Source organism: Lissotriton helveticus, chromosome 3_1, assembly GCF_964261635.1.
Source record: "Lissotriton helveticus chromosome 3_1, aLisHel1.1, whole genome shotgun sequence".
In the NCBI taxonomy this organism is placed as follows: domain Eukaryota; kingdom Metazoa; phylum Chordata; class Amphibia; order Caudata; family Salamandridae; genus Lissotriton; species Lissotriton helveticus.
The window spans coordinates 1,377,127,987-1,377,200,075 of record NC_136061.1 but is presented as its reverse complement, the minus strand read 5'-3'; positions in this window follow the sequence as shown (position 1 = coordinate 1,377,200,075).

The window sequence follows — 72,089 nt, the reverse complement described above, 5'->3', positions numbered from 1 at the left end:
AAACCCTTCCCCCCTCTGCCCTTTCTGTCTTTTCTGCATGGCAACCACCTCTTGGAAGACTTCTGGTGTTTGCAAGTTCACACAACTTTGTTGCAATTGAACTCTGAACTCTCAGTGCACCTGCATATCCAGTGCATTCTTTCATTTAATGATTTTTTATTGACCATTCAAAATACATCTTTCAAAGAACACATCCGTGCACCCTAACTTTCTGTTTTCAGCAATCAAAATCCACCAATCACTGTTACTGCTTCATGAACACAGAAACTCCACAGTTTTTTTCATTTTAAACTCTCATTTTTTCAACTGCCATTTCATTGCCACACTTCATCTGACTGCAGGAGAACCTTCTCTCACCATGTTTTCTGTCTGGATTGTTGGACATAGTTATATTCACTGGGCTCAAAGGTACGTTGAAAACAGGAAATTACCTAACCTCAATTTACAAGATGTGGAAATTAAGTGGTTTGGCCACAGAGGATTAAAATGTCACCAATTGATACCATTGGTGAAAACTTTTATGCATTTGCCCAAACCTGACCTGTTAATTGTGCACTGTGGAGGTAATGACTTGGGCACTTTGACTGGTGTAGGTCTGGAAATGCTTTTAAAGGACACCTTTGAGCAATTAATGGCACTTTTTCCTCAGACTGCCTTGGTATATTCAAATATATGCCAAAGACAGAAATGGAGGTGGTCAAACCAATTTTGTCCACAAATTGAGAAGTCGAGGAAGCATGTAAACAAATCTGTTTCAGCTTACATGAGAGACCATGGAATGGGCTCCCTGTACAACAATAACTTGTGTTACTACATGCAAGATATCTACAGAGGAGATGGAGTTCACTTCTCAGATGAGGGCAACAGAGTTTTCACTCTGAATTTAAGAATGTGCATTGGTACCTACTTATAAGTACCTAAATGTACCATAAACCCAAAAGCTCTTCTCAGAGCTACCCTACATCTGATCACTCACAATTATTATTTTACTCTAACATTTTTCACTAATTTCCAACAAAGTACGCTCCCTGGGGCGCTACCCGGTACGCGAACCGGGAGCTAACCTCGCGAAATTTTTTTTAAAAATGTTTTTTTTCGCACATATAAGCCTCCTCAGCCACCCTCACAAAACCTAGGGGGTCAAGATAACTCTACCGTGCCCCCTTCTACCCATTCTGAACATTATTTGCCCTCCATCTTGTATCTTAATTCGACCGAAACACAAAATGGTGGACTCCCGGAACGCTTAAGGTTCGCGAACCGGGGCGCTCAACGGTTCGCGTACCGGGTCGCTCTCTGGGAAGCGCACCATCAAAAAAGGTGGGAAAGTAGTTCACAGAAAAGCCACTGGAGACAATTTCACCAAATATAGATTAGCTCATACTACATACCAATCCCTACCATTTTCACAAATTTGATTGGAATTCCATTTAGTCATTTAGCCTGTAGACCTCTCTAAATACCCTGAGGTAAATTACTTCACAAAACACATCTGAAGTGTTGGAATTGACAACCAATGAAAATGTTACTTTCATTTTCTATTTTTTTACCTGACATTTCATTGGTTATATACCTGAATATATATAAAGGAAGAGAAGAAAACACAGCCATTTTGACTACTACTTCTTGCTGTACATTTCAATAGTATTTTCACTAATTCCTTCAACTTCTTTCTAAAGGTAAGTTTTTATTTTTAAAACTGAAGTATATTGTGCACTATAAGTTAATATGGTAAACTTTTTCTGATAGATATATACTATCCCTCTGTAGTAGTTATAGATTTAGAGAGACTTCTCTGTTATAGTTATGGATGGAGTTAGGCTTCTCTTGTATAATTATGAATTTACTTACGTTAAATCACATACACTTTTTTATATTCCTACTTCCACTCTGATACTATACACTGCCCAAAGATAAATTCACTGATAAAAAATGCCTATCTAAAATTATTCCCAACATTGCCCTATCTCTACTAATATATATTTTTTTAATCCAAATTTCAGGCAAAATGGAAGGCGAAAACCAAGTTTCTTTTGAAATGGACCTGCAAGAGAGCAGCCAAGAATTGATTGATACAATTGATCAAATTGACATTGAATTTTTCGATGAAACTTGGGACAATGAACTACTGCAATGTGTACAAGCAGTAGATAACCTCCTTGCAAATGAGGACATTTTACACCCTCAGAGACTACAATGTATATTCCATGATAATTATGAAATTTCTGACAATGAAATGTTAGAAAGTTTAATAAATTATGAAACACAATCACATTAAAAAAAAATGCTTAAAAAATAAAGAAAATAAAAAATAATCAACAAAAACAACAATCAATTAACATACAGCATTTGAAAAGTCTATCATTCATTTTTCATTGCAGTACGCTGCCCAGAACGCTTCCCGGTTCGCGGACCGGGCGCTCCCCACGCAAAAAAAAACAAAATTTTTTTTTTGTTTTTTTTGCCCCGCGGGGCCCTTTTAAAACCTCCACATTAAACCTAGGGGGTCAGGGAGGATCTAGTATGCCCCCTTATGGTCATTTTCGCCTTTGTTTTGGCCTCCTCTTGTCTCTCAATCCTACCGAGAGACAAGATGGCGGCCGCTCCGGACTGTTTAGAATGTTGACAGACACCGGAGAGCCAATCAGCTTAGCTACGCGAAGTTCCGGTACGCTTAAGGTCCGCGGACCGGAGCGCTGCCCGGAGCGCGCTTACAGATATATATCTTTTTTTAAACGTTAATTTCTCAAAATCCACTGGAGCACATATATTGAGACCTAGAAAAGGCACATCGGGCTACCAGTCCCTACAATTTTGCCAAGTTTCATGGAAATCCATTCAGCCGTTCGGGCTAAAAGTGAGGCCAACCGCCCTATGGAAAACTCAATGTTAAAAACACGTTTTGGGACCCCCCTTTTTTCTCGGCCCCCCCTTGACGAAACCCCCCCAAATTTCCAAGGGCTGCTCAGAAACAAAATGTTCCATTTTCCAGAAAATTTCAGCCAATTCCGTCCACAAACGCCAAAGTTATTAGACATAGAATTTTCAAAAATCCCATAGGGAAAAAATCCTAACTATATATACCTACTGGCGACCGCCAGTAGGTAATATATATATATATATATATTCACTGAAAAAACCATAGGTTATAGACCATATATAGTTAGGAATTAGCATTTACAAAACCTTATTTTACTCACACAAAACCATTGAAATTCCATATATAGTTAGTTGCACTAACTATATATCGCGCACCCGCAATCCACTGCTGATGATGTCACATATTACATCATTCATGACATGGTCAGTGACATCACTGATGACATCACTGATGACATCTCAAATGACACCCCCACCACCACCACCACCTCCTAGCAAGAGAGGACCACCTCCTCAGGTAATCCTCAGTCAAGAGGAGGAAGAAGAGGAAGAAGAAGAAGAGGAGCAAGAGACAAGGCAGTTTTTGGAAGAAGAGCCTAGGACGTCCTGTGTCAAAGAGAGTTTTATTTGGCAATTTTTTAAATATCCCCGGGCCAAAAAAAAGTGAATGCCCGGTATGTAACTTGCCTTATATGCAAGAAAGATCTGTCCAGAGGGACAAATAAAAAATACAGTTATGGCAATTATACGATGCATCGCCATATGGAGAGGTGGCACCCTATCAACTACAGTGCTGCGCAGCGACGTGACCTGCAGGACAACCCCCCTCCTGTGGCCCAAAGATCATATGTAGAGGAAGTGACGGGACCAGAGGCGAGGGACATGGTCCCAAATATACAGATGAGGTTCGGGACAATTAAACAAGTGTGCGTGCGTTGCGGTCAGTTGATTTGCTACAGAGAAAGTAGCATCAATTTAATCAACTTAGCAATTGATAATCATGATTGTCCGAAACGCCCCAGAGAATAAATTCTTTTTTTTGTTGCTCCTGTTGAGCCCTTTACAATGAATCGTTTTCGTTTCCCCCCCCAAAAAAACAAAAAAAATATAAAACCGTTCAAAAAATACAAAAAAAGTAAAAAAATGTTCAGAAAAATAATAAAAAAATATAAAACAACAAAATAATTAAAAAAAAAGTTATTTTCAGAACTACCTCCCCTTTATAAAAAAATTGCTAGAATGTTTAGCACTCTGGCAACCTCTATTTCTTTTGGTTCGCTTCCCGGTTCGCTCGCCGGTACGCGAACCGGAAGCGAAACAAAAAAAAAAAAAAAAAAAAAAAGAAGAGTAAGTATAAGGGAAGGAAACAGAGAGTAATGTTAAAAGAAAGACAGCAATAGGGAGTAACACAGAGATACTGTTTAATAGATCTATTTACCGAAGAAAAGATGGAAGAGGGTATAATTGTGAAAAACAAAATAGATAAGGAAGTGAAAAAAAAAGGAGAGTAGAAGAATAATAAACAAGAGTTTCTTAGAGAATGTGAGTGAATGTTCAAAATAAGATTAAAACATGTGGAATAACAGAGAGAAAAAACAGAAAGCAGAAAAGAAGAAGTAACAGAAAAGGAATGATTGAAACAGCAAAGAAATGTAAATAACATAGGGGCATATTATCAACATAGGTGATAAAATTATCGCTGCTTTTATCGGCAGAAAACTGCAGCTAAAGCCGCTTTTGCAGCAGTTTTTTGCCGATAATCGCTGCTTTTATCGGCAGAAATCTGCCGCTAAAGCCGCTTTTGCGGCAGAAAACTGCCGCTAAAGCCGCTTTTGCGGCAGTTTTCTGCCGATAAAAGCAGCGATAATTTTATTGCCTGTGTTGATAATATGCCCCTTAGTGTGCTTGAACTACAGGGAGAAAGCATAATGAACTAGTAGTGAAAGAGTGATCAGTCAGAGACAGTGAGAGTAATAGAGACGGAGTGAGTGAACAGGAGTGAGGAACTATGAGAACAGAGGGACTGAGAAAAGGAGTGGAAGGAGTAGAGTAAGTAAGTAATAGAGAAAGGAATGAGAGAAGTAGCAAAGGCAGGAAACTGAGGGTTAAAGAAATGAAGCAGTGGAACTAATAGAAGTTAAATGTGATAGAAATGTAATGAAAAGAGTACAAAACATTTACCTTATAATTGTCGTTAACTTAGTCACTTGTTATTTTTATACTTTCAATCTGTGAAAGAAAGAACAAAAATTTGAAAAATATTAAAACATGTATTTAAAAATTAGAAAAGACAAGGGGAAATTTTGAAGGACAAACAGTTTTTCAACAACTTTGACACTTACAGAAGCCTCTGCTTCTCCATGCCCCCTACACAGTCCTAAATATATACATTTTAAACTAACAGTATCTTGTTGCAGATGAAGTGAGGCCTATCTTGCAACATGGTGCATCTTTTGCATCACTGCTGCATCACATAAGTGATGCAACAGCGGCACAAAAGAGGCGCACGGCCATCATAAATCTGTCCCTAACATTTCAAATGATTGATTCAGGATGACAATAAGGTGTGGCCTATCCAGAGGTTTGTTTGAGGTGAGGCCTACTCAGGGTTGCAGATGAAATTTAGGCTTGTTGAAGAGTACAGAGGAGATAATACATGTGCAGGCCTACCAATGAAGTGAGTCATGTCCACTTCACTCTTGAACAAAGGCCAGACCTCTTCTGTGTCCGTGGACAGGCCTAAACCTCATCTGCACAATGTGATTCGTAAAGGTAGGAAACACAGGTGATGTAATTGAAAAATGTGGAATTTCTTTTCCTCATTTCACAATCACATCACCTGTGTTTCCTTTGCTTAGGTATCTCATAGTGCAGATGGAGTCTAGCATATCAAAGAGTACACAGAAGTTGAGCACTGTATACAACAATTTTGATATTTACAGAAGATTCAGCTTCTCCATGCCCCCTACACAGTCCTAAATGTTTACAGTTTAAACTGACGGTATCTTGTTGGAGATGAAGTGAGGCCTGTCTTGCAACATGGTGCATCTTTTGCATCACTGCTGCATCGGTTTCATGTGGCACAGGACTTTACAGCATGACACATCTGCCTAGATGCATCAAGTTGTAAATATGTCGCAACATAGCAAATCTTTTGCACCGCCGCTGCGTCACAAAAGTGACGCACAGCGGCGCAAAAGAGGCACACGGCTATCATAAATCTGTCCCTAACATTTTAAATGATTGATTCAGGATGACGATAAGGTGTGGCCTATCCAGAGGTTTGTTTGAGGTGAGGCCTACTCAGGGTTACAGATGAAATTTAGACTTGTTGAAGAGTACAGACGAGATAATACATGTCCATGCCTACCAATGAAGTGAGTCATGTCCACTGCACTCTTTAACAAAGTTCAGACTTCCTCTGTCTTCCTGGACAGGCCTAAACCTGATCTGCACATTGTGATTCGTAATGTTAGGAAACACAGGTGATGTAATTGAAAAACGTGCAATTTCTTTTGCTCATTTCACAATCACATCACTTGTGTTTCCTTTGCTTAGGTATCTCATTGTGCAGATGTAGTCCAGCATATGAAAGAGTACGCAGAAGTTCAGCACTGCATGCAACAACTTTGACACTTACTGAAGCCTCAGATTCTCCATGCCCCCTACACAGTCCTAATTACATACATTTTAAACTGACGGTATCTTGTTGGAGATGAAGTGAGGCCTATCTTGCAACATGGTGCATCTTTTACACTGCTGCTGCGTCACAAAAGTGACGGAACAGCGGCGCAAAAGAGGCGCACGGCCATCATAAATCTGCCCTTAACATTTTAAATGATTGTTTCTAGATGCTGATAAGGTGTGGCCTATCCACAGATTTGTTTCAGGTGAGTCCTACTCAGGGTTGCAGATGAAATTTAGGCTTGTTGAAGAGTACAGAGGAGATAATACATGTGCAGGCCTACCAACGAAGTGAGTCATGTCCACTGCACTCTTGAACAAACATCAGACCTCCTCTGTCTCCTGGAACAGGCCTAAACCTCATCTACACAATGTGATGCGTAATGTTAGGAAACACAGGTAATGTAATTGAAAAACGTGCAATTTTTTTGCTCATTCCACAATCACATCACCTGTGTTTCCTTTGCTTAGGTATCTCATTGTGCAGATGTAGTCTATCATATGAAAGACTACGCAGAAGGTGAGCACTGCATGCAACAACTTTGACACTTACAGAAGCCTCAGCTTCTCCATGCCTCCTACACAGTTCTAAATGTATATCATAAATACAAAAAGTACAGAATTAATTATACATGTTAAATGGTTTATTTTTGCTGTTCTCAGAATATATCAAATTTCACTAAAAACAGTGACTTGAAGGTATTCATCATATAACAGCGGGGAAAAAAAAACACAATCAAAATGATTGTGTTTAAAAAACCCATATAACATAACCAATCAAAAATCAGAACTCCTTAAAATTAACTTACTTTCCATGACGTCGAAGGATATCCTATGAACAGCTTACACTCTGTTGTGCTGTTATTATTTTCAGCCCGCCACTTTCTGAAAGAAAAGCTCCATCGTTTTGACAAATATGTTACATACAATAAATGACTTCTCGCTCTCTACCACACTTTTCCACAAGGCCAAATCGTGTAAGAGCCATTTATAACTCTTGGAATTCTTCTAAGCAAATCCCGTCATTTTCTTTTTCCGCAACTTTCAGAAAGAAAACGTTCAAGATCACTTTCACAATTCTGTACTAGTAATATCTCACCCTTCTTGCTCACTCATGTTCCACATTTCCTATGACACTGATACTGCTTACTATGAAGCAGACTTACACTACCTCTATGACTACTACAATTATTTAATTCTCTACATCACTTTTAATCACAAAGCAATTTAAAACAGTACATAAAATTATATCAACCCCTAGAATCATTATAGGCCAGTTACCTACCCTAAATTCTTTCTTCTGAAAACAGAAAGTAAGAATATTTTTAATAAGATGTGTAATAAGTGGATGTTGTCAAAGGACCATCATGTCATATAATAGCTGCAGTTAGAAAAAAAATTCTAAAATCAACGAGTGTGTAGCCACAATATTTGAAATTAAAGTTGAAAACTTATTTTCAACAGGTTTATATAGTTGGAATTTTTAAATGACATTATAACCAAAAGTTTGTTCAAAATATGTTGACAGCATTGCAGACTTACATTACCTCTACTCCATGTTTTGATTGGCTGCTTGAATTAGCTTATTAAAAGAAACAGTTTTTCTGAACTCATTCAAAGTGCAGTTATTTTTCCATGACGTCAAGTGTTATGGTAAGAACACCGTTTGCTTTGGGAAATTCTCTGTTGTCCTTTAACTAATCCGTGCCCACCACTTTCTGTAAGAAAACCTTCTTTTTTTTCAGGAACTACTTAAAACTGAAAAATAACTTTTGACTCTGTACTACACTTATCCTCAAGGCCAAATAGTGTAGGAGCCATTAGAACCTCTTGAAATTCCTCAGAGCAAATCCCGAGATTCTTTCCCTAAAATTTTGGTTGTAAAAACACCAGGTAAGAATTTTTAAGGTCAAAAGGCAATTTTTTTTTTAAAGTTAAAACAGAATCATTGCAGAATGACCAGCCGTTTCTAGACTTCAAATAAGCTGTGTAATGTCCTGATGTTGTTGAAGGACCGTCATGATATATAATTGCTGCAGTTACAAAAGTCCTTCCTGATATTGACAACTGCGAAGCCACAACATTTTTAATTAAAGTTGTCAATTTTGTTCCATCAGGCCTACATCGTTGGAACATTAAAATGACATACTGGCCATATGTTCGTATAAATAATGTGGACAACATTTCAGACTTACATTGGCTACACTCCATGTTGTGATCGGCTGCTTTTACTAGCTTATTAAAGGACACTGATTTACTGTCTGGCAAAGTTAAATATATAAATTTTTCTGAGTCTACACTAGTAGTACTTGATACCCTACAGTTCTCGCAGTCATGCTGCCATTGATAAGAAAGACCAAACAGATGATCTACATCTACACCTTCATCTTGTAATACATCAAGCATATACATTAAAAACTCCTGACAATCTTGCTGAATATTTTGAGAGAATTGCGTTTGACCTGAACATTTGTCTAACAGATTTCGAATTTCAGACACACTTTCTATTTTTGTTCTATCAGTGCTACATTTCGCTAACACAGAATTCAACAAACTGCAAAATCTTTGATCCGAATTGACCACAATCTCTTCTTTTAAATTTTCTAGAGAAAACAAAACATTAACCACTACATTAGCATAGCAGTTGACACCAGAACTGTTTTCAAATTGAAAACCAACAACATCTTCAACAAAATCCTTTTTCTTTCTGCTTATAATTTCGGGTTCATCGACTTTTCGTCTTTTTACTACAACCTCCCTACTACTGGTCACATTTCTTCGTTTCCGGCCTACCACACGTTTCTCAAACAAAGGATATTGAGGCAAATGTGGCGCATACTCTCTTCTTAACCTATTGTATTCCTTAACACAATCTAGATCCTCACAAATGTTTGTGACATCACACTCAATCAAGTACAATCCCGAAAAAATTCTGACACGTGACAATGCCACATATGCCATACCCTCCTTGAACACAGAACTGCCAATATTCAAAAATGCACTGTCTACACTTAAACCTTGCGATTTATGGATTGTCACCGCATATGCCAAGCAAACAGGAAACTGCTTACGGCGAACATATAAGTCTTTTACAAGCAAAAACCTAGCAGAGCAACGACCAATTAGCTGTACTTCCTCAATGCCATCAAATTTAATTTTTAAAAATTCAATTCCATCTCTATTTCTGTATTTCTCAAAATCAACAACATTACCCATTGATCCATTTACCAGACCTCTTTCAACATGTAAATTCCTTCTTAAAATGATACGGCAATTTAAGCACACATTCAGAGTCTTTTCAAAACCTGCAGTTTTAGATATAGTCTTCTCTAATAAATCCAATTTTGATTTCAAATTCTCAGACAAAATAATTGTTGCTCCCATATGCTCTACTCTGTCAATAGCTTCCAGTTTCACAATCTCTTGCTTTTCTAAATGCAACATTTTGTTGTTGAAGCTGGCACATTCTGCAAGAGTTGGCATCAAACATATTCCAGATTTCTTCTCAGTAATTTTCTGAAAAATATTCTCAGGCACAACGTCTTCTTCTGGATACAAATTTGATAGTAATCGTGCATGTAAAGCTTCTTTCCCATGCTCGGTCACTTTTCCGATTCTAACATCTTGTAGAATATTCTTATAATCTTCATCCTTCGCTTGACGCATATTTACACGCAGTTCAGCATAATTGAAGTTTAACCATATATTGACGTTGCCAATGCTCCCTAGGCACTTCCTGGTATCTTCATGCGTGAGCATTTTGAACACAGGTTGTCCTTTCACTGGTGTCAGCTGCAGAAGATCACCGAAAACAATGATGTGTTTGCCACCAAATAACACATCATACTCTGTTTTGAGAACTTCTTGCATTCTCAAATGCACAAAGGCAAGCATGACATTGGAAACCATGTTTACTTCGTCAATGATAAGAAGTTTCATTTTCCTCAAGACTCTCGAAACTTCACAACAAGCATCTCCAGATAACTTGTGGTATTGTAATTTGTTATCATGCTCCACTGGCAGCATCAGTAGACGATGCAAAGTAATACCTTTAATGTTATGTGCTGCCAGTCCAGTTGGAGCGGTGACAACACAAGACAGCGATGACTCAGTCCTTTTCTGCAAATAACATGAAATTGCTTTAATGAGGAAACTTTTTCCAGTTCCCGCTTCTCCACTCACGTACAGTCGAACAGGCTTCAACGACGTACATGAGCACTCTTTCTTCTCATGACTTAATCCATGATCTATTTGGTTGGTAACTTCGTCATATATTTTCCTTTGCTCAACGTTGAGTTGTCTTTCCAAGTCTTCTAAGTTAACCGCATCCTCCTGAGCATGTGCCATGGCTCTTTCCACTTCAATCATGGCAGTGGCAGCTTTATTTTCGATAACTGGTCCTCCTAGTGGATCCTGACTCAATGAAACAGAACTCTGACTGTCCTGAGAACTGTCTCTAGCAATCTCGGCTGCAATCGTTGCTTCCTGCTCGATTTCCGCATTCAACATTTCTAGATATTTGGGAAAAACAGGACATTCTATGGTCTCCTTGGCGGCATTGAAAGAGTCTTCGTAACAGAGGAAATCTCCAAGCAGTTCCTCTTCTGCACGCCAAGGCTTGAAAAGTTGCAAAAGTGCTAAATAGAAAAACTCTTTTCTTTCAGGAGACTCGCCACTCAATGTTCATGATGAAAGACATCATAGCTTCAAATCTATGATTGAAGTACCTGCATACATTCACTGGATCCAAGGAGCACAGTTCTCCGGGTGTCTTGAATTCGATATTTTCAATGTTTCCATTTGCCTCTCGTAGAAATTCAAGTAAGTCTTCCCAGCCATACTCGGCACAGCTGAGAGTGAGGAACCATGTGGGAGTTCCTAAGTTCCTCAGCATACATTTTAAATCACCATGACGACGGTACCAGTACTCATTAGTACCACGCTGACACGCCATGAGATTAATCAGGTGAGAATCCAAAATACTGTCTTGCACATTGACTTTATCCATAAAGTCACTTGCCGAGATATTTTGCATGTGTACACCACTTTTCAAGATGTGGTTCACTGCATATGACAGTCCAGACAGATCGCTTTCAAACAGTAGATAAAACAAATAGGGAATGCATTGACGAAACCTAGGATCTTCTGCATACAATCGTAAAGTCCGGTATTCAGAAGCAGGAATTTGATCAGGTCGCTCATCATATCTTCCTCCTTGACCTGTTGGAAATAGCTGTGGGAAACACCGAGCTTCCAAACTTTCCTCCCAAACACTAATGGGACTTCCTTTGGCTTGTTTCATTTGAAACAACTCAATAGCATTCCCCATGACTTCCTTGGAATGCAAAGGATGAACACTATAATGTTCATATATTTCTTCACTAGTAGAGGGTTCTACTTTCTCAATTTGACCAGCACACAAATCGCTATCCTCTTCTTCACTTACTTCCTCTTCTGCAACATATACATTCTTGTAGTACTTATTGTTTTTCTTCAAATACAATGTTGCCTTTTTGACTTTCCTAACATCCACTAAATCTTGCCAGATTTTCTTACTCTTTGTCGGAACCCCATTAACTAAGATAACCAGAGGTTCCTCTTCCACTTTCTCTACTCCAATTGTATTAATGTTGTTCTTCAAATCTAGAGGCAAATAAACAACTCTTCCCTTTAATCCTCTCTGTAAATCTGATGGAGGCAATTTCCCTGTCTTTGGCTCCATTCGTACAATAGCCTTAAAGGGATGGATACTTTGAATCAAAATAGATTCATAAGTATTTAAATCCTTCAATTCAGAAGGAATCTCAACCAATTCCAGATTATTATGAACCGCTCTAGCAGGCATCCGTTTTTTATTTAATTTGTTACAACAATAAGTACACACACGTTGATCCAATCCCAAATCAAAACAATTTTCTACCATCAAGTATGTTGCAAAATCCTTCCATTCACTATTATTTTCACTTTCACTTTTCGCATATAAATCCACTAACTTAGTCTGATTCTTATAATAAGTGCGTTGACAACACACACAAGTGAAATTAGGCCTCTCACTTGATTTCACCTGAAACGTGGCAATTTCTTTCTGAAAATTATCTGTACTGGAAACCTGTACACTATCTTCCACATTACCTTCTTCTTCTGGGTCAATTTCAACATTCTCCTCTTTACTTGCAAAGTAACAAAACTCAATTTCTTCACAAATATTCTTCACATCTACTTCAGAACCATGCAAAAGAGCAGTGCATAATTGTTTAAGCATAATTGCTGGACTCTTAGCATAATACAACATTCTAACTAATTTCCTCACTTTATTATGATGCACTGCTAGCATCCTGAAATGATGAAAAACACTCTGGCATACTCTCCTGGAAAGACAAGCCAGTGAATGACCATGCAAACCAGTCACTTCTCTCACTCTGCAAGGATCTAATTCTTGCAACAACTTTATTTTCTGTTTTAAAGTTTTCTTATTAAATGTCCGTACAAAATCACAAAGCAAATTGATGGAATCCTGTCGCACACTGCAAATACTACTACACTTCCAGGTATACACTGGTCCCTTAGGACGTCTTCCTAAAACCTCATTACCTAACACCTCTTCTGCCTCTGTTGTCACAAGTTTTTCTTTTTCAACTGGACAACCATCTTTCACCTCATAAGCTCGACCACTGGTGTCAACTGCATGCACCAAATCATTATCCTGGAAATAACTCTCCTCATTAAAAAATGCCTCACAACGAACTATGCATCCATTCTCCTGAAAAAACTTCACAAAAATTACTACGATTAACTGTTCTCTTCCATCTACTATTTCTTTTGAAATCATAAATTGCCTTGTTTAGCTTCCTAATTCTATTGATTATCAAAATAAATAACTTTCGCTTAATTTCAAATGCCTGATCAATAATTTTCTCAACTTTTTTTTTCTCTTATAAAAAACCACTTTCTGTTGACCTTTCTTAATATTTTTTAACAAATTACCAATTATCCTGTTGCGGAACATTCGTCTACGAATGTCCCTAAACTGATTTTTCCTTCTACTACCATGCACAGAGTTATCTCCTGCTCTAGCAGTAACATTTTTGATTGGCCTTTCCTTTCCGTTTAAATTGGTTCTCTTTTTCTGGACTAAAACATTTTCTGTAGTACTACTTTTTTTTCTACAAATGTTTCTTAGGAATGATTTTGTTGTCTTACCCGGAGCTTTCTTGGTGACTTGACGAGTTTTTATTGTAGAGGACTGCTGCAAGCATTTAGTAAGCTGCTGTCTTTGACGTTTTGTAGCCTTTCGGTTTCGTTCTTTAGATGGCATTATGTACTTTTGAAATGATCTGCAGTTGAATCTGTGGTAAAATATAATTAAAAATGTTATTAACCACTATTACCAAACAGTAAATCAATAACAGTCGTCAAAAATTTAACACACTACTTGTCATTTTTACATACAATAATTTGTAGTGCATTGGCAAATTTAGTAGTCACAAATAGTAGCAAAGAAATGGAATGCTTCTACATTTGACCTGTGCTGTTTTATATGTGAATCTGAACTAATTTTATGAGCATATTTGACTATTTTATTAAAGACACTACACACAAGCTGTTTTTGAAGTTGTGTTTAATTTTAAATGAAACGGTTTACATGTTTACTTTTCATTTCCAGTAACTTTTAAAAATAAATGTTTATAGTTCCATAGGCTCAAGCAGGTCAGCTTCCCACCCTATGTCATACAATTCTGACAAATCGGCATCCTCATCATGTTCTTCATCATCCTCAGGATTTAAATCATCCAAGGGATCTACTTCCACTGATGTTTCAATCACAATTTCAATGATAGTATCGAGATCAACAGATTGCTCATTATCACTCATGCTTGATGTTGTTGTTATCTTTAAAGAAAGAGAACAACAATGAGATGTTGCAGAGTAAGAGACAAATCTCAGAGACTATAATTGTAAAATTGTTTAACAAGAGTAACATTTTGCAGATATTATTTAACCATGTCCAGCGATGCTGTTTCAAACAGGCGTAAGGATTTGATTCAGCAATGCCATAAATGTGACTCAGTGAAATCTTCTTAATTTTACTGTGTTAGTTTTACAGGGCTTTCATGCAAATGACTGGCCACCCTACAACAAAACGCTCACATGAAATCTGACGCAGGTTTCATGTGGCACAGAAGATTCAGCTTCTCCATGCCCCCTACACAGTCCTAAATGTTTACATTTTAAACTGACGGTATCTTGTTGGAGATGAAGTGAGGCCTGTCTTGCAACATGGTGCATCTTTTGCATCACTGCTGCATTGGTTTCATGTGGCACAGGACTTTACAGCATGACACATCTGCCTAGATGCATCAAGTTGCAAATATGTCGCAACATAGCAAATCTTTTGCACCACCACTGCGTCACAAAAGTGACGCACAGCGGTGCAAAAGAGGCACACGGCTATCATAAATCTGTCCCTAACATTTTAAATGATTGATTCAGGATGACGATAAGGTGTGGCCTATCCAGAGGTTTGTTTGAGGTGAGGCCTACTCAGGGTTGCAGATGAAATTTAGGCTTGTTGAAGAGTACAGAGGAGATAATACATGTGCAGGCCTACCAATGAAGTGAGTCATGTCCACTTCACTCTTGAACAAAGGCCAGACCTCTTCTGTGTCCGTGGACAGGCCTAAACCTCATCTGCACAATGTGATTCGTAAAGTTAGGAAACACAGGTGATGTAATTGAAAAATGTGGAATTTCTTTTCCTCATTTCACAATCACATCACCTGTGTTTCCTTTGCTTAGGTATCTCATTGTGCAGATGGAGTCTAGCATATCAAAGAGTACACAGAAGTTGAGCACTGTATACAACAATTTTGATATTTACAGAAGATTCAGCTTCTCCATGCCCCCTACACAGTCCTAAATGTTTACAGTTTAAACTGATGGTATCTTGATGGAGATGAAGTGAGGCCTGTCTTGCAACATGGTGCATCTTTTGCATCACTGCTGCATCGGTTTCATGTGGCACAGGACTTTACAGCATGACACATCTGCCTAGATGCATCAAGTTGTAAATATGTCGCAACATAGCAAATCTTTTGCACCGCCGCTGCGTCACAAAAGTGATGCACAGCGGCGCAAAAGAGGCACACGGCTATCATAAATCTGTCCCTAACATTTTAAATGATTGATTCAGGATGACGATAAGGTGTGGCCTATCCAGAGGTTTGTTTGAGGTGAGGCCTACTCAGGGTTGCAGATGAAATTTAGGCTTGTTGAAGAGTACAGAGGAGATAATACATGTGCAGGCCTACCAATGAAGTGAGTCATGTCCACTTCACTCTTGAACAAAGGCCAGACCTCTTCTGTGTCCGTGGACAGGCCTAAACCTCATCTGCACAATGTGATTCGTAAAGTTAGGAAACCCAGGTGATGTAATTGAAAAATGTGGAATTTCTTTTCCTCATTTCACAATCACATCACCTGTGTTTCCTTTGCTTAGGTATCTCATTGTGCAGATGGAGTCTAGCATATCAAAGAGTACACAGAAGTTGAGCACTGTATACAACAATTTTGACATTTACAGAAGATTCAGCTTCTCCATGCCCCCTACACAGTCCTAAATGTTTACAGTTTAAACTGACGGTATCTTGTTGGAGATAAAGTGAGGCCTGTCTTGCAACTTGGTGCATCTTTTGCATCACTGCTGCATCGGTTTCATGTGGCACAGGACTTTACAGCATGACACATCTGCCTAGATGCATCAAGTTGTAAATATGTCGCAACATAGCAAATCTTTTGCACCGCCGCTGCGTCACAAAAGTGACGCACAGTGGCGCAAAAGAGGGACACGGCTATCATAAATCTGTCCCTAACATTTTAAATGATTGATTCAGGATGATGATAAGGTGTGGCCTATCCAGAGGTTTGTTTGAGGTGAGGCCTACTCAGGGTTGCAGATGAAATTTAGGCTTGTTGGAGAGTACAGAGGAGATAATACATGTGCAGGCATACCAATGAAGTGAGTCATGTCCACTTCACTCTTGAACAAAGGCCAGATCTCTTCTGTGTCCGTGGACAGGCCTAAACCTCATCTTCACAATGTGATTCGTAAAGATAGGAAACACAGGTGATGTAATTGAAAAATGTGGAATTTCTTTTCCTCATTTCACAATCACATCACCTGTGTTTCCTTTGCTTAGGTATCTCATAGTGCAGATGGAGTCTAGCATATCAAAGAGTACACAGAAGCTGAGAACTGTATACAAAACTTTTGACATTTACAGAAGATTCAGCTTCTCCACGCCCCCTACACAGTCCTAAATGTTTACAGTTTAAACTGACGGTATCTTGTTGGAGATGAAGTGAGGCCTATCTTGCAACATGGGGCATCTTTTGCATCACTGCTACATCACAAAAGTGACGCAACAACGGCGCAAAAGAGGCGCACGGCCATCATAAATCTGCCCCTAACATTTTAAATGATTGATTCAGGATGACGATAAGGTGAGGCCTATCCAGAGATTTGTTTGAGGTGAGGCCTACTCAGGGTTGCAGATGAAATTTAGGCTTATTGAAGAGTACAGAGGAGATAATACATGTGCAGGCCTACCAATGAAGTGAGTCATGTCCACTGCACTCTTGAACAAAGGCCAGACCTCTTCTGTGTCCCTGGACAGGGCTAAACCGCATCTGCACAATGTGATTCGTAATGTTAGAAAACACAGGTGATGTAAATGAAAAATGTGGAATTTCTTTTGCTCATTTCACAATCACATCACCTGTGTTTCCTTTGCTTAGATATCTCATTGTGCAGATGGAGTCTAGCATATCAAAGACTACGCAGAAGGTGAGCACTGTATGGAACATGGCTATGTAACTCAAAGAATCAAAATCTAAATTTGCCAAGCACACATGGGGGCGTATTTACAAGGACCTTGCACCACGGGGAAATGTCTTAAATTAAAATGGGAAAAATAACATCAAAGGGACTCAAAGGCCTTGTAAATATGCCCCAAGCAACCTATGAAACTCTAGCAGTACATATCAAGAAACCTAATTGATTTCAAAAAACGTTTTTAAACACATCATGTAAAGCAATTATATACCTACATTCATGGGGAAGTGACTTAAAATGCTCTAAGACACATGAAAGCGTTTTTTTAAGGCCCTTGCACCATTTTTGCGTCACTTTTAACATGGCTATGTAACTCAAAGAATCAAAATCTAAATTTGCCAAGCACACATGGGGGCGTATTTACAAGGACCTTCCACCACGGGGAAATGTCTTAAATTAAAATGGGAAAAATAACATCAAAGGGACTCAAATGCCTTTTAAATATACCCCAAGCAACCTATGAAACTCTAGCAGTACATATCAAGAAACCTAATTGATTTCAAAAAACTTTTTTAAAACACATCATGTAAATCAATTATATACCTACATTCAAGGGGAAGTGACTTAAAATGCCCTAAGACACATGAAAGCGTTTTTTTAAGGCCCTTGCACCATTTTTGCGTCACTTTTAACATGGCTATGTAACTCAAAGAATCAAAATCTAAATTTGCCAAGCACAGATGGGGGCGTATTTACAAGGACCTTGCACCACGGGGAATTGTCTTAAATTAAAATGGGAAAAATGACATCAGAGAGACTCAAAGGCCTTGTAAATATGCCCCAAGCAACCTATGAAACTCTAGCAGTACATATCAAGAAACCTAATTGATTTCAAAAAACGTTTTTAAACACATCATGTAAAGCAATTATATACCTACATTCATGGGGAAGTGACTTAAAATGCCCTAAGACACATGAAAGCGTTTTTTTAAGGCCCTTGCACCATTTTTGCGTCACTTTTAACATGGCTATGTAACTCAAAGTATCAAAATCTAAATTTGCCAAGCACACATGAGGGCGTATTTACAAGGACCTTGCACCACAAGGAAATGTCTTAAATTAAAATGGGAAAAATAACATCAAAGGAACTCAAAGGCCTTGTAAATATGCCTCAAGCAACCTATGAAACTCTAGCAGTACATATCAAGAAACCTAATTGATTTCAAAAAACGTTTTTAAACACATCATGTAAAGTAATTATATACCTACATTCATGGGGAAGTGACTTAAAATGCCCTAAGACACATGAAAGCATTTTTTTAAGGCCCTTGCACCATTTTTGCGTCACTTTTAACATGCCTATGTAACATGGCTATGTAACTCAAAGAAACAAAATCTATTTGTAAAACACTTGACACAAAGCAACATTTTAAATACACAACTTTCTTCATAATTTTCTCCTTAAAGCATACTATTCTCTATTTCAATTAAATGAATCTTTTCTCACCTTAGCAAATACTTTTTGAGTTTCAAAACAGTCTCAGACACACACCAATTTGTCTTCAGCAGAGCAAAAGGTATGCACTCCAGAGGCTGCAACCAACAATGGCACAGAAATGCTGTAATTCATCACACATATCTCTCATGTCACCCAATCAAAAATCTTCCCTCACTTTTTTCAAATCAACACCCTTCCCCCCTCTGCCCTTTCTGCCTTTTTTCCATAGCAACCACCTCCTGAAAGACCTCTCATGTTTGCAAGTTCACACAACAATGTTTCAATTGAACTCTGAACTCTCAGTACACCTGCGTATCCAGTGCAATCTTTCATAAAATGATTTTTTCTTGACCATTCAAATTACATCTTTCAAAGAACTCATCCATGCACCCTAACTTTCTAGTTTCAGCAATCAAAATCCACCAATCACTGCTACTGATTAATTACTACAGAAACTCCACAGTTTTTTTCATTACATACTCCTACTGTTTCAACTGCCATTTCATTACCACACTTCATCTGACTGCAGCAGAACCTCCTCTCACCATGTTTTCTGTCTGGATTGTTGGACATAGTTATATCCACTGGGCTCAAAGGTATGCTGATAACAGAAATTTACACAACCTCAATTTACAAAATGTGGAAATCAACTGGATTGGCCACAGAGGATTAAGATGTCACCAATTGATACCATTGGTGAAAACCTTTTTGCATTTGCCAAAACCTGACCTGTTAATTGTGCACTGTGGAGTAAATGACTTGGGCACTTTGACTGGGGTAGGTCTGGAAATGCTTTTAAAGGACACCTTTGAGCAATTGATGGCACTATTTCCTCAAACTGCCTTGGTATATTCAAATATATGCCAAAGACAGAAATGGAGGTGGTCCAACCAATTTTGTCCACAAATTGAGAAATCGAGGAAGCATGTATATAAGTCTGTTTCAGCTTACATGAGAGACCATGGAATGGGCTCCATCTACAACAATAACTTGCGTTACTACATGCAAGATATCTACAGAGCAGATGGAGTTCACTTCTCAGATGAGGGGAACAGAATTTTCATCCTCAATTTAAGACTGTGCATTGGTACCTACTTGTAGGTACCTACATCAGCCACAGGACCCAAAAGCTCTTTTCAGACCTACCCTACATCTGATCACTCACAATTATTATTTTACTCTAACTTTTTTCACTAATTTTCACAATTTACGCTTTCCGGAGCGCTACCCGGTACGCGCACCGGACGCTAACCGCGCGAAAATTTGAAATAAAATGTTTTTTTTCACACATATGGGCCTCCTCAGCCACCCTCAGAAAACCCAGGGGGTCAGGATACGTCTACCGTGCCCCCTTCTACCCATTCTCAACATTATTTGCCCTCCATCTTGTATCTCAATTCTACCGAAACACAAAATGGCTCCATCTACAACAATAACTTGCGTTACTACATGCAAGATATCTACAGAGCAGATGGAGTTCACTTCTCAGATGAGGGGAACAGAATTTTCATCCTCAATTTAAGACTGTGCATTGGTACCTACTTGTAGGTACCTACATCAGCCACAGGACCCAAAAGCTCTTTTCAGAGCTACCCTACATGTGATCACTCACAATTATTATTTTACTCTAACTTTTTTCACTAACTTTCACAATTTACGCTTTCCGGAGCGCTACCCGGTACGCGCACCGGACGCTAACCGCGCGAAAATTTGGAAAAAAATGTTTTTTTTTCGCACATATGGGCCTCCTCAGCCACCCTCAGAAAACCTAGGGGGTCAGGATACGTCTACCGTGCCCCCTTCTACCCATTCTCAACATTATTTGCCCTCCATCTTGTATCTCAATTCTACCGAAACACAAAATGGAGGACTCCCGTAACGCTGCCGGTTCGCGTACCGGGGCGCGCACCGGGAAGCGCTCGCTCAAAAAAGGTGGGAAAGTAACTCACAGAAAAACCACTGGAGACACTTTCACCAAATATAGATTAGCTCATACTACATGCCAATCCCTACCATTTTCACAAATTTGATTGGAATTCCATTTAGCCATTTAGCCTGTAGACCTCTCTGAATACCCTGAGGTAAATTACTTCACAAAACACATCTGAAGTGTTGGAATTGACAACCAATTAAAATGTTACTTTCATTTTCTACTTTTTTTACCTGACATTTGATTGGTTATGTACCTGAATATATATAAAGAAAGAGAGAGAAACACAGCCATTTTGACTACTACTTCCTGAACTACATTGCAAGATCATTTTCACTCACAACTTAAACTTGTTTTTAAAAGGTAAGATGTTATTTTATAAATTTGAAAACATTTTCAGATAGTTATATACTATCCCTCTGTAAGAGTTAGACATTGAGAAAGGCTTGTTTATTATAATTATGGATTGATTTAGGTTTCTGTGGTATAAATATGAATTTACTTAGGCTTTTTCACAGGCACTTTTTAATAGTACTACTTCACGCCTCAAAAGTACCTGTCTGAACTTAAATCCAACAGTGCCCTATCTCTACTGATATATTTATTTTTTATGCAAATTTCAGCACAAAAATGGAAGTAGAACAGAACGTTTCCTTTGAAATTGTCCTAGACATGAACAATGAGGAAATCATTGAACCCATTGACTTGGAATTCATGGATAAATCACGAGACCATGAACTTCTACAATGTGTAGAATCTGTGGATTTCTTACTTCAATATGAGGACGGTCAAATGTGGGAAGTTATGTTCAGTCAAAAAGAAGACATATCGGACAGTCAAATGTTAGACGTTCTATTAAATTTTGAAAAAGAATCAGAAAAATAAAATTATATTTAATAATAAAAAATTGTTTGAGTCTTTAATCATTTTTATATGTAATTCATAAACTAGTACCAAATTGATTATAATGTAAAGTCAGACTTATAGTATACTGTGCACAATCACAAAAATAAATTTATATTTAATAATCATAAATACTGCTACTTAAATAAAAAAAAACAAAAAAACAACAACAAAAAGAACAATCAATAAACATACAATATTTCAAAATATCATAGTCTATCATTCTTTTTTCCTTATAGTACGCTCCCCAGACCGCTTCCCGGTGCGCGTACCAGGCGCTCCCCAAGCAAAAAAAACAAAACAAAATTCTTTTATTTTTTTGCCCCGCGGGGCCCTTTTAAAGCCTCCACATCAAACCTAGGGGGTCAGGGAGGATCTACTATGCCCCCTTATGGTCATTTCCCCCTTTGTTTTGGCCTCCTCTTGTCTCTCGATCCTACCGAGAGACAAGATGGCGGCCCCTCCGGACTGTTTAGAATGTTGACAGACACCGAAGAGCCAATCAGCTTCGCTTCGCGAAGTTCCGTTACGCGTCAACCGGGGCGCTGCCCGGAGCGCGCTTACAGATATATATATTTTTTGGAACGTTAATTTCTCAAAATCCACTGGAACACATATATTGAGACCTAGCAAAGGCACATCGGGCTACCAGTCCCTACAATTTTGCCAAGTTTTATGAAAATCCATTCAGCCGTTCAAGCTAAAAGTGAGGCCAACCGCCCTATGGAAAATTGCATGGGAAAAACATGTTTTGGGACCCCCCTTTTTTCTCAGCCCCCCTTGACGAAACCCCCCTAAATTTTCAGGGGCTGCTCAGAAACAAAATGTGCAATTTTCCTGAAAATTTCAGCCAATTCCGTCCTCAAACGCCAAAGTTATTCGACATAGAATTTTCAAAAATCCCATAGAGAAAAAATCCTAACTATATATACCTACTGGCGACCGCCAGTAGGTAATATATATATATATATATATTCACTGAAAAAACCATAGGTTATAGACCATATATAGTTAGGAATTAGCATTTACAAAACCTTGAAAATTCACTGAAAAAACCATAGGTTATAGACCATATATAGTTAGGAATTAGCATTTAAAAAACCTTATTTTACTCACACAAAACCATTGAAATTACATATATAGTTAGTTGCACTAACTATATATCGCGCACCTGCAATCCACTGCTGATGATGTCACATATTACATCATTCATGACATGGTCAGTGACATCACTGATGACATCACTGATGACATCTCAAATGACATCACTGATGACATCACTGATGACATCTCATTTGACATCAATGACCACATCACTGATGATATCATTCATATGACAATACAATGCATCTCCTCACATTTTAATATAACCTCTGTTTCACCCAGTGTTAAATACAGAATATAATTTTTGAAACCATTGACACACCAATACTAGTTACTACATACGCACTCACTGATTCCTACGTCTACACACACCTTCACTCATTCACCCATACTATCATTCATACATACAATCACTCATCTTTACAACACTATCATATGCACTCATACACCTATACAGACACTCACAGTCTGCCACTCATCCATGGAGTTACTCACACACCTAGTCAGTCCTGTAAAGAATCAATGACACTTCCATTTTCTTGTCTATACAGTTAAACATAGAGCACCTTACATTTTCAAACATATACTAACACATACTTACCTTGTTATACAATCATTGATACAAGTACACATTGATCTGCACAGAGTCACACACCTCCCAGCCAGCCACACACACACTCAGTCTCCCATACAAATACTTGGACAATCAATCAGTAACCCATATAGTTAATTATATAGCTACTGATCAAAACATGCAGCAGTTTACAGAACAACAGACATAATGATGCACAAATTAAGACACTTTAGTCACTAACCCATGCACTCAGTGAGACACATTTAATCACTCACTCATGCATTCAGTCATGCACCTACTAAATCCTTTGTCCAGACACTTATACTTCCACTCATTCTTCAATATGTAAGACACATTTTAACTTTACAGAAACATACAGTCACTGGATGTTGTCATCAGTGATGTCATCAGTGATGTCATTTGAGATGTCATCAGTGATGTCATCAGTGATGTCACTGACCATGTCATGAATGATGTAATATGTGACATCATCAGCAGTGGATTGCAGGTGCGCGATATATAGTTAGTGCAACTAACTATATATGTAATTTCAATGGTTTTGTGTGAGTAAAATAAGGTTTTTTAAATGCTAATTCCTAACTATATATGGTCTATAACCTATGGTTTTTTCAGTGAATTTTCAAGGTTTTGTAAATGCTAATTCCTAACTATATATGGTCTATAACCTATGGTTTTTTCAGTGAATTTCAATGGTTTTTTAATAGCAAATATCATAAGCTGTCGAATGTCAAGTACGTGGTAAGTGAAAACATTTTCGTGTTTATGCACACTGATCTGCTTTGAATGGTGCCCCCCCCCCCTCATTTCTATTAGGAGTACTCTCTCTTTGCAGATAGTGAAAGGTAGTTAACGCAGGCCTTTGCCCCCGTTGTAATCCGTCGTGCCTGCTTCTCTCTCCATTTGATTGATTGTTATCCAAGTATTTACTGTTTTAGAATTAGTTCTCTTTGGTTCATTCTCTATTTACAAACAAACACAGAGTCGCAATACTCTGTTTAGTCTTTGCAGATAACGAAAAATCGTGTAAAAAAAAAGAAAAGGAATCGAGCAAAATCAGTAGGCCACTAATGGGATCTCTTTTTGACCTCGCTAAAATAGAAACATTAGGAACAACCCCTCATGACAAATACAAAACTAGTGAGATGAACTGAACTCCACACAATGATGGCTGCAAAACAGCTCGGCTCCGCCACCCACCCCGCCCAAAATAACGATAAAGAGCGGCTGCCATGATTGGTTGCGGAATGGCCACGACGGAGCTACGAAATGATGCTGCTCTCATGCTAACCCCAGCTTCAGTCTGAAACATCCAGAAACACTGTAGACTACCAATTCGATCAGTTCCGGTAGCGCCCCAATGTAACCCGGTAGAGAAGAACTAGCCCTCCCCTCTTTCACTGATGGTTCTTGTTGCCTGTCCCTTCTGTTCTCATTTAACAGAACTATTTAGCCTGCTGAAAGGGGTTGTGTTCCGACCGCTGGTTGGTGGAGACATTTTGACTATATTCTGGACCTGCGTTGTCGCGTAATGCGTCATATGACGCGCCGCGTTAGCGCATCCGGAAGTCATCCGGGGCGCGCAGCGCGTAACGTAAGCATAACAAGTCATGTGACTTGTTAATAAAACTTTTCATTGGTTCATTTTACTTTTCTTATTGTAATGATGAAAGGCTTGCTCATATGACCTCAAAATTACGCTTTTCATTACTTCCGAACATTATTTTTTCTTAAATATATGTTATAATGTTCCAGGCTAATGTACTTTCCCGGAAATTTTACAACTGTCCTGCAAGTAAAATATATTCTTTTTTCGAGAAAAAGAGCGTTTCTTCGTCCCATGATGGAGCCGTTGAGCAAAAGAGGGTCGACCTGCTGTCTTAGTCGCCGATACGCCTGAATATGAGATTCTTATCGATCACTTTATGTTGCAGGAATAGAAAACACAACAGCCCTTGACCATTTATCTTTACTGCGTTCCTTCGTATTATACCTTTTACCCTTCATGTAATTGGTCTGCTTTATTTCACTTGCCTTTTAATGATTCTAAAACAGTGACTATTATTACAAACTTTACCAATGTATATACTACTACCATGTTTTCTTTTAAAAACCTTTATTGTGAAAATTTCATTATACAAATACGAGCCTATAACCACGTGGGCCGGCCACGGAGCAAACTGTAATCGTATGTGATGAGTAGACATTTACACTGTAGAGGAACGTAACGGGCGGGCCATTAGGTTGCAAGAACTAAGGTGTCTAACAGTTATGGAATCGGTGGACGTACATTTTATAATTAAAATACGACAGGGCCAGTTACAATAAAATTATCTAGATATACATTTGCGGGCAAGTACCATGGGTGACGTTAATTCGAACTTTCAACAGTACAGTAATCAATAACACATCAGAACTTAATATCAATAGGGATGTCGAAATATTCAATCAATTCTCGTCCCCGCCCGCCATGTGCTTCAAAACTGCATACGTATCTCGTGATTTCAAGGTTCTGCAACCAGTACACAACAAGGAGTTACGAGTCCCATTTATTCCGGCGCCATTTTGGGCGAGGACGGGCAGGTCCAGGATATAGTCAAAATGTCTCCACCAACCATCGACTATGATGATGTTCATATGCTGTATTTATTAGAGTAACACTCATCTGCCCACATGAAATTAATTTACCACAATCTAAACATGTCATTTTAATCTTTCCAAAGTTCTTCTAAATATTTGGGACCGTTTCCCTTGCCTCTGAAGCTCTCAGTGCCACTTCTTTGATGAATGTACTAGCAGGTCAGGGGTTCTCCTCCAAATCTCTCTTTTATGCAGCACTATAATTAATTGGTGCCACCTCTCCATATGACGATGCATGGTATAGTTACCACAACTATATATTTTTTCGTTTCCTCTGGAGAGTTCATCGTGGCAGATGAAGCGTGTAACATACCGGGCATTTACCTTTTTTTGCATGTACAGGAAAGGAAAAAAAAATCGAGCGTTCGAGTTCTTAGGTGTCCCAGGGCCATTTTAGTGGACCAGGCCCAAATCCAAAGAACAGCTATCTCACAGGCTAATGGGGCGACCCACGCCGAGTTTCAGCATTGTAGGATGACCACACAAGTACAGCAACTTGCTAGACATCACCTCGGTGCCATCCGGATCTCGGCGCCCCACTGCAGATGAAGTGCCTCTCAACTATGAAACCACCAGAAAACGCTTGAGTCAGCTTTGTGTGAAGCCGCCATTTTGATTCAATCAATAGCGTCCCCCTGCACACATTCAGGGACCTGGTCGTGTCTTCAGGTCAAACGAATTTGGGACAAGATGCAGAAAGGAAAAGGAAAAAAGTTCCGCCGGACCCCGGGAGGTGGCCGCCTATGTCATGGGCGATCTTAGGCCACACCAGGGCAATAGTGAAGCTGCAGCAGGTGCAAATAAGCTTCAGACAGTGTTACAAGCGCTGCTCAGAACTCTCAACTATGACACCACCTCGGTGCCATCCGGATCTTGGCGCCTTGTGCTGGTTCCGGCCTATTCACACATCGGTCCGCTACTGACGCCACCTCACAGGCCAACGGGGCACCCCACGCCGACTTTCGGCGCAGCATTGTAGGATGGCCACACCAGTGCGGCAAATTGCTGGACACCACCTCGGTGCCATCCAGATCTCGGCGCGTTGTGCTGCCTTCGGCCTATTCGCCACAAGTGCGCACGCAACTCAGCTGCATAGCGAGTGAAACACCAAGGGGCGCCCCACTGCAGCCGAGGAACCTCCATCTTGGGGGCGACGCACAGCATCACATTGCTTTCCAATGCAGTCAGATCCTCAAACAGCCCCCACTGACTGACGCGAACTCACAGGCCAACGGGGCGCCCCACGCCGACTTTCGGCGCAGCATTGTAGGATGGCCACACCAGTGCGGCAAGTTGCTGGACACCACCTCGGTGCCATCCGGATCTTGGCGCGTTGTGCTGCCTTTGGCCCCATTCGCACATCAGTCCGCTACTGACGCCATCTCACAGGCTAATGGGGCGCCCCACGCCGACTTTCAGCATTGTAGGATGACCACACCAGTACAGCAACTTGCTAGACATCACCTCGGTGCCATCCGGATCTCGGCGCCCCACTGCAGATGAAGTGCCTCTCAACTATGAAACCACCACTGTGACATCCGGATCTTGGCGCGTTGTGCTGCCTTCGGCCTATTCGCACATCGGTCCGCTACTGACGCCATCTCACAGGCTAATGGGGCGACCCACGCCGAGTTTCAGCATTGTAGGATGACCACACCAACTTGCTAGACATCACCTCGGTGCCATCCGAATCTTGGCATCTCAACGCCTAGTGGTATCTTCCATACAGAAAATATTGTTACGCTACCTTTGGCCCCATTCGCACATCAGTCCGCAACTTAGACATCACCTCGGTGCCATCCGGATCTTGGCATCTCAGCGCCTTGTGGTGTCTTCTCGTCAGAAAATATTGTTGCGCTGCCTTTGGCCCCATTCGCACATCAGTCCGCTACTGACACCATCTCACAGGCCAACAGGGCGCCCCACGCCGACTTTCAGCATTGTAGGATGGCCACACCAGTGCGGCAACTTACTAGACACCACCTCGGTGCCATCCGGATCTTGGCGCGTTGTGCTGCCTTCGGCCTATTCGCACATCGGTCCGCTACTGACGCAAACTCACAGGCCAACGGGGCGCCCCACGCCGACTTTCAACATTGTAGGATGGCCACACCAGTGCTGCAACTTGCTGGACACCACCTCGGTGCCATCCGGATCTTGGCGCGTTGTGCTGCCTTCGGCCTATTCGCACATCGGTCCGCTACTGACGCCGCCTCACGTGCCAACGTATTTTCTCCGCATTTTATACCCTATGCCGCATAACAGGTCATGTGACTTGTTTATAAAACTTTTCATTGGTTCATTTTACTTTTGGTTTCCTAATGATGGAAGGCTTGATCATATGACCTAAAAACAACACTTTTCATTGGATGAAAACTTTTTTTTTTTCCAAACGATGAAAGCCCCACCTTGTTTCTGGATGTTTCAGACTGAAGCTGGCGTCAGCATGAGAGCACCACCATCTCGTAGCTCCGTCGTAGTCATTCCGCGAGCAATCATGGCAGCCGCTCCCCACCAGAAGCCTGCAGGAGTCGGGGCCCCCAAAACTTTTGATGAATTCTCAAGGCGGAGGGGACGCTTTCGAGAATGGGGTCCAAGACCTAGCAGACAAGCGTCCGATTTCCAAGGTGTCCCAGGGCCATTTCAGTGGACCAGGCCCAAAAAGGAAAGAGCCTGCCGCCATTTTGAGAGTCCTGTGACAGCCGCCTATCGCTGCACCGCAAGAGTGGGCGCAACTCAGCTGAATTGCGGCTTTTGACACAGTGGACCAAAAACGGACGGAATGGCAACTGAAACGGTAAAGGGGCGCCCCACTACAACAGATGACACTCCACCTGGAGAGGCCCGTTCACGCCGCCTCCCCCGGGGCGCCCCACGCCGTTATTCGGAGCAGCATTGTAGGATACCAAAACCAGTGCGGCAACTTACTGGACATCACCTTGGTGCCATCGTTCTGCTGCCTTGGAACTATTCGCACAACAGTTTGCTACTGAAGACCCACCCCCCGCGACGCCCCACGCCGTTATTTGCTGGGTGGCAACTTACTAGACATCACTTTCGTGTCATCTAGATTTCAGCGCGTTCTGCTGCCTTGGAACTATTCGCACAACAGTTTGCTACTGATGACCCGCCCCACGCCGGAAATCTGGACGTTGTGCTGCGTTGGGACTATTCGCACAGCCGACCGCTACTTCGTTGTTTTTCCCTAAAAATGTTTATATGTTATTACTATTTTTGTTTTCTTGTATATATTTATAAATTATTAAAGTTTTATAATCTTACTACTTTGTCGGAGTGCTATATATTTTTAATGTGACACATAATTGTAAAAACTTTGATGTACAAAGAGTCATCCCTGGAATCTTCCGCTTCACGCTCGGTCCCCTCCCCAATCACAATACAGGATGGTTTTCAGATAATAGCAACGCTTCTGCTGTGACGGATCTCATCGAGTGTGGGCCTTGATCTACTATAACTCCTTTGAAGAGGGGTGAATCTTTACAGCTGTGGCCATAAACTACATCTGCAGGGCTAGCTGATACCCTAGGACCAGCCTGGACAATCGGACACAGAGGAAAAGGAGTGTCAGAGGGTGCAGTAGTGAATAGGGCGAAAGGGAGGTGTCGGGCGGGCACAGGGTGTGATTCTCAGGAAAGAGCAGCGCAGATGGGGGGAGGTTTATTACCCATGCATAAGACAGAGAGCGGGGGTGACCACTGCCTGGGGGAGATGCTTGCGAGGGTGGGGAGCCATGCTAAGGATCGACAGCGTGCACAGAGTGGGTCTGGTCAAGGCATCTAAAATGGCTGCCGTGCACGACAAAAGTGTGGCATTTGAAAAAAGACAAGATGGCGCAGACAATGTTTTTCAACACTTCCTGATTTCCTTCGAATCGAACGTTAACAGACGTTGGGGCATATTACCAAAGTTAAGCGATATTTATCCCTAACGATGCATTGCAAAGATTTTTTTACCGTCAGAAATTATCGCAGATAAACCTTGCTATTATCAAAGTTTATCGCAAATACGATAAAAACCGACCGCAATGCATTAATATCGCTGAAAACTCAGCGATATTCATGCATTACCGAGCTAATCCTCTTAGCCATGTTATCCACCTCCCATAGGATAACATGGCTAAGAACTGCTCAGGGCAGCTGTTACTTTTTGGAGATATTCGCGCTTATCTCGAATATTTCCAAAAGTTGATAATAGGAGATAGCGATGTTAGCGACTGTTTCCAGTCGCTAACATCTTGGCATGCCCACTTTGCATGTCATTAGTGATAAATATCACTCACATGCAAAGTGGGGCCCAAGATGGTCGCTATCTCCTACTAGCCGTCGCTAACTGGTGTTAGCAACAGCTAGGTAATACAGATATAATTTTATCTCCGCGAAGCGGAGCGCTGTTACAGATATATATCTTGTTTTTGAACGTTAATTTCTCAAAATGCACTGAAGCACATATATTGAGACCTAGCAAAGGCACATCGGGCTACCAGTCCCTAATATTTTACCAAGTTTCGTGCAAATCCATTCAGCCGTTCGATTATTATTATTATTTATTTTTTTTGCCCCGCGGGGCCCTTTTAAAACCTCCACATCAAACCTAGGGGATCAGCGAGGATCTACTATGCCCCCTTATGGTCATTTGCCCCTTCGCTTTGGCCTCCTCTTGTCTCTCGATCCTACCGAGAGACAAGATGGCGGCCGCTACGGACTGTTTGGAATGTTTACAGACACCGGAGAGCCAATCAGCTTCGCTTCGCAAAGCTCCGTAACGCGAAAAGTACGCGAAGCGGTGCGCTGTTACAGATATATATCTTTTTTTGAACGTTAATTTCTCAAAATCCACTGAAGCACATATATTGAGACCTAGCAAAGGCACATCGGGCTACCAGTCCCTACAATTTTGCCAAGTTTCGTGCAAATCCATTCAGCCGTAAGATTATTATTATAATTTTTTTTTTTGGCCCCGCGGGGCCCTTTTAAAACCTCCACATCAAACCTAGGGGGTCAGCGAGGATCTACTATTCCCCCTTATGGTCATTTACCCCTTCGCTTTGGCCTCCTCTTGTCTCTCGATCCTACCGAGAGACAAGATGGCGGCCACTACGGACTGTTTGCGGCCACTACGGACTGTTTGGAATGTTGACAGACGCCGGAGAACCAATCAGCTTCGCTTCACAAAGCTCCGTTGCGCGAAAAGTACGCGTCCTAGGCCGCTGCCCGGTCCGCGCTTACAGATATATATCTTTTTTTAAACGTTAATTTCTCAAAATCCACTGGAGCACATATATTGAGACCTACAAAAGGCACATCGGGCTACCAGTCCCTACAATTTTGCCAAGTTTCGTGCAAATCCATTCAGCCGTTCGGTCTAAAAGTGAGGCCAACCGCCCTATAGAAATTAACATGGGAAAAACGCGTTTTGGGACCCCCCTTTTTTCTCGGCCCCCCCTTGACGAACCCCCCCCAAATTTTCAAAGGCTGCTCAGAAACAAAATGTGCCATTTTCCTGAAAATTTCAGCCAATTCCGTCCACAAACGGCAAAGTTATTAGACATAGAATTTTCAAAAATCCCATAGAGAAAAAATCCTAACTATATATACCTACTGGCGACCGCCAGTAGGTAATATATATATATATATATATATATAACACACTGAAGAAGGGAGAACCCCGAAACGCGTTTGTGAAGCGTTGAAATAAACTGAAGCTCCTAAGAACCCCGCGAGTGCTGCTACTTTTTCTTCCCGGCTGGGAGAGAGTGTTTGTGAGCGGTTTATAACCACGGAGCACCACTGTGCTAGCAGCACCCACCTACGAGTGTCCCATTTTTCAAAAAGGTGCGGCGGAGCGAGAATATGTATGAATATGTGTGTATATATATATATATATACATATACATATATATATTACCTACTGGCGCTTGCCAGTAGGTAGTTATAGTTAGGATTGTTTTCCATAGGGAAATCTCAACATTCTATTGGGAATAACTTTGGCGCCGGTTGAGGAATCTGCCTGAAATTTTCCTCAACTTTGCCTCGCGGCGCTCCGGTCCTTCCCTGAAAGTTTGGACGGGATCCATCAAGCGGGGGCCGAGATAAAAGGGGGGTCCCAAAATGTGTTTTCCCCATGTTAATTTCCATAGGGCGGTCGCACTCACTTTTAGCTCGAACGGCTGAATGGATTTTCATCAAACTTGGCAAAATTGTAGGGACTGGTAGCCCGATGTGCCTTTGCTATGTCTCAAGATATGTGCTCCAGTGGATTTTGAGTAATTTAGGTTCAAAAAAATATATATATCTATAGCCGCGCCCCGGTACGCGCACCGGGGAGCGCTCCGGGCGCGCCACGCGACTTGCGCACGGAAAGCTGATTGGCTCTCGGGTGTCTGTAAACATTCCAAACAGTCCGGAGCGGCCGCCATCTTGTGTCTCGGTAGGATCGAGACACAAGAGGTGGCAAAAACAAAGGGGGAAATAACCAAAAGGGGGCAGGGTAGACCCCCCCTGATCCCCTAGGTTTGATGTGGGGGCCATAAAAGGGTCCCGCGGGTGAAACATGTTTTTAACATTTTTTTCGATTTTTGCGGGGGGAGCGCCCGGTACGCGCATCGGGGAGCGTACCGGGGAGCGTACTTTGGTGAAAAATAGTGAAAATAGTAGTGTAAAAAAATTATTTCGAGTGATTGGGGGTAGGTTAGCTCTGAAAAGAGCTTTTGGGTTCTCTGGCTGTTTTAGGTACCTACAAGTACGTCCCATACACACCCACACGCACACAACCCCACACCCCCACAGCCACACACTCCCCACACATACCTTACACACGCACACCTCCACCCACACCCAAACACCCCACACCCCTACACCGACACCTTACACATCCACACCCACACACCCCACACACCCACACACACACCTCACCCCCCCAACACACACACACACACACACCCTTATGATGTTTTAAAATTGCACAGTATACTGTAAGTTTCACTTTATACTATAATATAAACATAATCATTTTGGTAGTACTTCATGAATTAGATATAAAAATGAATAATGTCTCAAACAATTTTTAATTATTAAATAAACATTTATTGGTTACAATTTTCATAGTTCAATAAAACTTCCAGCATTAGATCATCTGGAATCACCTCAAAAATGCATGTTTCTATATCTTGTAAACATTCAATAAATTGTTGATCCAAAGACTGATCCATAAAATCTTCTTCAACAAAATCTTCATTAAGAATCTCCTCATATGTAATCTCGAAGGAAACATTGATGTTTTCTTGCTCCCCTTCCATTTTTTTGCTGTAAATTGCATAAAAAATAACTATATCAGTAGAGTTAGGGCACTGTTGGGTTTAAGTTCATACAGGTAGTTCTGATTTTTTAACAGTGAAGTTAACTTTGGGCAGTGTATGGTAACAGACAGGAAGTAGAAATATAAAAAAGTGCCTGTGAAGAAGCGTAAGTAAATTCATAATTATAGCAGAGAAGCCTAAGTCAATCCATAAATATAACAGAGAAGCCTATCTCTATGTATAACTATAGCAGAGGGACAGTAAATAACTATCAGAAAACGTTTTTAAAAAATAACTTAAAGTGCCCCTTAGAAATTATCAACTTACTTTACAGAGAGTTGAAGAAGACAAAATGCGAAAATCCTTTCAAGATGTGCCTCGGGTAGTTGTAGTCAAAATGGCCGTGTTTCCCTCTCATTTTTCATTTATATTCATGTACAAAACTAATCAAATGTCAGGAAAAAAAAGTAGAAAATGAAAGTAACATTTTAATTGGTTGTAAATTCTAACACTTCAGATGTGTTTTTGTCATGTAATTTACCTCAGGATATTTAGACAATGCTACAGCTCAAATGGCTCAATGGAATTCCACCAAATTTGGGAAAATGGTAGGGATTGGTATGTAGTATGGCCTATTCTATATTTGGTGAAAGTGTCTCCAGTGGTTTTTATGTAAATGAACTTGTAAAAATTTTTTGGGGCGCTTCCCGGTGCGCGCCCCGATACGCGTACCGGCAGCGCTACGGGAGTCATCCATCTTGTGTTTCGGAAGAATTGAGACACAAGATGGAGGACAAACAACGTTGGGAATGGGTAAAAGGGGGCACGGTAGACACTCCCTGACCCCCTAGGTTTTCTGAGGGGGGCTTAGGAGGCCCATATAGGCCCAAAAAAACAATTTTGTTTCTAATTTTCGCGGGGGGAACGCCCGGTACGCGCACCGGGAAGCGTACCGGGGAGCGTACTTTAGTGAAAAAAGTTAGAAAAAGATATTCATTTGGACTGATGAGAGGTAGGGTAGCTCTGAAAGGAGCTTTTGGGTTCTGTGGCTGATTTAGGTACCTACAAGTAGGTTCCAATGCACAGTCTTATATTCAGGAGGAATATTATATTCCCCTCATCTGAGAAGTGCACACCATCTCCTCTGTAGATATCTTGCATGTTGTAACGCAAGTTGTTGTTGTATATTGAACCCATTCCATAGTCTCTCATGTAAGCAGAAACAGATTTATTCACATGTTTCCGTGCTTTCTCAAATTGTGGACAAAATTGGTTGGACCACTTCCATTTCTGTCTTTGGCATATATTGGAATATACCAAGGCAGTTTGAGGAAAAAGTGCCATCAATTGCTCAAAGGTGTCCTTTAAAAGCATTTCCAGACCTACCCCAGTCAAAGTGCCTAAGTCATTTCCACCACAGTGCAGAATTATGAGGTTAGGGTGTGGCAGATGCAAAAAGGTTTTCACCAATGGTATCAATTGATGGCATCTCAATCCTCTTTGGCCAATCCATTTTATGTCTACATTTGGTAAGTCAAGGTTGTGAAAATTTCTGGTAGCTGCATACCTTTGATCCCAGTGGATGTAGCTATGTCCAATAATCAATACAGAATACATGGTAAGAGGAGGTTCTGGTGCAGTCAGATGAAGTGTGGGAATGAAATGTCAGTTGGAACAGTATGAGTTTGGAGAAAAAAAACTGTGGAGTTTCAGTGCTCTTCAATCACAAGCAATGATTGGTGGATTCAGATAGTTGAAAACTGGAAGTTAGGGTGCATGGTTCTGTTCTGTGAAAGAAGCAATTTGAATGGTTAAGAAAAATTCATTTAAAGAAAGATTGCAGCGGATAAGCTGGTGTATTGAGAGGTCAAACATCCTTGCTTAGTTAATTTGCAACATTGTAGAATACACTTTTAACCCTGAGAGCTCAGTGAGGAGGGAGTTGCTATGGTAACAGGTAGAAAAGGCTGAGGGGAGAAGGGTGTTGGTTTGAAAATAGAGAGGGAAGAGTTTTGATTGGTTACCATGTGCAATATGTGTGTAGAATTAGAGGTTCTCTGTGCCATTCATGGTTGCAGTGCCTGGAGTACATACTTTTTGCACTTCTAAAGAAATATTGGTGTGTGTGTCTGACACTGTTCTCAATCTTCTAAAGCATTTGTAAAGGTGAGTAATGATTCATTTAATATACATAGAGACTTGTATACTCTATGGAGAAGATTTGGAAGCAAATTGTGGTTTTTTAATGTTGCTTTGTGTCATGCTTTTTGATAATGCTTTGTAAAAAGTTTTTACTGCATAGAGGAATTGTATTTTGTAAAATTGTGAAGTTTCAGTAGTGACATGGAATGCTTGTACATAGGACCTGTGCTGTGTTTTTTAAATGTGATGTCAAAAACGATTTTGGGAAAAATGAATGGCTTTTACATTTTTTAGAAGGAATAAATAATGTGTGCATGTTTAAAGAAATACATTTGACTCTTTACAATAATGTTACCTGTGTTAACTCAGTGTAGGAAGCACATTGAGTTTCTTTGCATAGAGGAATTGTATTTTGTAAAATTGTGAAGTTTCAGTAGTGACATGGAATGCTTGTACATAGGACCTGTGCTATGTTTCTTAAATGTGATGTCAAAAACGATTTTGGGGAAAATGAATGGCTTTTACATTTTTGAGAAGGAATAAAGAGTGTTTGCATGCTTAAAGACATAAATTTGCCCCTTTCACAATGATGTCACCTGTGTTACCTCAGATTAGGAAGTAGATTGTGCAGATGAGGTGAGGCATGTCCAGAGGTACAGAGGAGGTGAGGCCTTTGTTCAAGACTGTAGTGGGAGAGAGGGCTTTCCTGGGGAGCGTAGGTGGTGAGGCTTGTGTCTAAGAGTGTAGTGGACTAGGCTTCATGAAGCCTATCCCCGACTGCACTCTTAGACACAGCCGTCAATTTGACTCTTTACAATGATGTTACCTGTGTTAACTCAGTGTAGGAAGCATATTGAGTTTGTTTGCATAGAGGAATTGTATTTAGTAAAATAGTGAGGTTTCAGTAATGACGTGGAATGCTTGTACATAGGACCTGTGCTGTGTTTCTTAAATGTGATGTCAAAAACGATTTTGGGGAAAAAGAATGGCTTTTACATTTTTTGAGTAGGAATAAATAGTGTCTGCATGCTGAAAGAAATAAATTTGACCTTTTCAGAATGATGTTACCTGTGTTAACTCAGTGCAGGAAGCACATTGAGTTTCTTTGTATAGAGGAATTGTATTTTGTAAAATTGTGAGGTTTCAGTAATGACATGGAATGCTTGTACATAGGACCTGTGCTGTGTTTCTTAAATGTGAAGTCAAAAACGATTTCGGGGAAAATGAATGGGTTTTACATTTTTGAGATGGAATAAATAGTGTCTGCATGCTTAAAGAAATACATTTGACCTTTTCACAATGATGTTACCTGTGTTAAGTCAGTGTAGGAAGCACATTGAGTTTCTTTGCATAGAGGAATTGTATTTTGTAAAATTGTTAACTTTTAGTAGTGACATGGAATGCTTGTACATAGGTGCTGTGCTGTGTTTCTTAAATGTGATGTCAAAACTGATTTTGGGGAAAATGAATGGCTTTTAGATTTTTGAGAAGGAATAAATAATGTCTGCATGATTAAATAAATATATTTCAACCTTTCACAATAATGTCACCTGTGTTACCTCAGATTAGGAAGTAGATCGTGCAGTTGGGGTGAGGCATGTCCAGAGGGACAGAGGAGGTGAGGTCTGTGTTCAAGACTGTAGTGGGAGAGAGGCCTTTCCTGGCGAGTATAGGTGGTGAGGCCTGTGTTTAAGAGTGCAGTGGACTAGACTTTATGAAGCCTATCCCACACTGCACTCTTAAACACAGGTCTCACCTTCTTTGTACCCGTGGACAGACCTCTCTTCCACTACACTCTTCAATACAGACCTCACCTCTCCTGCACCCCTAGACAATCCTCACCTCATCTGTAACCCTGAATAGACTTCAACTAATCTGTATCCTTAGACAGGCCTCAGCTTATTTACACCCTTGGACATGTGTCACCTTATCTGCACCCAGTTACCATCATTTATACTCAATACATTGAGGCCTGTCCAGAGGACACAGATGAGGTAAGGCTTGTCCAAGGGTGAGAGGAGGTCAGTCCTCTCCACTGTACTCATGGACACTGAATGCTTGTACATAGGACCTGCAGTGTCTGTCTAAAATGTCATTTAAAAAACGATTTTGGTGCAAATCAATGAGTTTTAGATTAGTGAGAAGGAATAAATAATGTCTGCATGATTAAATACATATATTTCATCCTTTCACAATAATGTCACCTGTGTTACTTCAGATTAGGAAGTAAATTGTGCAGATGAGGTGAGGCATGTCCAGAGGGACAGAGGAGGTGAGGCCTATGTTCAAGACTGTAGTGGGAGAGAGGCCTTTCCTGGGAAGCAAAGGTGGTGAAGGCTGTGTGTAAGAGTGCAGTGGACTAGACTTCATGAAGCCTATCCCCTACTGCACTCTTAGACACAGGTCTCATCTTCTTTGTACCTGTGGACAGAGCTGTCTTCCACTACACTCTTCAATACAGGCCTCACCTCTTCTGCACCCCTGGAGAATCCTCACCTGATCTGTAACCCTGAATAGACCGTTTGCTTTTTGTCATTGCTTTGTTGTTTGGTAATAGTGGTCTATGATGTGCTATTTTTTTCTTTAACACGGATTGAAATCAAGATTTCAAGAGTAAGGAAAGATGCCCTCAAGGCAAAGGAGAAGAAAACATGATAACCGCAAAAAAACAAAAACAGCAACGGAATTACAGCACTCTTCCACAACAAATACTTCAAAAAACAGGAACAAAGCTCCTGGTAAGACAACTAAGTCTTTCTTACGGAACATATGTAGATCAAAAAAAAATGTTGGACAGCATGTAGAAAAAGAGAATGAGAGAGTAAATTTGAAAAGGAAGGAGAGACCCTCAAAGAATCCTACAACTGGAGCAGGAGAGAATAATATGTATAGGAATAGAAGGCAGAATCAGTTTAGAGACATTCGTAAACGAATGTTTCGCAATAGGGTGGTTTCAAATTTGTTAAAAAACATTAGGAAAGGTAAACAGAGAGCTGCTTTTTATAAGAAAAAGAAAAGTGTAGAGAAGATTGTTGATCAGGCTTTTGAAGTTAAGAAAAAAATATTTATTTTAATAATTAATAGAATTAGGACACTTAACAAGACAATTGATGTTTTCAAATCAAACAGTAGATGGAAAAGAGTAATTAATCGGACAAATTTTTGTAATGTTTTTTCAGGAGAATGGATGCACAGTTCAAGTTGTGAGCCATTTTTTAATGAGGAGAGTTACTTCCAGGAGAATGATTTAGTGCATGCAGTTGACACCAGTGGTCGAGCGTATGAAGTGAAAGACGGTTGTCCGATTGAAAAAGAGAAACTTGTGCCTAGAGAACCAGAAGAGGTGTTATCTGATGGAGTTTTAGGGAGACGTACTAAGGGTCCAGTGTACACTTGGAAGTGTAGTAGTATTTGTAGTGTGCGACAGGAATCAATTAATTTGTTTTGTAATTTCTTACGTACATATAGTAAAAAAAGTATAAAGCAGAAAGTGAAGTTGTTGCAAGACTTAGATCCTTGCAGAGTGAGAGGAATCACAGGATTGCAAGGCCATTCACTGGCTTGTCTTTCTAGAAAAGTCTGTCAGAGTGTTTTTCATCATTTTAGGATGTTAGCAGTGCATCATACCAAAATGAGGAAATTAGTGAGAATGTTGTATTATGCAAAAAGTCCAGCACTTAAGCTTAAACAATTAAACAGTGCTCTTTTGCATGGAACTGAATTAGATGTGAAGAAGATTTGTGAAGAAATTGAGATTTGTTATTTTGGTGAAAAAGAGGACAGTGTAGAAGTTGACACAGCAATTCAAGGTAACGTGGAAGACAATGTACAGATTTCAAGTACAGAAAAGTTTGAGCAGGAAATTACCAGGTTTAAGGTGAAATCAAGTGAAAGGCCGAATTTTACTTGTGTGTGTTGTCGACGAAGTCATTATAAGCATCAAACTAGATTAGTTGATTTATACGTAAAAAGTGAAAAGATAAATAATTATGAGTGGAAGGATTTTGCAACTTATTTGTGGGTGGAGAATTGTTTTGATTTGAGTTCTGATCAGCGTATTTGTAAATATTGTTATGATAAATCAAATCAAAATAGAATGCCTGCTAGAGCTGTTCATAATAATCTGGAGTTGGTAGACATTCCCCGTGAATTGATGGATTTAAATACATATGAGTCTATTTTGATTCAATGTGTCCATCCTTTTCAGGCAATTGTTCGCATGGAGCCTAAGATAGGGAAATTGCCTCCTACAGATTTGCAGAGAGGATTAAAGGGAAGAGTTGTTTATTTGCCTCTAGATTTCAAAAAAAATATTGATACAATTGGTATAGAAAAGTAGAAGAGGAACCTTTAGTTATTCTAGTTAATGGGGTTCCGACAAAGAGTAAGAAAATCTGGCAAGATTTAGTGGATGTTAGGAAAGTCAAAAAGGCAACGTTGTATTTAGTCAAAAACAATGAGTATTACAAAGATGTATGTGTTGCAGCAGAGGAAACAGCTGCAGATGAAGACAGTGATTGTTCAGGCGGCCAAATTGAAAAAGTTGATGTGTCTAGAAGTGAAGAAATATATGAACATTATACTGTTCATCCTTTACATTCCAAAGAAGTAATGGGGAATGCAATTGAATTGTTTCAAATGAAAGCAGCAAAAGGAAGTCCCATTAGTGTATGGGAAGAAAGTTTGGAAGCTCGTTGTTTTCCAAAGCTATTTCCAACAGGTCGAGGTGGACGATATGACGATTGACCACTTCAAATTCCTGCATCTGAATATCGAACTGTAAGATTATATGCTGAAGATCCAAGGTTTCGTCAATGCATTCCCTATTTGTTTCATCAACTGTATGAAAGTGACTTGTCTGGGCTTTCTTATGCAGTAAACCATATACTGAAAAGTGGAGCACATTTGCAAAATGTTTCGGCCAGGGACTTTATGGAGAAAGTGAATCTGCAAGATAATATTTTGGAATCTCATTTAATCAATCTCATGGCATGTCAGCGTGGTACAAATGAGTTTTTTTTAATTTTTAAAAAAAAACCTTTATTTTGGAAAAAGAATACAATTACAGACCTACAACCACCAAGGCCGGTCAATCATACGAAATAGCAAGAACAGATCAATACACAGCTCATCAGCCGACAACCCGAGGGTCCGGCAGCGTAACAGTATGGTGTGATTCAGAGCATTTGGCAGATGAGGATAAATAAAAGGTTTTCATGTTTTATTACATTCAAACAACAAGAAAAAAGTCGAGGCAATATTATCAATATTAGGCCTGCAGTGTACGGTAGGGGAGAGACAAACGAGAAGCAAGTATCAAACAATCGTAGAGGCGGGGAGCGGGGACCAAGAGTGAATAGCACTTCACAAAGAACAGAAAATCAAAACACTGGAACGGACAGTCAAGGAGATCTCGGAGGGTCTGGGGGCTCAACAAAGGGAGGGTCACAAATTTCTCCACGGTACGAATTCCACTGGCCCCAAATCCTCCCCCACTTCTTGGGCCTACCTCAGGAGATGTACACAATTTTTTCTCTAAACATGCACCAATCCATGTTCTCCTCCCAGGTCGAGACCAATGGTGCCCTATGAGACCCCCAAAGTTGAGCGATATCTCTCTTTGCAATCATGTTGCCCAGCGTGACCCATTGAGTCTGAGCAATGGTACAATCATTTGGTTCCCAAACATTCAGCAAGCAGCGTCTGGCCTCGGGGAGTAACCCGACACCCGTCACTGCTCCCATCACCGCATGCACTCAAGTCCAAAAAACCACGACCGCCGGGCATTCCCATATAATGTGGAGAAAGGTAGCAAGCAAACCACATCCACACCGACATAACCCATCCACAGAATAACCCATATGGATCAATCGTGGACCCGTGACATAGACACGATGTAGAATCTTGAGCTGCACCAGTCGGAGACGTGCCGTAATAGCGACTTCTTTTGGGGAGGATATTGCAGCCTGCCAGTCTTCATCGTCTAATTCCAGACCGTCACCAGTCCATGCCTCTCGTAGCTGCACAAGAAGGTCCGAACGAGTATTAATAAGTTTTTTATATATGAGGGAGATAGTGCTGTCAGGGACATGTCCATCCAGCACTCTATCTTCCAGGGGAGAAGACTCAGGGATCGAAGTACCAGCAGGGAAGACCGAAGCAAGTGCATGGCGGACCTGAAGATATCGGAAATATTCCCTATCACTCAGCTTATATTCCCGTTTTAGCTCATCAAAAGTTTTGACTCTGTCAACGGCCCAAAGATCACCCACTTTGCTAATACCAATAAGGTCCCATCTATCGAATCCCTTCGAGGACCACAGACCACCCAGTCTCTCAGCTGCATACAGGGGAGTCGCCCTAGTCAGTGTATCCGTCCAGCCCGTGGCCGATGTCGCACTATCCCATACACGTATCGCCACCGCAGTGGGGCCCGTCAGACTCCTCCTGGCGGTTCTGGAGTAGAGCGCTCTATTATAATCGCCCCCCGGTATTTGCCACCTATCCATATCATAGGCGGGATTAGGAACAGGACCATACATGGCATGGTTATTAGCACTCAACTGTGACGCCCAATAATAGCGCCTGACATCCGGCAAAGCTATACCACCGTCATACCAGGGCAAAGTCAGTTTCACCAACGCTATACGCGGCCGCCCACCCCAAACTAATTTCCTCTGAAGGCCCTCGATTTCACGGAAATAGCCGGCCGGAACCATATCGAGCGTGTTCTGGATGGCGTATAGGAATCGGGGAAGAGACATCATTTTAAACAGGGCCGCTCTCCCTAAAGGAGACAGAGGCAATCCACACCATGCCACCACATCCGACCGAAGTCGGGCAAGCGGAGGCAGTAGATTACGCTCAAATCGTACCCTGGGGTCCATAGAAATATAGATCCCCAAGTACTTGAAACCAACACTGGAGACAGGTATAGGGCAGAAACGGGGCAAAGACGGCTGTCCACCTGCAAGCGGGTAAATACAGGATTTAGCCCAGTTGATAACCAAACCAGAGTTCTTCCCGAAAGAGCTCAGGATGTCAAACAGAACACTCAAGGACTTATGGGGTGAAGTAAGGTATAACAGTATAACAGTATATCATTGGCGTAAAGCGACACCCGATCCTCGAAGGTAGGGGACCACCGTATGCCCCTGAGCGAGGGCTCCCAGCGGAGCCACGCGGCAAGGGGTTCAAGAGCGAGCGCAAAGAGAAGAGGCGACAGAGGGCAGCCCTGCCGCGTGCCACGCCCGAGGACAAAAGGGTCAGAAGCCCTTCCATTAACCATCACTTGTGCCAGCGGTTGCTCATATAAAAGCCTAACCCACCCGATAAACTTAGGACCAAAACCAAACTTGGCAAGGGCAGCCCACAAAAAAGGCCATTCCACCGTGTCAAAGGCCATCGAGACATCAAGGGAGACCAAGATGGCCGGTTCCTCAAGAGACCCCGCCCTCGCCAAGGCACCATGAAGGCGTCGAAGATTGAGTGCGGTATTACGGTGGGGGATAAACCCGGACTGATCAGGGTGCACCAAATCGCCAATCACCGTAACCATTCGGCTCGCCAAGATCTTAGCGAGAACCTTAGGCTCCACATTCAAGTGCGAGATCGGCCGATATGACGAACAATGTTCCCGAGGCTTTCCATCCTTATGGATGACCACAATGGACGCCAGTCTCTGATCCCGGGGAAGAAGCCCGAGATCTCGTGACGCCAGTAACATCCGACGAGGGTATGGTGCCATTTTGTCGGGGCACAGCTTATACAGCTCGACTGGCATACCGTTCGGGCCCGCAGCCTTTCCCGAGCGAAGCGCGCGGATAGCGAGCGCTACTTCATCGGTAGAGAAATCCGCCTCGATAAGCTCCCTGTCCGAGTCCGACAGACTAGGCAACGTTATATCTCGGAGCAACAGGTGCGAGTCCTCCTCGGGTCTGTTTGAGACCGACGCGTAAACCTTCCGAAAGTGCTGGGCAAAGACCTCTACTATCTCGACAGGGTCCACCACTCGCACACCATCCACTCGTTCAATCACGGGCACCACCCGATTCAATCTATCCCTTCTGTCAAGCCATGCAATCAATTTCCCCGCCTTGTCACCCACATCATATAGGCGCCCCTGCTGCTCACGATTCATCGCCTTAGCCGCATCAGTCACCAGAGCTCTGTATTCAGACTGTTTGAGCGCCAGGGAGTGCAAGCTACCAGGCGTAGTACCAGACTCCATCCGCCCCTCCAACTCAGAGATATCATGTTCCAGACGTACCACTTCCATAGTTCTGCGCCTCCTTTCGCTGGCAATCAAAGAGAGAGTCTGACCCCGAATCACAGTTTTATATGCCTCCCATAAAGAAACAGGGGAGGATACCGACCCTTCATTCTCAGCAAAATAGTATTCCATACATTTAACCACTTCCGTACCAATGTTGGGGTTACGAAGATGCCACGGATTAATAGGAGCAATCCGACCCCCGGACTCCAGCCGCACGTCAATAGTGAGCCAGAGTGGGGAGTGGTCCGAAATCCCCCTAGCCAAATGTCTAATTTCCCTCACTGAGACCATCTGCGCCGCTGGTATAAGGATGTAGTCGAGTCTCGAGAGACTACCATGAGCCCCTGAATAAAAGGTGTATTGGAGCTGTCCAGGATGGAGTTGTCTCCAACAATCCGCTAATCCCAGTGTGTCCAAGAAATTCCCCAGCCACAACTGCGAAGCTGGGAGGGTTCTACGGGGGCTACGATCCTCCTCCCCACCGAATTAAAGTGGCCACCCACTACCAGCAAGCCATCGGGGAGTCCCAGGATTACCCCACCCAAATCAGAAAACGTGGTGGACTGAAGACCAGGGGGAACATACACAGACAAAATGGAGATCGTCTTCCCCTCCCAGTGACCCACAACAGCAGCATAGCGGCCTCTATCATCTAGCACCCTATCATCCACTTCGAGGGGAGGGAGTTTCTAACCAGGATACCCGCCCCCCTCGACCCAGTGGTGAATCCAGAGTGGGCCACCAAGCGGTAGCCTCGTCTTTTCAATGCATGGCACGTATTCCCTACAAGATGTGTCTCCTGTAGTAAAACGATATCCGGGGATTGTCGCTTCAAGTATTGCAAAATTATCCCCCATTTTATCCTATCCCCGAGACCATTAACGTTCCAGCTCAGTACCCTCAGCCCCCTACCCCCCATCCCAGACAGGAACAAACAGTCCTCCCCGACACAAAACAGGCACAAATGAGAAAATGGCGACCAAATCGTAGCCTCGTAACAAGCAAACAAGAAAAGACCCCCCCACCACCCCCAAGGAACCCTCAACACACAACCCCCCACCCTGCACCCCTGCGGTAGACCAAAAAGCCACCCCAACTTGCAGTGTGCCTGGCACCCCATTAAACTAACCTACAAGAAGAGAGAGAAAAACGTCCCCTGAGGAGGAAGAGTCCCGAATCCCTCCACCCCCGGGTGTCCACGACGTAGAAACATCGCAGTCACAGAGCCACTGCAAAGCGTCCAACAAATTGGCTCGTCGGCACAGACTCACTACTCCTGTTCTTCCAAGCCGCCCTCGGCGCCCCCCGAGCTCTCCAGGCTGGTGTGTTGCGTCGGCAGGGTGTCCAGCCAGTCACTGGCCACCTCAGGGCGATCAAAGAAGAATGCACGTTGATTATGTTCGATCCTCAGGCGAGCCGGAAAAAGCATGGCATATTTCAGTCCCATGTCCCTGAGACGTCTCTTCACCCCCGTAAAGCCCATACGTTGCTTCTGCACCGCCTGCGTGAAGTCCGGATAGAAACTGATCGACACGTTTTCAAACTTGGTGGGACCATTAGTACGGGAGGCCTGCAGGATAGCGTCTCTGTCTCGGAAATTAAAAATCCTGGCTATTATGGGCCGCGGAGCAGCACCAAGCTTGGGCTTCCCACCTGGAATCCTGTGAGCACGCTCCACCGCAAAAAGATTACTAAGGCCCTTTGGTGCCAAGTGGTTCCGAATAAGATCCTCCACCAAAAGGTCCGTAGGCGAGTCTGTAGAGTCCTCCGGAACACCTACAATACGGACGTTGTTGCGTCTGGCCCGGCTCGCGAAATCATCCAGCCGACGGGCGAACGAATCTCTGGCCACGCGAAGATCGCGGACCTCGGTCCGAAGATCCGAGACATCCATAATCAGGCTCGCTGTCTTGATGTCCAGGGATTTAACCCGTTCATTGGTTTTCCCCAAGTCCGTCCTGATAAGGTTGACCTCGATTGCCACCGTGTCCAGCTTAGCGGCCAGAGTTTCATATTGTCGACCTATCGCAGTCTGGACACTGGCAATGGCGCCCATGACATCCTTTAGAGTCGGCTCTTCAGTCGCAGGAGCATCGTCACCAGACTCCCCCAGGGCCTTGCTCGGTCCACCCGGGGATCCCTTCGGGCGGGTAAAGCGATCTATAGTCTGTGCCTGAACAGCCCCTCCATGATTCTGGCCTCGGGTGTTGCGCCTCTCAGAGTCCGTCCTGCCCGTCATGGTGGGCGACGAGCTCCGACAGGACCTCTGGAATCTGGTCAAAATGATGCCCCCTATGACAAGCCTGTTGTGTCGAGAGATCGAGGAGCGACAACCAGAATGGAATTGACGGCTAGTCCAGGGCAGCAGTATCAATCAGCAGCGAGTTGGCGTCAACAATGACCAAAAACGAAACCGAAAGTACCACAGGGGCAGCGGATGCAGCTCTCCAGCCGATGTTGTTCAATTGCCACCTGGGCACCTCGGGAACTCCAGCCCCCGGATGGCCTCTGTCAAAGGCCTCAAATTATGAGGAGCAGCAAGTCCGGCTCCCGGTGGCCAAATCGAGTTTTGGAAAAAGCTTTTGATATCAGCAGGGCATCAGCAAAAAATACCCGTCGTCCAAATCAGGATTTATTCCAGGATAGATAAGGGTGGCGGAAGGGGTCTCGGGAGCCCTCTGCTCACGCGTCCATCTTGGATCCGCGCGTAGCTCCTCCCCCGTACAAATGAGTATTGGTTCCGTCGTCATGGGGAATTGAAATGTATGCTAAGAAACTTAGGAACTCCTACATGGTTCCTCACTCTTAGCTGAGCTGAGTATGCATGGGACGACTTACTTCAATTTCTACGAGAGGTAAATGCAAATATTCAAAATATAGAATTCAAAACTGCTGGAGAACTGTGTTCTTTGGATCCAGTGAATGTGTGCAGATATTTCAATCATAGATTTGAAGCTATGATGTCTTTTATTACCAACAAAAACAAAAAAATCCTCCCCTTGGAGAGGTTTTGGATTTCTTTTGGAGAAAGGAGTATCAAGCGAGAAGTGCTCCTCATATACATATGTTGTTGTGGATTAAAGATGCACCCAAATTTGGAACAGATTTGGATGAGACAGTGATGAGCTTCATTGAAGAGTATTCAACATGTGCTGTTCCGAAAACTACCGAAGAAAACAGTTTAAGGCAACAAGTTTTACGCTTTCAATCCCATCGTTGTGGAAAGTACTGTCGTCGAAAATTCAGAAACAAGGACAAGTTCTACACAAAATGTCGTTTCAGCTTTCCACGACCAGTGATTTCTAAAGGAAGAGTAAATAATTTGATGTCTTGTCTGCGACATACTGTGACGAGGAAATCACCCAAAAATACATACAATTTAAAAAGAAACGAAGAGTTCAAGTACATCAATGACTACAACCCAGTGATTTTGTCCATGTGGAATGCTAACATGGATATTCAATTCGTTCTGACAACTCTATTGCTGTGGCTCGATATGTGACCTCTTACATCACAAAAAAAGAAAAGACAGAACTGAAGGAAATGTGGGAGGACATTTCACATGAAAAGAGTCTAAGCAAGAAATTATACAGTTACAGTCTGAAGATGTTGTCGCATCGAGAAATTGGAGCATATGAATGTTCTGATCGATTGTCTTCAGCAAGTCTCTATGCCAAATCTAGAACCATCATTTGGGTGAGTCTAGGTCTTGCTGCAACACGAAATCGAGTTTTGAAATCTGTACAAGAAATAGAGTATTTGGCGGAGAAAGAACCAGAAAGTACAGATATTTTGAAGACAAACATGTTGGATACATACTATCCAAATAGAAGTAGTCATCTTGAGAACAGTTGTTTGTATGAAGTTCTGCAAAACTATATTTATAAGAGAACCATCAGAGAAGATATCAAAAATGGAATATATGCTATCATTGGCTGTGAAGGATGTCTAGTGAGAAAGAAAAAAGGCCATTTGATTAATCATCGAAAATTGAGTTGCGAAAATCCAGAGAAAAGGGAATTTTACTATTTAGCTCTTTTGCAACTCTTTAAGCCATGGCGTACAGAAGAGGAACTCCTTGGTGATTTTCTCTGTTACGAAGATTCTTTTAATGCAACCAAGGATACCATAGAATGTCCTGGTTTTCCAAATTATCTGCAAATGTTGAACAAAGAAATAGAGCAAGAAGCCACAATTGCTGCAGAGATTGCTAGAGACAGTTCTTAAGACAGTCAGAGTTCTGCTTCATTGAGTCAGGATCCACTTGAAGGACCAATTATTCAAAATGAAGCTGCCACTGCCATGGATGAGGTGGAAAGAGCTATGGAACAAGCTCAAGATGATGTAGTTAACTTAGAAGATTTGGTGAAACAACTAAACCTTGAGCAGAAACAGATATATGACGAAGTCACAGAACAGATTGAACATGGATTCACTCATGAGAAAAAAGAGTGCTCATGTACATCATTTAAACCAGTCCAACTGTACGTAAGTGGAGAAGCGGGAACTGGAAAAAGTTTTCTGATTAAAGCAATTGCAACTTATCTGCAGAAAAGGACTGAATCACCACTATCTTGTGTTGTTACCGCTCCAACTGGGCTGGCAACACATAATATTAAAGTGATTACTTTACATCGTTTACTGATGCTGCCAGTGGAGCATGATAACAAATTGCAATATCACAAGCTATCTGGAGATGCGTGTTCCGAAGTTTCGAGAGTCCTGAAGAAAATGAAACTTCTTATCATTGATGAAGTAAGCATGGTGTCAAATATAATGCTTGCTTTTGTGCATTTGAGAATGCAAGAAATTCTTAGAACAGACTATGATGTCTTATTTGGAGGAAAACATATTATTGTTTTTGGAGATCTACTGCAGTTGACTCCAGTGAAAGGACAACCTGTGTTCAAAATGCTCACGCATGAAGATACCAGGAAGTGCCTAGGAAGCATTGGAAACGTTAATATATGGTTAAACTTCAAATATGCAGGACTGCTTCAAAATATGCGGCAGGCAAAGGATGAAGATTATAAAAATATTCTACAAGATGTAAGAATCGGAAAAGTAAGTCAGCAAGGGAAAGAAGCTTTACATGGACGATTAATTTTAAATTTGTACCCAAATGAAAACATTCTTCCAGAGAATATTTTTAAGAAAATTAACGAGAAGAAATCTGGCATATGTTTGATGCCAACTCTGAAAGAATGTTCCATGTTCAACAACAAAATGTTAAAGTTAGAAAATGAAGAGATAGTGAAACTGGAAGCTATAGATACAATTGAACATATGGGAGCAACAATTATTTTGTCTGAAAATTTGAAATCAAAATTGGATTCATTAGAAAAGACTATATCTAAAACTGCTGGTTTTGAAAAGACTCTGAATGTGTGTTTAAATTGTCGTATCATTTTGAGAAGGAATTTAAATGTTGAAAGAGGTCTGGTAAATGGAGCAATGGGTCATGTTGTTGGTTTTGTGAATTACAAAAATAGAGATGGAATTAAAATTTTGAAAAATTAAATTTGATGGCATTGATGAACTAGAACAAATTTGTCGTTGTTCAGCTAGATTTTTGCTTGTGAAAGACTTATATGTTCGCTGAAAACAGTTTCCTATTTGTTTGGCATATGCGGTGACAATTCATAAATCTCAAGGTTTAAGTGTAGATAGCGCTTTGGTGAACATTGGAAGTTCTGTGTTTAAAGAGGGTATGGCATATGTGGCATTATCACGAGTCAGAACTTTATCAGGATTGTACTTAATTGAGTGTGATGAAACAAAGATTTGTGCAGATCTAGATTGTGTTAAAGAATACAATAGGTTAAGAAGAGAGTATGCTCCACATTTGCCTCAATATCCTCTGTTTGAAAAACGTGTGGTAGGCCGAAAAAGAAGAAATGAGAATAATTGCAGTGAGGTAGTAGCAAAAAGACAAAAAGTAGATGAAACTGTAATTGTAAGCAGAAGGAAAAAGGTTTCTGTTGAAGATGTTGTTGGATTTCAGTTTGAAAACAGTTCTGGTGTCAACTGCTATGCTAATGTAGTGGTTAATGTTGTTTTTTTTCTTCAAAATATACAAGAACAGATTGTTGAAAATCGGGATCAAAGATTCTGTTGTTTGTTGAATTCCGTGTTTGAGAAATGTAGCAGTGATAGAGCAAAAATAGAAAGTGTTTCAGAAATTCGAAATCTTTTAGACATATGTTCTGGTCAAAATCAATTTACACAGATTATTCAGCAGGATTGTCAGGAATTTTTAATATATATGTTTGATGTATTGGAAGATGAAGGTGTAGATATAAAAAATCTTTTTAGCCTTTCTTATCAATGGCAGCATGACTGCGACAACTGTACTTTATCAAGTACTACTAGAATAGACAGTGAAAGATTTATATATTTGACTTTACCAGACTGCAAATCAGTGCCTTTTAATAATCTAGTTAAAGCAGCGGATCACAATATGGTGTGTACCCAATGTAAGTCTGCAATGCTGTCCACATTATTTCTACAAAATTATGGTCAGTATGTCATTTTAATGTTCCAACGATGTAGACCTGATGGAACTAAATTGACAACTTCTATTAAAAATTTCGTGGCTTCTCAGTTATCAATATCAGGAATGATTATTGGATCGTCATAAAAAGGTCTGTAGCCAAAGCCTTTGGCTACAGACCTTTTTATGATGATCCAATAAAGAAAGAACTACCAAAAGAACATTGATTCTGCATTCAAATGATTGATACGTGTACATAAAATTGTATGGTGTACTGTATATGTGTGCTGGACCAACGTTGTATGTAATGAATATGTAAGGACAGTTTTCTGCCCTATGAGATTTAGGGGACATTGAATCTCCGGTCCGTAGCACCGTAAAACTACATAGTATAGTACGCGAGATAGGTGCAATCATCTATAACCCCATTTCCCCTGAGCGCTTTTTTCACCTTTGCAACTATAGCTAATATTTTTCATGACGGTCCTTCTACAACATCAGGGCATTACACATGCTATTTAAAAAGTTGTAAAGGTTGGACCCACTGTAACAACACTCATTTGACTTTCAAACAACGTTTGCCTTTTGGCTTAAAAAATTCATACCTAGTGTTACAACCCAAAATTTAAGTAAAGGTAATTGGCCTATGAAGACGGGAGCAGTTAATAAAGGTTATTTTGCTGTTTAAAAATATATTCTGAGTAAAAGTGATCCGGGTAATATAAAAAATTGACTTGTCATATAGGTACTGTAAGTGGATCTCATAGTAAGTGATATTAGTATTATACAAAATGATGAACATGAGTGAGTCAGAGATGGTTTTACAAATACTTAAATATTGTGAAAATGTTGTATGAGCCTTTCTTTCAGAACGTCGGAAAAAAGGTAATTTCAGAGTTTCTTAGAATTAATTTGAAAATATACTCATACATCTGACACTATTTGGCCAAAAGGAAAGGTACAGGAATGAGTAAAGAGTCATGACTGAAAAAAGGAGTATATGAAAATAATGAAAATATTTCAGATGTTCTTGGAGCTTTTCTTCTAGAAAGTTGATGAAATGGATTTTTTAGTGAACAGCAGAGTACTTTCCAACGAGAAAAGGACCTTCATGATATACTATTTGGCCTCAAGGAAAAGTAAGTCAATCAAAGATTAGTGTACATTTGTCATTTGTCAGTATATAAGTTTTTTTTTAAAACACAATCTTTTAGATTGTGTTTTTTTTTTCCCCGCTGTCATATGATTAGTAATTTTAACTCACTGTTTTAAGTGAAATTCAATATATTCTGACAACAGCAAAAATAAACTATGTAACATGTTGTACAAGTTATTCTATACTTTGGATTGTGTAAATTAAATTGTATTCCCATTCTCTGACACTCACTTTCCTTTTTCTATCCTCTTTCATCTCTTTTTACTCATTTATAATGTCTTTCTCTCACTTTTTGTAACCCCCGTTCCTTTACTCCACTTCTTTCACAACCCCTCATTCTCATTTCAACTGTCTGCATCCCCTCTCTCCCTTGCATAACTTTTCAGCTTTCAGTCTCTCTGCTTTACTTCCCTTTTCCGTATTTTCCTCCTTTGCTCTTTTAGTAATTCCTCTTTACTCACTCAGCAGTATTGTCGCACTCTATCACTATAAATCACCCACTCTCCCTCGCTTATCTTTGTTTGCTCTTTTCTTTTGACCTCTTCTCTCTATTTTTCGTTCACTACCTCTATGTCCTCAGTGCCTCACTCTCTTTGTGTTATGTTCACTTGTGTTTATCTACCTTCTATCATTTCTTTTATAACAACTTCACAGCTCCTCTCTCATCGTTCTTCATCCCATTTCTTTTAGTCTGGTTCCATTACTATCCCTCATTTCCTTTCTTTCAATGTCCTTCTCTTTACTTTCATCTCCAAATTATTTTCTCTCAGTACGACTGTTTTAGTTGTCTTCTCCTCTGTTTCCTTTTTTTGCTCCCTTACTCATTTTCCTTTCCTCACTCATTGTACTCCACTTCACTCAGTTTTTCTCTTAGTGTGTCTGTCTATTAACTTCCTCACTCATTTTCCCTCAATCCTTCTATATTATCCTCTCTCCCTTCATCCCTTCACTCTTTGACTCTCCTTCACTTACTCTCAGTTATCTTCCATTCCTCATTCTTCTAAATGCATCCTTAATTAGACTCCTTTCCCTCTCAGTCATTGTCTTTTTACTTACTCCTGTTTCCTGATTTAGTTTTGCTAACTCACATTCTTTTAGTATCTTTCTTACCTTCAGTTCATTTCTCTGTTCTTCTCTTCCTCTCTGTCAGTGAATCTATATGCCTTACTCTTACTAATTTGCTCTCCTTCTATTTCTTTTTCTCTCTTTTTGTCCTTCTACCTTACTTTATTTCCCTTTCTATGTCCTTCACTCTTACTTTATTTCTAAATACACTGGTATGCTTTTTAACCTCTTCATTTGTATCTTTTAATTTAAAATACATATTTTACTAATTATAACTTATTTTTTCTTCTCTCTTTCACAGATACAAAGTGTAGTAAAACATGTAATTAAAGTTACATTTATTATATGGTAAGTGTGACTAAAAAAATGTAGTTTGTCATTACCCTTTGCTTTAAGCTCACTAACATTTTCTCAACCAACCTCACTCCTGTTTCTTTACTCTGCTTCCCTCACTTATTCTTATTATCCATGTTTACTCCAATTTCCCTATTTCCCCTCTCATATTCAACTTCTTTCAGTCCCATTCTTTAGTTCACTTACCCTCTGTTCCCTTCCTTTGCTCCCTCACTCATTCTCTTTTTCTTAATTATTTACCTCACTCCTACACACACACCTCATCCCCCTCCCAACACATACACACACCTCTGACATACAGCCCACACACATACCACACACACACCTCATACACACACACACTCCTCACACACACACACATTCCATACACACACATACATCCCACACACATAACCCCCACACCCACACACCCCTCACACATATCTCTCACACCCTCACCTCCACCCACACCGAAACACCCCACACACCCACACCCACAGACACACCTTACACACCCACACCCCGACCTACACTCACTGGCTCCCTATAAGTCACACACACTGCATTACTTACCTTTCTTTGCTGTTTCACTCACACCCATTCAGGCATTATTTCCTTTACTCTCTCCTCTGTCCTTTCTCTTTGTCACTCCCCATGTCTTAGCCTAATTCAATTGTTCACCCTCTTTCACCCCTCTTTTCTTACACTCACTGCTCTTTTCTCACCCTCCCTCACCGTTGTTCATTTATCCCGGTTCCGTCACTACCCTTCATTCCCCATTTTTTACTGTCCTTTCTTTTTCTTTCAACACCCACTCACATTCTCCCACTATTTCTACTTTAGTCTTCTTCCTCTCTCTTCCCTTCTTTCGCTCCCTTATTCATTTTACTTTTCTCACTTTCACCCTATTACACCTTCTCTGTTTTTTACTATGTAATAAACAATCCCTCTGTGTTTCTCCCTCTAGCTTTCTTTCTCTTAACATTACTCTCTTTATGTTCTTCCCTCATGCTAACTCCTTCATTCATTTTTTTTTCTTTTTTAGATGGTGGAATTATTGAATTGGTTGTTGTTACTGGTATGGGTATCTCCATCTTTTTGTAAATTTTAGTTTCTATTATTGAATATGTGCTTCAAGGTTTACATTACAGTGAAATAAGGTCTGTCACTCTGTCACAAGGATGGTGTCATCAGTGATGTCATGAGTGATGTCACTGACCATGTCATGAGTGATGTAATATGTGATGTCATCAGCAGTGCATTGCAGGCGCGCAAGTTATAGTGAGTCCAACTAACTATAACGTGGGAATTTCAATGGTTTTATGCGAGTAAAATTTCCAGCTAACTATAACTGGTGTGAAACCTATGGTTTTTTCAGTGAATTTAATAGGTTTTTTAAATGCTAATTCCTAACTATAACTGGTGTGAAACCTATGGTTTTTACAGTGAATATATATATATATATATATATATATATATATATATATATATATATATATATATATATATATATATATATATATATTCACTGAAAAAACCATAGGTTATACACCATATATAGTTAGGAATTAGCATTTATAAAACCTTATTTTACTCACACAAAACCATTGAAATTCCATATATAGTTAGTTGTACTAACTATATATCGCGCACCCGCAATCCACTGCTGATCATGTCACATATTACATCATTCATGACATGGTCAGTGACATCACTGATGACATCACTGATGACATCTCAAATGACATCACTGATGACATCACTGATGACAACATCCAGTGACTGTATGTTTCTGTAAAGTTAAAATATGTCTTACATATTGAAGAATGAGTGGATGTATAAGTGTCTGAACAAAGGATTTAGTAGGTGCATGACTGACTGTATGAGTGAGTGATTAAATGTGTCTCACTGAGTGCATGGGTTAGTGACTAAACTGTCTTAATTTGTGCATCATTATGTCTGTTGTTCTGTAAACTGCTGCATGTGTTGATCAGTAGCTATATGATTAACTATATGGGTCATTAATTGGTTGCCCAAGTAATTGTATGGGAGACTGAGAGTGTTTATGGGTGGCTGGGAGGTGTATGACTCTCTGCATAGATGTGTGAGCAGTTGATTCACTAGGTGTATGGGTTCAAAAGTGCATGTGGAAACATCTGTATGGGCGGTTGACTGTGTGCATGAGTGTATTGGTGAGTGAATGGATATCTCAGTGCTACATGTCAAAGTAAGTACATATGTAAAACACAGTACATGTGAGAGTTGACATATATAAATAACTGTGCATAAGAGCCAGTGAATGTTTGAGTGGCTGTATGGATCATTGTGAACTTGTATCCAGGATTGTATAAGTGAGTAAATATGTGTTAGTATATGTTTCAATAAGTAAGGTATGTATAACTGTATATTTGAGGAAATGGAGGTGTGATTGATTCTTTGCATGACTGACTAGGTGTGTGAGTAACTCCATGGATGAGTGACAGTCTGTGAGTGTCTGTTTTCACTGAGTGTATATAAGGTTATATTAGAGTCTGAAGAGGTTCATCGTATTATCACATGAATGATGTCATCAGTGATGTGATCAGTAATGTCAAATGAGATGTCATCAGTGATGTCATCAGTGATGTCATTTGAGATGTCATCAGTGATGTTATTTGAGATGTCATCAGTGATGTCATCAGTGATGTCATTTGAGATGTCATCAGTGATGTCATCAGTGATGTCATTTGAGATGTCATCAGTGATGTCATCAGTAATGTCACTGACCATGTCATGAATGATGTAATATGTGACATGATCAGCAGTGGATTGCGGGTGCGCGATATATAGTTAGTACAACTAACTATATATGGAATTTCAATGGTTTTGTGTGAGTAAAATAAGGTTTTTTAAATGCTAATTCCTAACTATATATGGTGTATAACCTATGGTTTTTTCAGTGAATTTTCAAGGTTTTGTAAATGCTAATTCCTAACTATATATGGCCTATAACCTATGGTTTTTTCAGTGAATTTCATTGGTTTTTTAAAAGCTAATATCTATAGCTGTAAAATGTATTCTTCTTTAAATCCAAAAATATATTTTATATGTTTATTAATAATTTTTTAAAAATATTTTTTTTGTTTCGCTCCCGGTCCGCGAACCGGGAAGCTTCCCGTTAGCTCAATTTAAAGCCGCGACCCGGTCCGCGAACCGGTAAGAAATCAACATAGTGACGGTATCGCGTTGCCGCGTAATGCGTCTTATGACGTACTGCGTTAGCGCACCCGGAAGTGCCCCAGGGCGCGGACCGAGGCGCGAAACGCAGCTCCCCGGAAGCGATCCGCGGCGCGTCGCGAAAACGCGACGTATCGCGTTGCCGCGTAATGCGTCTTGTGACGTACCGCATTAGCGCACCCGGAAGTGCACCGGGGCGCGGACCGAGGCGCGAAGCGCAGCGACCCGGAAGCTATCCGGGGCGCGGACCGGAGCGCGTAACGTAAGCATAACAGGTCATGTGACTTGTTAATAACACTTTTCATTGGTTCATTTCACTTTTGGTTTCATAATGATGTAAGGCTAGGTCAGGTGACCTAAAAATAACACTTTTCATTGGTTGAGAAGTATTGTTTTTCCCAAATGATGAAAACCCCTCCTTCTTTCCTCACTCTGACTTTCATCATTGTGAGAGGAAGACCTTTACTACTATATGAGAAATGGCTTCATTGGTAGCTTCAGCTGGTGGACCCCCACCACCACCTCCACCTCCTCATGGGAAGAGAGGACCACCTCCCCAGGTCATTACCAACACTGAGGAGGAAGATGAAGAAATGGATGAGGAGGGAGAAGAACCACAGTTCTTAGAAGAGGTGCCCCGGGTTTCCAGAAAGAAAGCCAGTTTCATCTGGCAGTTTTATTCGATCCCTCGTGGCCAAAAAAAAGTCAATGCGAGGTATGTCACCTGCCGCATATGCAAAGAACAATTATCAAGAGGGACGGACAAGAAATATAGCTACGGAAATCACACAATGCACAGGCACATGACAAGGAAGCATCCACTAAATTACAGCCGGGCGGAAATAAGGGATATGCAGGACAATCCAAGACCAACTCCTGTGGCCAGACCAAGATTACCAATTGCATTAACACCAGAAGAGGCACGGGAAACTGTGCCAAATATACAAGAAAATTTTGGCCACATGATACACTCTTGTATGCACTGTCGTGCGTTGTTAGCGTGTGGCAACATGAGCATCAATGCTATAAACCTGGCGTATGAACACCATGATTGCCCTAACCGCCCCCAGTAATTTTTTTTTTGCTCCTGTTGAGCCCTTTTCAACGCCTGTTTTTTGTTGTTTCCCCCCCCAAAAAAAACCCCAAAAAAATATAAAATCGTTCAAAAAATACAAAAAAAACAAAAAAAATTCAATAAATAAAAAAAAAATATAAAACAACAACAATATAAAAAAAAAGTTCTTTTCAGAACTACCTTCCCTTTCAAAAAAAATTGCTAGAATGTTTAGCACTCTGGCAAGCTCTATTTCTTTTGGTTCGCTCCCGGGTTAGCTTCCCGGTACGCGGACCGGGAGCTAACCCAAAAAAAAAAAAAAAAAAAAAAAAAGAGTAAGTATAAGGAAAGTAAACAGAGAGTGATGTTAAAAGAAAGACAGCTATAGGGAGTAAAGAAGAGATACTGTTTAATAGATCTATTTACCGAAGAAAAGACGGAAGAGGGTATAATTGTGAAAAACAAAATAGATAACGAAGTGAAAGAAAAAAAAAGAGAGTATAACATTAACAAAGAAGAGTTTCTTGGAGAATGTGAGTGAATGTTCAAAATAAGATTAAAACATGAGGAATAACAGAGAGAAAAAATAGAAAACAGAAAACAAAAAATAACAGAAAAAGATTAATTGAAACAGCAAAGAAATGTAAGTAACATAGAGTCATATCATCAACATAGGCAATAAAAGATTTGCAGCTTTTATTGGCAGAAATGTGTCGCTAAAGCTGCTTTTAGCGGCAGAAAACTGCCGCTAAAACCACTTTTGCACCAGTTTTCTGGCAATAAAAAGAGCAATAATTTTATTGGCTGTATTCATAATATGCCCCTTAGTGTGCTTCAACTACACAGAGAAAGCATTATGAACAAGTAGTGATAGAGTGATCAGTCAAAGACACTAAGAGTAATAGAGACGGAGTGAGTGAACAAGAGTGAGGAACTATGAGAAGAGAGGGACTGAGAAAAAGAGTGGAAGGAGTTGAGTAAGTAGGTAATAGAGAAAGGAATGAGGGAAGTAGCAAAGGCAGGAAACTGAGGGTTAAAGAAATGAAGCAGTGGAACTAATAGTAGGTGAATGTGATAGAAATGTAACGAAAAGAGTACAAAGCATTTACCTTATAATTGTCGTTAAATTACTCACTTTTTGTTTTTATACTTTCAATCTGTGAAAGAGAGAACAAACATTTCAAAAATATTAAAACATGTATTTAAAAATTACAAAAGACAAGGGAAAAGATTGAAGGACAAACAGTTTTTCAACAACTTTGACACTTACAGAAGCTTCTGCTTCTCCAGGCCCCCTACACAGTCCTAAAGATATACATTTTAAACTAACAGTATCTTGATGCAGATGAAGTGAGGCCTATCTTAAAACATGGTGCATCTTTTGCATTGCTGTTGTCTCAGAAAAGTGTCGCAAGACACTAACATTTTAAATAATTGCTTCAGGATGCCAATAAGATGTGTCCTATCCAGAGGTTTGTTTGAGGTGAGGCCTACTCAGGGTTGCAGATGAAATTTCGAGTTGTTGAAGAGAATAGAGGACATAATACATGTAAAGGTCTACCAATGAAGTGAGTCATGTCCACTGCACTCTTGAACAAAGTCCAAACCTCCTATGTTTCCCTGGACAGACCTAAACTTGATCTGCACAATGTGATTCGTAATGATAGGAAACACAGGTGATGTAATTGAAATACGTGCAATTTATTTTGCTCATTTCACAATCACATCACTTGTGTTTCCTTTGCTTAGGTATCTCATTGTGCAGATGTAGTCTAGCATATGAAAGAATACGCAGAAGTGCAGCACTGCATGCAACAACTTTGACACTTACAGAAGCCTCACCTTCTCCATGCCTCCTACACAGTTCTACATATCCATCATAAATGCAAACAGTACAGAATTAATTATACATGTTAAATGGTTTATTTTTGCTGTTCTCAGAATGTATCAAAATTCACTAAAAACAGTGACTTGAAGGTATTCATCATATAACAGCGGGGGAAAAAAAACACAATCAAAATGATTGTGTTTAAAAAACCCATACAACATAAGAAATCAGAATTCAGAACTCCTTAAAGTTAACTTACTTTCCATGACGTCAAAGGATGTCCTATGAACAGCTTACACTCTTTTGTGCTGTTATTACTTTCAGCCCGCCACTTTCTGAAAGAAAATCTCCATCGTTTTTAAAAACATGTTACATGCAATAAATGACTTCTTGCTCTCTACCACAAGTTTCCACAAGGCCAAATCTTGTCAGACCCATTTATAACTCTTGGATTTCTTGTAAGCCAATCCCGTCATTTGGCATTTCCGCAACTTTCAGAATTAAAATGTTGAAGATCATTTTCACAATCCTGGAATAGTAATATCTTCCCCTTCTTGCTCAGTCATGTTCTACATTTCCTATGACACTGATACTGCTTACTATGAAGCAGACTTACACTAACTCTATGACTACTACAATTATTTAATTCTCTACATCACTTTCAATCACAAAGCAATGTAAAACAGTAGACAGCGTTGCAGACTTACATTCCCTCTACTCTATGTTTTGATTGGCTGCTTCAATTAGCTTATAAAAAGAAATAGTTTTTCTGAACTCATTCAAAGTGCATTTATTTCTCCATGACGTCCAGTCTTATGGTTAGAACTTATGTCTCTGAACTACACTTATCCTCAAGGCCAAATTGTGTAGGAGACATTAGAACTTCTTGAAATTCCACAGAGCACATCCCAAGATTATTTCCCTAAAATTTTGGTTTTAAAAACACCAGGTAAGAGTTTTTAAGGTCATACGGCAATTTTTTTTTGAAAATTAAAACAGAATCGTTGCAGAATGACCAGCCATTTCTAGACTTTAAATAAGCTGTGTAATGTCCTGATGTTATTGAAGGGCCGTCATGATATATAATTGCTGCAGTTACAAAAGTCCTTCCTGATATTGACAACTGCGAAGCTACAAAATTTTTAATTAAAGTTGTCAATTTTGTTCCATCAGGCCTACATCGTTGGAACATTAAAATGACATACTGGCCATATGTTCGTATAAATAATGTGGACATCATTTCAGATTTACATTGGCTACACTCCATGTTGTGATCAGCTGCTTTTACTAGCTTATTAAAGGAGACTGATTTACTGTCTGGCAAAGTTAAATATATAAATCTTTCTGAGTCTACACTAGTAGTACTTGATACCATACAGTTCTCGCAGTCATGCTGCCATTGATAAGAAAGCCCAAACAGCTGATCTACATCTACACCTTCAGCATGCAATACATCAAGCATATACATTAAAAACTCCTGACAATCTTGCTGAATATTTTGAGAGAATTGTGTTTATCCTGAACATCTGTCTAACAGATTTCGAATTTCAGACACACTTTCTATGTTTCTTCTATCAGTGCTACATTTCTCTAACACAGAATTTAACAAACTGCAAAATCTTTGATCAGAATTGACCACAATCTCTTCTTTTACATTTTCTAGAGAAAACAAAACATTAACCACTACATTAGCATAGCAGTTGACACCAGAACTGTTTTCAAATTGAAAACCAACAACATCTTCAACAGAATCCTTTTTGTTTCTGCTTGTAATTTTAGGTTCATCGACTTTTCGTCTTTTTGCTACAACCTCCCCAGTATTGGTCACATTTCTTCGTTTCCGGCCTACCACACGTTTCTCAAACAAAGGATACTGAGGCAAATGTGACGCATACTCTCTTCTTAACCTATTGTATTCCTTAACACAATCTAGATCCGCACAAATGTTTGTGACATCACACTCAATCAAGTACAATCCCGATAAAGTTCTAACTCGTGACAATGCCACGTATGCCATACCCTCCTTGAACACAGAACTGCCAATATTCACCAATGCACAGTCTACACTTAAACCTTGCGATTTATGGATTGTCACCGCATATGCCAAGCAAACAGGAAACTGCTTACGGCGAACATATAAGTCTTTTACAAGCAAAAATCTAGCAGAGCAACGACCAATTAGCTGTACTTCCTCAATGCCATCAAATTTAATTTTTAAAAATTCAATTCCATCTCTATTTCTGTATTTTACAAAATCAACAACATTACCCATTGATCCATTTACCAGACCTCTTTCAACATGTAAATTCCTTCTTAAAATTATACGGCAGTTCAAGCACACATTCAGAGTCTTTTCAAAACCTGCAGTTTTAGATATACTCTTCTCTAATGAATCCAATTTTGTTTTCAGATTCTCAGACAAAATAATTGTTGATCCCATATGCTCTACTCTGTCAATAGCTTCCAGTTTCACAATCTCTTGCTTTTCTAAATGCAACATTTTGTTGTTGAATTTGGCACATTCTGCAAGAGTTGGCATCAAACATATTCCAGATTTCTTATCAGTAATTTTCTGAAAAATATTCTCAGGCACAACATCTTGTTCTGGATATAAATTTGACAGTAATCGTGCATGTAAAGCTTCTTTCCCATGCTCGGTCACTTTTCCAATTCTAACATCTTGTAGAATAGTCTTGTAAACTTCATCCTTCGCCTGACGCATATTTTCATGCAGTTCAGCATAATTGAAGTTTAACCATATATTGACGTTGCCAATGCTGCCTAGGCACTTCCTGGTATCTTCATGCGTGAGCATTTTGAACACAGGTTGCCCTTTCACTGGTGTCAGCTGCAGAAGATCTCCGAAAACAATGATGTGTTTGCCACCAAATAACACATCATACTCTGTTTTGAGAACTTCTTGCATCCTCAAATGCACAAAGGCAAGCATGACATTGGAAACCATGCTTACTTCGTCAATGATAAGAAGTTTCATTTTCCTCAAGATTCTTGAAACTTCAAAACAAGCATCTCCAGATAGCTTGTGATATTGTAATTTGTTGTCATGCTCCACTGGCAGCATCAGTAAACGATGTAAAGTAATCCCTTTAATGTTATGTGCTGCCAGTCCAGTTGGAGCGGTGACAACACAAGACAGCGATGACTCTGTCCTTTCCTGCAAATAGCATGAAATTGCTTTAATGAGGAAACTTTTTCCAGTTCCCGCTTCTCCACTCACGTACAGTCGGACAGGCTTCAACGACGTACATGAGCACTCTTTCTTGTCATGACTTAATCCATGATCAATTTGCATGGTAACTTCGTCATATATTTTCCTCTGCTCAACGTTGAGTTGTCTTTCCAACTCTTCTAAGTTAACCGCATCCTCCTGAGCATGTGCCATGGCTCTTTCCACTTCATTCATGGCAGTGGCAGCTTCATTTTCGATAACAGGTCCTCCTAGTGGATCCTGACTCAATGAAGCAGAACTCTGACTGTCCTGAGAACTGTCTCTGGCAATCTCGGCTGCAATCGTTGCTTCCTGCTCAATTTCCGCATTCAACATTTCTACATATTTGGGAAAAGCAGGACATTCTATGGTCTCCTTGGCGGCATTGAAAGAGTCTTCGTAACAGAGGAAATCTCCAAGCAGTTCCTCTTCTGCACGCCAAGGCTTGAAAAGGTGCAAAAGTGCTAAATAGAAAAACTCCTTTTTTTCAGGAGATTCGCCACTCAATTTTCGATGGTTTACCAAGTGGCATTTTCTTTGCTTGACCAGACATCCCTCACTTCCTATTACAGCATACACTCCTTTCTCAGTATCTTCTTTGATGTTCCTCTTGAATATGTAATTTTGAAGAACCTCATACAGACAAACATTGTCGAGGTGACTGCTTCTATTTGGATAATATGTATCCAACATGTTGGTCTTCAAAATGTCGGTACTGTTTGGCTCCTTTTCCGCCAAATACTCAATTTCCCGCACAGGTTTCAGAACTCGATTACGCGTTGCAGCAAGACCAAGACTCGCCCAAACGATACTCCTGGACTTGGCATAGAGACTTGCTGAAGTCAGAGCATTCGTAAGCTCCAATTTCTCGATGCGACAACATCTTCAGACTGAAACTGTACAACTTCTTGCTGAGGCTCTTTTCATGGGAAATGTCCTCCCACAAATCCTTCAATTCTGTCTTCTCTTTTTTGGTGATGTAAGACGTCACATACCGAGCCACAGCCATACAGTTATCAGCCACAAACTGTATATCTATGTTAGCATTCCACATGGACAAAATCACCGGGTTGTAGTCGTTGATGTACTTGGACTCTTCGTTCCTCTTCAAATTGTATGTGTTTTTAGGTGATTTCTTCATGACATTATGTCGCAGCGAAGACATCAAACTGTTTACTCTTCCTTTAGAAATCACCGGTCGTGGAAAGCCGAAACGACATTTGGTGTAGAACTTGTCCTTGTTTCGGAATTTACGACGGCAGTACTTTCCACATCGATGGCTTTGGAAACGCAGAACTTTTTCTCTTAGGCTTTTCTTCTCCTTTGCGTTTGGAACAGCACACGTAGAATACTGTTGGATGAAACTCATCACTGAGTCTTCTGGATCCGTTCCAAATTTAGGTGCATCCTTGATCCACAGCAACATATGTATATGAGGAGCACCTCTTGCTTGGTACTCCTTTCTCCAGAAGAAATCCAACACCTCTCCAAGAGGTGGATTCTTCTTATTCATGATGAAAGACATCATAGCTTCAAATCTATGATTGAAGTACCTACATACATTGACTGGATCCAAAGAGCACAGTTCTCCGGGTGTCTTGAATTCGATGTTATCTACGTTAGCATTTGCCTCTCGTAGAAATTCAAGTAAGTCTTCCCAGCCATACTCGGCACAGCTCAGAGTGAGGAACCATGTGGGAGTACCTAAGTTCCTCAGCATACATTTTAAATCACCATGACGACGGTACCAGTACTCATTAGTACCACGCTGACACGCCATGAGATTAATCAGGTGAGAATCCAAAATACTGTCTTGGACATTGACTTTATCCATAAAGTCACTTGCCGAGATGTTTTGCATGTGTATACCACTTTTCAAGATGTGGTTCACTGCATATGACAGTCCAGACAGATCGCTTTCAAACAGGAGATGAAACAAATAGGGAATGCATTGTCGAAACCTAGCATCTCCTGCATACAATCGCAAAGTCCGGTATTCAGAAGCAGGAATTTGATGAGGTCGCTCATCATATCTTCCTCCCTGACCTGTTGGAAAAAACTGTGGGAAACACCGAGCTTCCAAACTTTCCTCCCAAACACTAATGGGACTCCCTTTGGCTTGTTTCATTTGAAACAACTCAATAGCATTCCCCATGACTTCTTTGGAATGCAAAGGATGAACACTATAATGTTCATATATTTCTTCACTAGTAGAGGGTTCTACTTTCTCAATTTGACCAGCACACAAATCGCTATCCTCTTCCTCACTTACTTCCTCTTCTGCAACATATACATTCTTATAGTATTTATTATTTTTTTTCAAATACAATGTTGCCTTTTTAACTTTCCTAACATCTACTAAATCTTGCCATATTTTCTTATTCTTTGTCGGAACCCCATTAACTAAGATAACCAGAGGTTCCTCTTCCACTTTTTCTACTCCAATTGTGTTAATGTTTTTCTTCAAATCTAGAGGCAAATAAACAACTCTTCCCTTTAATCCTCTCTGTAAATCTGATGGAGGCAATTTCCCTGTCTTTGGCTCCATTCTTACAATAGCCTTAAAGGGATGGCTACTTTGAATCAAAATAGATTCATAAGTATTTAAATCCTTCAATTCAGAAGGAATCTCAACCAATTCCAGATTATTATGAACTGCTCTAGCAGGCATCTGGTTTTGATTTAATTTGCAACAACAATAAATACACACACGTTGACCAAATCCCAAATCAAAACAATTTTCTACCATCAAGTATGTTGCAAAATCCTTCCATTCACTATTATTTTCCCTTTCACTTTTTGCATATAAATCCACTAACTTAGTCTGATTCTTATAATAAGTGCGTCGACAACACACACAAGTGAAATTAGGCCTCTCACTTGATTTCACCTGAAACGTCGCAATTTCCCTCTGGAAATTATCTGTACTGGAAACCTGTACACTATCTTCCACATTACCCTCTTCTTCTGGCTCAATTTCAACATTCTCCTCTTTACTTCCAAAGTAACAAAACTCAATTTTCTTCACATATGTTCTTCACATCTATTTCAGAACCATGCAAAAGAGCAGCGCATAATTGTTTAAGCATAATTGCTGGACTCTTAGCATAATACAACATTCTAACTAATTTCCTCACTTTATTATGATGCACTGCTAGCATCCTGAAATGATGAAAAACACTCTGGCATACTCTCCTGGAAAGACAAGCCAGTGAATGACCATGCAAACCTGTCACTTCCCTCACTCTGCAAGGATCTAATTCTTGCAACAACTTCATTTTCTGCTTCAAACTTTTCTTATTAAATGACCGTACAAAATCACAAAGCAAATTGATGGAATCCTGTCGCACACTGCAAATACTACTACACTTCCAGGTGTACACAGGACCCTTAGCACGTCTTCCTAAAACCTCATTACCTAACACCTCTTCTGCCTCTGTTGTCACAAGTTTTTCTTTTTCAACTGGACAACCATCTTTCACTTCATAAGCACGACCACTGGTGTCAACTGCATGCACCAAATCATTATCCTGGAAATAACTCTCCTCATTAAAAAATGCCTCACAGCTTGAACTATGCATCCATTCTCCAGAAAAAACTTCACAAAAATTACTACGATTAACTATTCTCTTCCATCTACTATTTCTTTTGAAATCATAAATTGCCTTGTTTAGCTTCCTAATTCTATTGATTATCAAAATAAATAACTTACGTTTAATTTCAAATGCCTGATCAATAACTTTCTCAACTTTTTTTTTTCTCTTATAAAAAACCAGTTTCTGTTGACCTTTCTTAATATTTTTTAACAAATTGCCAATTATCCTGTTGCGGAACATTCGTTTACGAATGTCCCTAAACTGTTGTTTCCTTCTACTATCATGCACAGAGTTATCTCTTGCTCTAGCAGTAACATTTTTGATTGGCCTTTCCTTTCCATTTGATTTGCTTATCTTTTTATGGACTGAAACATTTTCTGTAGTAATATTTTTTTTACTACACATATTTCTTATGAAATATTTTGTGCTCTTACCCGGTGCTTTCTTCGTGACTTGACAAATCTTTTTGTTAGAGGACTGCTGCTTATTTTGTTTCACTTGCTGTCTTTGACGTTTTGCAGCCTTTCTCTGTCTTTCTATTGTTGGCATGGTGAAATCTTGAAATGATCTGCAGTTGAATCTGTGGTAAAATATAATAAAAAATGTTATTAACCATTATTACCAAACAGTAAATCAATAACAATGATAAAAAACTTAACACACTACTTGACATTTTAAATAGAAGATTTTTCAGTCCTTGGCAAATTTACAATACAGAAATAGCAGAAAAGAAATGACATTTATATTTATGTTACCTGTGCTATTTTATATGTGAATCTGATCTAATTTTATGAGCATATTTTAATATTTTATTGAAGACACTACACATAACCTGTTTTTGAAGGTGTCTTTATTTTTAAATTAAACGGTTTACATTTTTACTTTTTATTAATTATACATTTTAAAAATAAATGTTTATATTTCCATAGGCTCAAGCAGGTCAGCTTCCCACCCTATGTCATATAATTCGGACAAATCTGCATCCTCATCACGCTCTTCTTCATCCTCAGGATTTAAATCATCCAATGGATCAACATCCACTGATGTTTCAATTACAAGTTCAATGATGAGGTCAAAATCAACTGATTGCAGATTGTCACTCATGTTGATGTTGTCTTTATCTTTAAAGAAAGATAACAACAATGAGATGTTGCAGAGTAAGAGACAAATCTCAGAGATTATAATAGTAAAATTGTTTAACAAGAGTAATATTTTGCAGCTATTATTTAGCCATGTCCAGCAATGCTGATCAGGTGAAGACTATGTCTAATTTTTCAGTGAACAGGACTCATCTCTTCTTAACCTTGGATAAGCCTCACCGACTCTGTGTGTCCTGCACATACTTAAATGTAAAGGGGCAGATTTATGTTAAATGGCACATCCCCAGGCATGCACCAGTTAACGTGCACCGCTGCTCTGCCACCCATGGTGTGCCGTATTTACAATCAGATAGGAGAAAACTGCGTCAAAACCCTGCGCCTGCTTTAAGCAGGCATAGGTCTTGACGCAACATTGTGGAGATGGGGCACCCCTGGGCCTTGCTTGAGCTACAATTTTCTACCATCAAGTATGTTGCAAAATCCTTCCATTCACTATTATTTTCCCTTTCACTTTTTGCATATAAATCCACTAACTTAGTCTGATTCTTATAATAAGTGCGTCGACAACACACACAAGTGAAATTAGGCCTCTCACTTGATTTCACCTGAAACGTCGCAATTTCCCTCTGGAAATTATCTGTACTGGAAACCTGTACACTATCTTCCACATTACCCTCTTCTTCTGGCTCAATTTCAACATTCTCCTCTTTACTTCCAAAGTAACAAAACTCAATTTCTTCACATATGTTCTTCACATCTATTTCAGAACCATGCAAAAGAGCAGCGCATAATTGTTTAAGCATAATTGCTGGACTCTTAGCATAATACAACATTCTAACTAATTTCCTCACTTTATTATGATGCACTGCTAGCATCCTGAAATGATGAAAAACACTCTGGCATACTCTCCTGGAAAGACAAGCCAGTGAATGACCATGCAAACCTGTCACTTCCCTCACTCTGCAAGGATCTAATTCTTGCAACAACTTCATTTTCTGCTTCAAACTTTTCTTATTAAATGACCGTACAAAATCACAAAGCAAATTGATGGAATCCTGTCGCACACTGCAAATACTACTACACTTCCAGGTGTACACAGGACCCTTAGCACGTCTTCCTAAAACCTCATTACCTAACACCTCTTCTGCCTCTGTTGTCACAAGTTTTTCTTTTTCAACTGGACAACCATCTTTCACTTCATAAGCACGACCACTGGTGTCAACTGCATGCACCAAATCATTATCCTGGAAATAACTCTCCTCATTAAAAAATGCCTCACAGCTTGAACTATGCATCCATTCTCCAGAAAAAACTTCACAAAAATTACTACGATTAACTATTCTCTTCCATCTACTATTTCTTTTGAAATCATAAATTGCCTTGTTTAGCTTCCTAATTCTATTGATTATCAAAATAAATAACTTACGTTTAATTTCAAATGCCTGATCAATAACTTTCTCAACTTTTTTTTTCTCTTATAAAAAACCAGTTTCTGTTGACCTTTCTTAATATTTTTTAACAAATTGCCAATTATCCTGTTGCGGAACATTCGTTTACGAATGTCCCTAAACTGTTGTTTCCTTCTACTATCATGCACAGAGTTATCTCTTGCTCTAGCAGTAACATTTTTGATTGGCCTTTCCTTTCCATTTGATTTGCTTATCTTTTTATGGACTGAAACATTTTCTGTAGTAATATTTTTTTTACTACACATATTTCTTATGAAATATTTTGTGCTCTTACCCGGTGCTTTCTTCGTGACTTGACAAATCTTTTTGTTAGAGGACTGCTGCTTATTTTGTTTCACCTGCTGTCTTTGACGTTTTGCAGCCTTTCTCTGTCTTTCTATTGTTGGCATGGTGAAATCTTGAAATGATCTGCAGTTGAATCTGTGGTAAAATATAATAAAAAATGTTATTAACCATTATTACCAAACAGTAAATCAATAACAATGATCAAAAACTTAACACACTACTTGACATTTTAAATAGAAGATTTTTTAGTCCTTGGCAAATTTACAATACAGAAATAGCAGAAAAGAAATGACATTTATATTTATGTTACCTGTGCTATTTTATATGTGAATCTGATCTAATTTTATGAGCATATTTTAATATTTTATTGAAGACACTACACATAACCTGTTTTTGAAGGTGTCTTTATTTTTAAATTAAACGGTTTACATTTTTACTTTTTATTAATTATACATTTTAAAAATAAATGTTTATATTTCCATAGGCTCAAGCAGGTCAGCTTCCCACCCTATGTCATATAATTCGGACAAATCTGCATCCTCATCACGCTCTTCTTCATCCTCAGGATTTAAATCATCCAATGGATCAACATCCACTGATGTTTCAATTACAAGTTCAATGATGAGGTCAAAATCAACTGATTGCAGATTGTCACTCATGTTGATGTTGTCTTTATCTTTAAAGAAAGATAACAACAATGAGATGTTGCAGAGTAAGAGACAAATCTCAGAGATTATAATAGTAAAATTGTTTAACAAGAGTAATATTTTGCAGCTATTATTTAGCCATGTCCAGCAATGCTGATCAGGTGAAGACTATGTCTAATTTTTCAGTGAACAGGACTCATCTCTTCTTAACCTTGGATAAGCCTCACCGACTCTGTGTGTCCTGCACATACTTAAATGTAAAGGGGCAAATTTATGTTAAATGGCACATCCCCAGGCATGCACCAGTTAACGTGCACCGCTGCTCTGCCACCCATGGTGTGCCGTATTTACAATCAGATAGGAGAAAACTGCGTCAAAACCCTGCGCCTGCTTTAAGCAGGCATAGGTCTTGACGCAACATTGTGGAGATGGGGCACCCCTGGGCCTTGCTTGAGCTGCATCGCACTTGCGATACAACTCCAGCAATCACAGATACATCACGCATCTGTGCCATTTTTGCCCCATGATGCCCCGCATTGTAAATGCAGCACACCATGGGTGGCGGAACAGCGGCACATGATGACTGACACATCCCTGGTGATGCACCAGTCATCATAAATCTATCCCTAATCTTCTTATCTTGTTACAGATGAACCGCCATATGTACCATCAAACTATTTTGCATTTCCTAAATAGCGAATGTTAAGGAATAAATAGCAATTCTTTACCATTCCTAATTTGCAATGAGCAAATTGCTAATTGCAAGTTACCCATTCATTTCCATGGGCTAGGAGCCTCATAGGAATGAAGGTTTAATTTGCGATTAGCAATTTGCTCATCACAAATTAGGAATTTTTCCAAGGGTGCAGGGGTGTCTCAAGAACACCCTGCTGCACCCCTGAAAAAGAAATTTGGGGGCATATGGCACACATACATGCCCTAAGGGCATGTGTTGGCGTCATATGGGACCTTTTGTTTTTTTGAAAAAAAGCTTTTTGAAAAGAATTCACAAATTACCACCAATTTACCACAATAGTTTCCAAATCCTTAATGTCATTTTTTACATATTTTTTGTTTGATACATTGCATTTAAGTAATCGCAAAATTTGCAAATCCTTCAGTGCAATCGCAAAATAAGGAATAGCAAATTTTGCTATTCCTTATTTTGCATCAAACTTGTTTGATACATACCATTTGTCTAATTAGCATTGGCAAAGGCCGAAATTCGCAGAATTTTGATCTTTGCGAATGCTAATTAGCTTGATACATATGGCCCCAAGTGAGGCCTGTCTTGCAACATGGTGCATCTTTTGCATCACTGCTGCATCGGTTTCATGTGGTACGTTTTTTTTACACCATGACATATCTGCCTAAAAGCATCAATTTGTAATTTTGTCGCCTCATAGCAAATCTTTTGCACCGCCGCTGCATCATAAAAGTGACGCACAGTGGCGCAAAAGAGGCATACACCTATCATAAATCTGTCCCTAGCATTTTAAATGATTAATCCAGGATGACGATAAGGTGTGGCCTATCCAGAGGTTTGTTTAAGGTGAGGCCTACTCAGGATTGCAGATTAAAGTTACGCTTGATGAAGAATACAGAAGAGATAATACATGTAAAGGCCTACCAATGAAGTAAGTGATTTGCACTTTATTTCGCCAGTCATCATAAATGTATCCCTAAGCTTCTTATCTTGTTACAGATGAACCACCATATGTACCATCAAACTATTTTGCATTTCCTAAATAGCGAATTTTAAGGAATAAATAGCAATTCTTTACCATTCCTAATTTGCAATGAGCAATTTGCTAATTGCAAATTACCCATTCATTTCCATGGGCTAGGAGGCTCATAGGAATGAAGGTGCAATTTGCGATTAGCAATTAGCTCATCACAAAATAGGAATTTTTCCAAGGGTGCAGGGGTGTCTCAAGAACACCCTGCTGCACCCCCTGAAAAAGAAATTTGGGGGCATATGGCGCACATACATGCCCTAAGGGCATGTATGGGCGTCATATGGCACCTTTTGTTTTTTGGAAAAAAAGCTTTTTGAAAAGAATTCGCAAATTACCACCAACTAGAAGTTGGTGGTAGTTTCCAAATCCTTAATGTCATTTTTTTACATATTTTTTGTTTGATACATTGCATTTAAGTAATCGCAAAATTTGCAAATCCTTCAGTGCAATCGCAAAATAAGGAATAGCAAATTTTGCTATTCCTTATTTTGCATCAAACTTGTTTGATACATACCATTTGTCTAATTAGCATTGGCAAAGGCCGAAATTCGCAGAATTTTGATCTTTGCGAATGCTAATTAGCTTGATACATATGGCCCCAAGTGAGGCCTGTCTTGCAACATGGTGCATCTTTTGCATCACTGCTGCATCGGTTTCATGTGGTACGTTTTTTTTACACCATGACATATCTGCCTAAAAGCATCAATTTGTAATTTTGTCGCCTCATAGCAAATCTTTTGCACCGCCGCTGCATCATAAAAGTGACGCACAGTGGCGCAAAAGAGGCATACACCAATCATAAATCTGTCCCTAGCATTTTAAATGATTAATCCAGGATGACGATAAGGTGTGGCCTATCCAGAGGTTTGTTTAAGGTGAGGCCTACACAGGATTGCAGATTAAAGTTACGCTTGATGAAGAATACAGAAGAGATAATACATGTAAAGGCCTACCAATGAAGTAAGTGATTTGCACTTTATTGCGCCAGTCATCATAAATCTATCCCTAAGCTTCTTATCTTGTTAGACATCAACCGCCATATGTATCATATAACTATTTTGCATTTCCAAAATAGCGAATTTTAA